This window comes from Mercenaria mercenaria, unplaced genomic scaffold, assembly GCF_021730395.1.
Source record: "Mercenaria mercenaria strain notata unplaced genomic scaffold, MADL_Memer_1 contig_1253, whole genome shotgun sequence".
Lineage (NCBI taxonomy): Eukaryota > Metazoa > Mollusca > Bivalvia > Venerida > Veneridae > Mercenaria > Mercenaria mercenaria.
Window position 1 is genome coordinate 1 of NW_026459232.1, and position 56695 is coordinate 56695.

General features: G+C 34.0%; 1 protein-coding gene across 1 annotated transcript; it reads right to left on the reverse strand.

Annotated features, from left to right (window-relative positions):
- Positions 1 to 5: 5 nt before the first annotated feature.
- Positions 6 to 29357, reverse strand: LOC128551545 (D-2-hydroxyglutarate dehydrogenase, mitochondrial-like; the record flags this gene model as incomplete). Its single annotated transcript, XM_053532447.1, has 10 exons — positions 28923 to 29357; positions 24153 to 24247; positions 21504 to 21606; positions 19879 to 20072; positions 18353 to 18521; positions 12363 to 12539; positions 11616 to 11725; positions 2223 to 2394; positions 1030 to 1123; positions 6 to 155 (listed from the first exon to the last, which is right to left on the reverse strand). Coding segments are annotated over exons 1-10 (1553 nt in total), but the record flags the coding sequence as incomplete, so codon positions are not given.
- Positions 29358 to 56695: the final 27338 nt, after the last annotated feature.

Genomic DNA, 56695 nt, shown 5'->3' on the forward strand with positions numbered 1-56695 from the left:
AATCATCAGGTAAAGTCTTATAGGGATTCATAATTCCCTTAGGGTCAAATATTCCTTTAATATTCTTCATGACAGTGACTGCTGACCGCGACTTGCTGTGATAGATAAATTGTCTTTTCTTGAAACCTAAACCATGTTCAGCGCTTATACTGCCCCTGAAATGCAGAGATTCTAGTGAATACATTCCGGTATATATGTAGTAAACATACATAGAAACACAGTTATATTTGAAAGAATTACTAGTACACAGATTTAATTTCAGTTTCAACCATTATCAACAAGAATACTTCAGTTCCAAGCTTTCGTTTAAATTTTTTTTAGTTTCAAATCTTTGTTAAAAGGTATCTAAACTTGAGGTTGCATGCCACTGTTTGAAATTACTTAAAGTGGCATTATGCGCATCTTATTGCACGTAGTGTGTTTTGGGTGAATGTTTTATAAAAGCAATTTTTGGTTCTTGTGCATTTATATGTGTTAAATTAACGGTAATGCCACGTAAGTATTTGAAGTTGATGGTTTAGAAATAAAGAAATTGGACTAATAAAATAATAGTTCTTTTCTTCAATCTTCTACGCAGTGATCTCCCTTAACTACAGGTAGCGATTTCTGAAGTTGAAGGGAAGCAACTCCTGCGTGCAGTTTGACTTTTAAAAAGACTGCCCCGATTAAAATAAGAAAAGTCATATTTGGAAAGTTATTGTTTCATACTGGTAACAGGAAAAGTTTGGTATATTGGGTTAAAAGTTATAATTTCCTCTGCCCTTCTTTACACAAACATCTATTTCAGCTGGATTTTTACTTGAAAAATGCACATAATTCCACTTTAAGTTTCATTATTCAAATAATTTCAGTTTCAAGATATTATTCAGTTTTCTCTGTTTCAATCCATTGCTCTACAACTTCCAGCCATAATACCAAAACTATTCAATTATGTTGCCTGTAGTAAAATTTGGCATACAGCATTGCTTTGCACAATTAAAACACAATTAATGCAATTTTTTTTTACACAGGCTGTGCAGTCAGAATTACCTGTATTTTGCCACCCAGTCATAAACAAATGGTTCAATTAACTCCATGACTTCTGTATTATACTCTGGTGTTGTTGCATTTAGATGCAAATTGCCTGAAATTGTAACATGAGAATTTGGTGAACATGTGTTCCAATTTGCATCACTATAGCTTTACTGACTTGTCAAGTAACCTTGGAAGTTAAATCACTAAATCTATCATAGTTCCATATGGTTTTTATGTTTGTTTTGTGTTTAACGCCATTTTTCAATAGTATTTCAGTCATGTGACGGTGGGCAGTTAACCTAACCAGTGTTCCTGGATTCTGTACCAGTACAAACCTGTTCTCCTCAAGTAACTGCCAACTTCCCCACATGAATTATCAGAGGTGGAGGACGAATGATTTCAGACACAATGTATTACCCAATCGTCACGGAGAACATACGCCTCGTCCAGGGATCGAACTCGCGACCCCGCGATCCGTAGATCAACGCTCTCCCTACTGATCTAAGCAGGCGGGTAAGGCTTTTTATGTTCAAAATAGATAGAGCTGCTGTCAGAATAGATGTTTCGCATGATTAAATAGATAGACTAACTGTGTGTCCATAGGTCATTGATACCTCCACTTCCTGTCATTACAGGGTTATCTGTTACTCTTTGACAATGCCAACATAGTAAACTACATTGTGTTGGGGGAAAGACTCTACATAATTATTGGGTATGGATATTACAAAAATCATTATTAAAGAAACGCAAGAAAAAAAGAAGTGAAATTCCAAACAAAGGCACAGATGCGTAACTTCACATGTTGAATATATAATGTTCCTATATTAGTTCATGACATTAGGTCAATTTATACTTTTTCAGATAATACTTTTAGGCTCTTTATAAGGCACTTGATTTGTTTGTTTGTTTGTTTTGGGTTTAATGCCATTTTCCAACAGTATTTCAGTCATGTAACGGCAGGCAGTTAACCTAACCAGTGTTCCTGGATTCTGTACCAGTACAAACCTGTTCTCCGCATGTAACTGCAAACGACCCTGCGATCCGTAGACCAAGGCTCTCCCTACTGAGATAAGCGGGCAGGCTTATAAGGCACTTGAGCAATGTCTTTGTCTCATACTGTTTCTCATATCAATAGAAATGTTCTAACCATATCTACAGAATGCGAACACTATGGCATGCATAAAGTCGATTAAAAGAGTTAAACTCACCATCACCAACATGACCATAACCAACAACTCGAGTGACTTTGTCACCTAACCTGTCCCTCATATCACTGACTAGACCATAGAAGTTCTCCAATGGCAAAGACACGTCGTACTTATAGCAGTACCCATCATGCATCAGACCTTCCGCAACACGTTCACGTAAATTCCATATATGCTGTTAGGGGAAAACATAGTTACAGTATTAGAATATTATCTAAGCAGATATTGACTGAAAAATCACATTTTGTTTGCATGTTTTACTAGGTTCATTGGCTGCTACTGAGAACTTACTATTGATCTGTTTGTATGTTTTGTGTTGAACACGGTTTTTCAACAGTATTTCAGTTATGTAATGGCAGGCAATTAACCTACCCAGTTGCCTGGATTCTGCCAACTTCCCCACATGAATCAGAGGTGTAGGACGAATAATTTCAGACACAATGTCTTTTATCAAATCTCAAAGGAGAACAGTCTTCCAGTCTCTTTGACCTTTACCTTTGACATACAGACCCCTAAATCATAAGTTATTCCTTTGATAAAGGCCAGCTGTAACAGACCCAAAGAATTCTCAAGATATCCACTGGAAACTGGGTCATTGTAATCTTGACTAATGAGCTAGTAGATCCTAAAAACAATAGGGTCCATCTACTGACCAAAGAAAATCATTCTATGGTGTTTGACTGCAATTACAGGCATACATTCTTCACTTATCTGAATTTGTATTTCACCCTGGAGGTCACTGTGACCTTGACCTTTGACCTGCTGACCTCTCAAATGACAGAGTACATCTGCTGATATAGGCACTTTTCCAAATAAGTCTGGACACTGTAGGCCTACACTTTCTTAACTTACTGACCAGAAACCTAATGGTTTACTGATGGACAGACCAAGAGGGTGACCTACAACTGAGCATAATATATACATATATATATATAACATAATATAAAACTTGTTCAAAGAGAGACATTAGTTCAGTAAAGTAGTCATATTTGGACTTACTTGTGGACATCATTACAGGTTTAGTCATCAATATGATATTACCACAAAAAGGCCATGATTTCATTACCTGCGTTTCATAGTTGTTTTGAACACTTCAGACAGACGGTCAACTAAGTAACATCATACTAACATGTGTGTGAATTTATTCTGAACAACAGCTCATAGAACACAAAATGCCCCCCTTGGTGTATTCAGTAACTGCACAAGGAGCAGAAATTATTTGGTCGCTTTGCACTGGATGTTTGATGTACTGACCATAAATCAACTAGAGCTATCACTAAAGGTGATGAATGTACCCCCCGCATGCACTGACACAGTACATTGCAATTTGACGCACACAAGGTTGCATAATTATGTGGACTGTATGTATATAGACTGTATGTATACAGTAGAGTAACAAAAAACAAAGTCCCATAACTATGCAGAATATTTATCTAAAAGAATGTAACATGCACCATGCACAACTAGGGTTGGTACTGATCACTTGTGTGAAGTTTCATTAAATTGTGTGTAAGGGTTTGGTAGATTAGGCACGCACAAGATTGCATATGCAGACTGTATGTACATAGTATGTTATCAAGAAACAAAGTCCCATAACTCTGCAATTTTTGTCGCTGAAAGAACCTAACATGCCCCAAGCACAACTACTGTTGTTACTGATCGCTTGTGTGAAGTTTCATTAAATTGTGTCAAGGGGATGAGGAGAGATGGTGCGTACAAGAATGTGTCGATGTATATAGTATAGTAACAAAAAAAACAAAGTCCCATAACTCTGCAAATTTTTTTTCTGAAAGAACCTAACATGCCCCATACACAACTACTGTTGTTACTGATCACTTGTGTGAAGTTTCATTAAATTGTTTCAAGGGGATGAGAAGAGATGGTGCGCACAAGATTGTGTCTATGTATATAGTATAGTAACAAAAAAACAAAGTCCCATAACTCTGCAAATTTTTTTTCTAAAAGAACCTAACATGCCCCATGCACAACTACTGTTGGTACTGATCACTTGTGTGAAGTTTCATTAAATTGTGTCAAGGGGATGAGGAGAGATGGTGCGCAAAAGATTGTGTGTATGTATATAGTATAGTAACAAAAAAACAAAGTCCCATTACCTGCAATTTTTTTTCTAAAAGAACCTAACATGCCCGATGCACAACTACTGTTGGTACTGATCACTTGTGTGAAGTTTCATTAAATTCTGTCAAGGGGATAAGGAGAGATGGTGCGCACAAGATTGCGTCTACGGACAGACGGCCAGACGGACAGACAGACAGACAGACAGACAACCTGAAACCAGTATACCCCCCCTTACAACTTTGTTGTCGGGGGGTACAATAATTATGGGACATTGACCAATCATAAGTAAACTCTGTATCAAATGTAATCTTTGACCAAAGCATTCTCCAGTTATCTGGCAAAAAAGTTATACTGTTCTGGGTCAATGTGATCTTGACCTTTGACCTACTGACCTCAAAATCCATAGGGGTCATCTGCTGGTCATGACCATTCTCCCTATTAAGTTTCGTGACCCTAGGCCTAAGCATTCTCAAGTTATAGTTCAGAAACTGTGTAATTGTTCCAGGTCACTGTGTCCTTGACCTTTGGCAGACTGACTTCAAAATCAATAGGGTCATCAGCTGGCCATGACCATCCTCCCTATCAACTTCATGATCCTAGGTCCAAGCATTCTTCTGTTATCATCTGGAAACCGTTTAACACTGTGACCTTGACCTATGACCTACTGACCTCAAAATCAATAGGGGTCATCTGCTGGTCATGGCCGACCTCCCTATTAACTTTCATGATCCTAGGCCCAAGCATTTCTGAGTTATAATCTGGAAACCGTTTACGGTAACTGTTCCGGGTCACTGTGACCTTGACCTTTGACCACCTGACCTCAAAATAAATAGGGGTAATCTACTGGTCATGACCAACCTCCCTGTCAACTTTCATCATCCTAGGCACAAGCGCTCTTGAGTTATCATCCGGAAACTGTTTAACTGTTCGGGATCACTGTGACCTTGACCTTTGAGTAAATGAACTTAAAATCAATAGGGGTCATCTGCTGGTCATGGCCAACCTCCCTATAAACATTCATGATCCTAGGCCCAAGTGTTCTTGAGTTATCATCCGGAAACCGTTTAATTGTTCAAGGTCACTGTGACCTTGACCTTTGACCAACTGACCTCAAAATCAATAGGGGTCATTTGCTGGTCATGACCAACCTCCGTTTCAACTTTCATGATCCTAGGCCCAAGTGATCTTGAGTTAACATCCAGAAACCAATTGGTCTATGGACCGACCGACATCTGCAAAACGATATACCCCACCTTCTTTGAAGGGGGGCATAATAACAAATGTCTGAATTTATTCTAAAATCAAGCCAGCAGTTTTTCACAAGAACTTTCTTAGTTTCTACTATAACTGCATTTAAGAAAAAGAGGGCCATGATGGCCCTGTATCGCTCACCTGAGTACCATTGCTTAAAATGATATGATCAAGTTTTGACATAGAACACATAGGCATACACATTAAATATCATCAGGATAAACATATTCTTGTAACAGTCCCTCTTGACCTAGTCAGGGCCAATTTCCATACCAAGTTTGAGGGTCCTAGGCTCAAATGCTGCATTTTTGTACTAACGTGACTATTCCTTACCCTGGAAGACTTAAATAACATTTAAAACCAATCTCATTAGATGCTGCTGATACATATTCGTTTACATAAAATAAAGGGAGGTAATTTGTCATAAATTCAGTCAAAAGTTATCTGACCTGATTGTTCGAGTCCATCTGATGGCACAAATGACATTTCAAATCAGTATCTTCATTGGTAACTGAGATACACCCACTTTAATTTGAAACAAAGGGAGGTAATTTGACATAAAATCTGTCCATAGCTATCTACCCTGATTGCCTCAGTCCAACTTAAGACTAATGACATGTCAAATGAGTTCTATAAATATTTACCGAGATAAATCCATTTTTATTAAAATCAGGGGAGGTAATCATGCATTGGTATATGCTTGTAGAAGATACAGAGTACAAGCCTATACAACAATATATTAGTAAAGTATTCATATCGATAAATGTTCAATGAAGAGTTATCTAATATGACTATTTCTTACCATGGAAGACATTTTACATTTCAAACCAATCTCATTAGAAGCTGCTAAGGTGTATTCATTTAGATAAAATTAAAGGGAGGTAATTCGTCATAAATTCAGTCAATATGTATCTTCACTGATTGTCCAAGTCAATCTGTTGACATAAATGAAATTTCAGATCAGTATCTTCATTAGTTACGGAGATATACCCATTTTAATTTGAAATAAAGGGAGGTAATTTGACATAAAATCAGTCCATAGTTATCTACCCTGATTGTCTCAGCCCAACTAATGACAATAATGAAATTTCAAATAAGTCCTATAAGTACTTACTGATATAAATCCATTTTGATTACAATCAGGGGAAGTAATCAGATATAAAATAACTCTGTAACCTACGATTGGATCTGACAGATTCGTCATGGAATCCAAGATTTATTGTTGCTGAAGATATTTTGTAAGTTTGTATCAAATCAAACCATAAATGAAGTCTCTATAGACTGCAGAAGCCAAAATAGCAAATTTTGGACCTTTAACTCTTTCGGCGCCAACGTCGCTACACGGCTACTAAGACCTGACTGCCAAAGTCGCCGATCGGTGACGGACGGGTAGTGACGGGTTTTATTGCAAATATTTACGACATCTAAAACGTTTACGACCACTTTATGGTAAATAAAGCTTATCAAGCAGAAACTTCCACCATAGTTTTGATTCTTACATACAGTTCAGTATTTTGGTGCAGATTGTCATATGAAATGAAATAGAAACTTTGAATACATTTTTTCCTACATAGTGTGCTTTAGTTACAAATGAGTAGTTTGCTATTGAATGTTTCTGTCATAAAACCATGTAAAATACTGCTTTTTTTCTATGAAATCAAATCCTTTTGAATTATCTGAAGCATGTTTATCTTTAACTTTATAAATAGAAGGTAAAATCAAGAGTATTTGTTTTATTTCCATACTGTTTAGCCAGAAAACAAAAAAATACCAATATCACTAAAGGTCAAGGTCATTTGAGGTCACTGGTCAAGGTCAGACAAAGGAAGTATGACAAAAAAAAACTGTATATTTATGCACAATACTTTAATTGCAACATTCATACAAGGTTTCATTACAACAGAATGTAAAATAAGAAAATAATGCCTATTAAGTGTGAGTAGCACTTTTTCCAAGAATAACTAATATATATTTGGCGCTGAAAGTACCATTTTCTCAGAAATTTGGCGCTGAAAGAGTTAAGGGGCCATAACTCTGGAACCCATGATGGAATATGGCCAGTTCAAGAAAGGAACTAAGATCTTGTGGTGATACAAGTTGTGTGCAAGTTTGGTTAAAATCAAATCATAAATGAAGCTATTGTGCAGACAAGGTCAAAATAGCTAATTTTTGCCCTTTCAGGGGCCATAACTCTGGAACCCATAATGGGATCTGGCCAGTTCAAGAAAGGAACCAAGATCTTATGGTGACACAAGTTTTGTGCAAGTTTGATTAATTTCAAATCATAAATGAAGCTATTGTGCAGACAAGGTCAAAATAGCTAATTCTGGCCCTTTCAGGGGCCATAACTCTGGAACCCATAATGGAATCTGGCCAGTTCAAGAAAGGAACCAAGATCCTATGGTGATACAAGTTGTGTGCAAGTTTGGAAAAAATCAAATCATAAATAAAGCTGCTATTGTGCAGACAAGGTCAAAATAGCTAATTTTGGCCCTTTCAGGGGCCATAACTCTGGAATCCATGATGAGATCTGTCCAGTTCAAGAAAGGAACCGAGATCTTATGGTGATACAAGTTGTGTGCAAGTTTGGTTAAAATAAAATCATAAATGAAACCTCTATCGTGCAGACAAGAAATTGTTGACGGACGCTCGCACAGACGGACTGATGACGGACAAAGGGTGATCACAAAAGCTCACCTTGTCATTATGTGACAGGTGAGCTAAAAATGTGCACCCCACCTAGTCATCTGTTTCAACATTATTGAATCATCTGACGGAATTTTGCAGAAGGTCATCCAAGAAATATTTCTTATTTTACAATCAAGCTAGCACTTTCTGACAATACGAAATTTTCCAAACAGCCATATAAAGAAAACAACAGGGTCATGATGACCCTGGATCGCTCACCTGAGTAATATGAGCTACATGTTTCAAATGTCAAACTGATGATAAAATATTAAGAAAGTCAGTAGGTCACATTCATGGTCAATGAAATTCAGTTTTACAATTTGTGTGTAAAACTGTGTATGTCATCAAAATTTCAAGTCTGTATCTTAAAAAACAAGAAAGTAGGTCAGTAGGTCAAGGTCACAGTCAACTGACATCTTATTACTTTGGGTCATCAGGTAATTATAATTAAACAGTCTTGGAAATAGCATCAGATGATTTTTTAAGTATTTTTCAAAGTCTATATAAACCATGTGACCCCCGGGGCAGGGCCATATTTGACCCTAGGGGGATAATTTGAACAATTTTCGTAGAGAACCATTAGATGATGCTACACACCAGATATCAAAGCCCTAGGCCCTGTGGTTTCATTAAATTGTGTCAAGGGGATGAAGAGAGATGGTGCACACAAGATTGTGTCTATGTATATAGTATAGTAACAAAAAAACAAAGTCCCATAACTCTGCAAATTTTTTTTCTAAAAGAACCTAACATGCCCCATGCACAACTACTGTTGGTACTGATCACTTGTGTGAAGTTTCATTAAATTCTGTCAAGGGGATAAGGAGAGATGGTGCGCACAAGACTGCGTCTACGGACAGACAGACAGACGGACAGACAGACAACCTGAAACCAGTATACCCCCCCTTACAACTTTGTTGTCGGGGGGTACAACAAAGTCACAAGATCAGGTAAAATATGCGACCAATAGAGTGTTAACAAGGTCTTTCTATGATCTGACCTAGTGACCAAGTTTTTTACTAACACAATTCATTTCAAGACTTGCCCTAGTCACAAGGGGGGCCTCTAGAGGCTTTTCCATGATTTAACTAAGTGATGTTCTGTTTGACCTCAGGTACCCCACTTTGAACTTGACCTAGACTACAGAGAGACAAATACAAAGATTTATGATGATCAAGAAGAAAATGAAGCCTCTACAGTGTTGTCAAGCTTATTCTATGGTTTGTTTAAGACCTCATTAACCTAGATTTGAACATGACCTAAGTGTCATATAGACAAATATTCTGACATAAATGTAGTTTTAAAGTTCAAATGGAAATTCAGCCTGTTAGATTGTTAACAAGGTATAATGTGGCCTCTAGAGTGTTAACAAGGTATAATGTGGCCTCTAGAGTGTTAACAAGATTTTTCTATGATTTGATCTAGTGCACTAGTTTAAGACCTTGGGTACCTCACTTTGAACATGACCTAGGTTTGATTGAGACAAATACTCTGACAAAGATTTATGATGATCCAGTAGCAAATGTGACCTCTACAGTAAAACGACATTCCTTTCATATGGACAAACATTCTACAATATGATATATACAATTTTGCCTAAAACAATATTTATAAGGATTTTCTATGATTTGACCTAGTGGCTTCTTTCCAAACTTGACCTAGATTTCATAAAAACAAACATAAATATTTCATTGAGGATAATATTCTGACCCAGTTTCCTCAAGATTTGGACAAAATTGTGACGTCTAGAGTGCTAACAGTCAAATTGTTCACGACAGATGACAGACACAGGATGATCACAATTGTTCATCTTAAGCACTTTGTGCTCAGGTAAGCTAACATCTTTTTCTCTTCATGAATATACTTGAAAATGTAAGATATAACGAAACTTGAAGCAAACATTAAACCACAGCTGTTTGCAAAACTCATATGACCCACATGATGGCCTACTGGAAGAAACTCTGTGTTTTGAGTATCATGTGACACACCCATTCCCAAAACAAAAGAGATATGGGTCATACTATATACTGACAATAATGCTATAAAGACCAATCACCATACTCTTCAATTCTTCAGCTATAAATCCTAAACCAGTTTAATCTCTAGGTCACGGTGACATTGACCTTTGTCCTCTTGAATGCCCCTCCCCCAAACTCCTAACCCTGCAAGAATATGATAGGGGTCATGCACTGACCATAGACAATGATACTTTAAAGTTTAATGGCTGCAGGCCCATATTATTTCCCAGCTATTGTTCAGAGACAATTTTTATAGTCAAGGCTGCTGTGACCTTAACCTTTGACATACTGACAGGGCCACACTGTCACTGGCCACTTGAGCCAATTTTCAATCAAAGTGGCAAATAAAAATCACAAGTGGCGAAAATGGAAAATTCTATGTCATAACCCCTGAATTTTCTCAAAATCTACCTACGATTTAGATAATTAAACATACGTCACTAAAGAAACCTAGTCTGCATTTAAATATTATGCTTCGTGTAAAGTAGCGCGAGTTATAAACATTTTGTGACACGTAGGTTTGATACCAAAAAACTGGTCATCTACTGGCAACAGGCAGTCATCATAAGAAATTGATACTCCTAAGCTAAAGCATTCTCCATTTATTTATCTGTAACATTTTAAGTTCTGTGACCTTGTTTCTGTTTTCTTTTTGTTAAGTTAGAGATACACCAACACAAGTGAGGTCATATGGGGACTATTAACATCAGGTTTCGATGGTGGAGGAAGACCCAAAATCTCTCTTAAGGCATTCTTTCCAGCATGGACTGGTACCTTGGTAGAACCACTGATCTTCCATACACCAGCCAGATGGCTTCTTCGCATGAAGAAGTCTACATCTAAGTAGAGTTCTGAACCCATATTGTTTAAAGGAAAGAAATTCAAAGTCAGCGGTGTTAACAACCTGGCCACAGAAGCCCCTCACCATGACCGTGAGCTTCATAATGCCCCCTTAAGCAGTTCTGTCTTCTTAAGTTCTCCATAAGTACAAAACTTCTTCACATGAAGCACAGTAGCTTCAATGATTTCAATCAAATTGCTTTCTGTCTTCACATCACTGAACCATGTACTTTATCAAAAGAAACTTTTTGCTCTCCCTCAACAGAGCAAGCTGAGAAGGATAATTACTGTAAAATCATTTCATTTCGTGGTCACGAAATTTCGTAGTTTTGGTCAAAACATAAATTTCGTGGGGATATGAATTCGTGGATTTCAACTTTTGAGCATAAAATGAATGGGAATTTTACTTGTTCGTTGGGATTAAATTTCGTGGATTGATTCAAACACAAAATCCACAAAAATTAATTCCCCACGAATATTAATGATTTCACAGTAACTAAAATACCCTAATTACATGTACCTGTATTTTTGAGTTTTCAGCAGCTACAGTACCATCCAAAACTTTACCAGATTCCATCATAGATTCTAGAAACTTGGTCAGCTTCTCTTCGTCATGGGCACTGTTTGAACCTATAGATTTCACATTGGCAATATTTTTATTGTTGAATAAAACAGTATAATGCTATCTACAGAATTACTGAAGATAATAGGGTAAGGCTGTTTTAAATTTATCAACAACCAAACTACAGTGACAAACTTGTGTGTTTTAAACGACGAATACCTTCCATCTAGGCATATACAGTTACTGTAGTAATCAAACAGTTTCTTTTTCATACTAAACTAGAGCTATCACTGAAACAGATTTACCATATCTCCACTAAAATTCTTGGTTGAAAACTTCATTACAGTAATAAATAATATTCTTTGTATCCTTTATAGTACAAATCATTGTACCTTTTCTGTTCAATCTCACAGAGTTACAAAGCTAATATTATGGCTCTTCTTCTTCTAATATGCATTTATTGTAAATAATTTTAATATAAGCTCAATATGCACAGAAAACAACAGTCTTGCTTCAAGTATCATGAAAGAAACTACCATTCTAGTTCAAATTTATTGAATAAATTATGAATAACAAAGTACATACTTAAAAGTTGCTTAAATGAAATAAATGCCAGGTATGAATGAGGTCTTTTCATTGTCCTAAAGCGTATTTCAACTAACAAATATAACTGCAATTTGAAATATAATAAGCTTGCAACCCCACCTGATGTTTCTATAAGGACATAGAAAGGATGATCAGAGATTGGACTTGTCAGTTTTAGATTGTCTGTACCAACTCGAAGAGATTCTGCATCCAGAAATTCAAATGCCGACAAAATCTCTGCTAAGTTTTTCTTCGTTTCTTTAAAAACTTCAAGTACCCTGGAAAAACTGTCCACACCTGAAATGTTTTATGTTGTACAAAGAGCTGAATTTAATTCCAACTCTGAAGATTCTAGAATTGTTACATCAGCTTTCATGTGTGTTTATCAAATGTTTACAGTAACAGTAAACAGCTGATACAGAAATATTATCACTTTGATAAAGGCTGCATGTCATTCACAGCATATATATACAACTCATTTATCACAAGGTAGCTTAGCACTACTTCATCTGCCATTAAATCTGGATTAGTTTAGCAACCTACACCTTCCCCACATAAATCACAAGTAACTGACAACTTACCCACATAAATCATGAATAACCAAAAGCTTCCCCACATAAATCACAAGTAACTGACAACTTACCCACATGAATCATGAATAACCAAGAGCTTCCCCACATAAATCACAAGTAACTGACAACTTACCCACATGAATCATGAATAACCAAAAGCTTCCCCACATAAATTAGAAGTAACTGACAACTTACCCACATAAATCATGAATAACCAAAAGCTTCCCCACATAAATCACAAGTAACAGACAACTTACCCACATGAATCATGAATAACCAAAAGCTTCCCCACATAAATTAGAAGTAACTGACAACTTACCCACATAAATCATGAATAACCAAAAGCTTCCCCACATAAATCACAAGTAACAGACAACTTACCCACATGAATCATGAATAACCAAAAGCTTCCCCACATAAATTAGAAGTAACTGACAACTTACCCACATAAATCATGAATAACCAAAAGCTTCCCCACATAAATCACAAGTAACAGACAAATTACCCACATGAATCATAGTTAAATGACAATTTCCCATGAATGGATTACCAGTAACTGACACTTTCCCCACATGAAACACAAGTAACTGGCAATTTCCCCACACGAATCATGAATAACCAACAGCTTCCCCATATGTATCAAGAGTAACCAATCTCCCCACATATAACATGCAACTAACAGCTTTCCCACATTTATCACGAGCATCTGACAACATCCCCATATAAATCTCAAGTAACTGACAAATCACAAGTCTTTCACAAAGTCCCCACAAGAATCATGAGATGGAGGACATATTCATTATATTAAATAAAAGTGTCTATCAAATTTACTAAGTAATAACAGAAACAGTGAAAATGTGTCGCGACTTCAACATGAAATATGATGTAACAGTGGGCATAATTCTAAGAGTTATGGAAGTGGACATATAATTATGATGAAGGTGATGGTCAAGAACAAGTTCTTAAATCTGAAGTAAATCGACTTAGTAGTATTACTAATGATAGAGAGGGACTGAAAATTGCCCACTACTCCAGCATGGAAGACAATGTAAATGGGGGAGCATAAATCATTAAATACTTGAGTGAGATCCTCATATGATGTGGGTGATGATGACAAATAGCCTCTTTAAGTTTGGTGCAAAACCATGGCTTGAACTTTTAACAAAGACAGAGTGAACAAGAGTGGCAAACTCTCACAAAGTACTCACATCACAGCAAATATTCTATTACTTTAAAAAAAAAACAACTCTTTTCTCAATTTCAACTAATTTAAGGGCCATAACTCAAGAATGACAAAGACCATCTGGTTGGTTTTCAATACTGACGGAGATAATATGTAACATTTGAACTGACATTTTTGACTAAATTTGATGAACATTGGACAAGAATAGTTTAAGTTATTTCACAGTCCATTTTTGCAATTTTTGGCAATTCAAGGGCCGTAACTCAAGAGTGACTGAGTATCCCGCTGGTTATCAAACATTTCTGAGATGTCAGGCATGTTAACATTGTGCCCAAGTTTGGTGAACAATGGATAGGAAATGCTAAAGTTAGAGAAAGGACACTGTCAATTTTCACAATTCTAAGTTACTCAAGGGCCATAACTCCAGAGACACTAGGACAATGTGTATTATAGTAATAACACGTGGCCCAGATATTATGCCTATAAACTTTGTGCCCAAGTTAAGTGAATATTAGATAAGAACTACTATAGTTAAGAGAGCAGACACTCTTAATATTTCCATTTTTGAGTAACTAAAGCCCCATTCTCCAGAGCCACTTGGACAATCAAGCTGGATAGCGAAAATGGCCAAGACATTATGCCAACAAGAGCTCATAGAACATGAAATTCCCCCTTAATGCATTCAGTAACTGCACAAGGAACAGAAATTGTTTGGTCACTGTGCACTGGATGTTTGACGTACTGACAAATCAATAAGTATGGGTCATTTACCAGTCATAAGTGACCTCTGTACCAAATGTGATCTTAGACCAAAACAGTCTCTAGTTATTTGGCAAAAATAGTTCTACTGTTCTGGGTCAATGTGACCTTGACCTTCGACCTACTGACCTCAAAATCAATAGGAGTCATCTGCCTCCCTATTAAGTTTCGTGATCCTAGGCCCAAGCATTCTCAAGTTATCGTCTGGAGAGTGTTTAAATGTTCTGAGTCACTGTGACCTTGACCTTTGACCTACTGACCTCAAAATCAATACGGTCATCTGCTGGTCATGATCGACTTTCCTATTTAGTTTCATGATCCCAGGCCCAAGCGTTCTCAAGTTATCGTCTGGAAACAGTTTAACTGTTCCAGGTCACTGTGACTTTGAACTTTGACCTACTAATCTTAAAATCAATAGGGGTCATCTGCTGGTCATGGTCAGCTTCCCTATTAAATTTGGTGATCTTAGGCCCAAGTGTTCTCAAGTTATTGTCTGGAAATGGTTTAACTGTCCCAGGTCACTGTGACCTTTACCTTTGACCTACTGATCTCAAAATCGTTAGGGGTCATCTGCTGGTCATGACCAACTTTCGTATCAACTTTCATGAACCTAGGCACAAGCATTCTCAAATTATTGTCCGGAAGCAGTTTAACTCTTCCGAGTCACTGTGACCTTTACCTTTGATTTACTGATCTGAAAATCAATAGGGGTCATCTGCTGGTCATGATCAACTTTCCTATCAATTTTCATTATCCTAGGCACAAGCATTCTAAAATTATTGTCTGGAAACCGTTTAACTCTTCCGGGACACTGTGACCTTTACCTTTGAACTACTGATCTCAAAATCAATAGGGGTCATCTGCTGGTCATGATCAACCTCCCTATCAACTTTCATGATCCTACTCCCAAGGATTCTTGAGTTATCATCCGGAAACCAATTGGTCTACGGACCAACCAACAGACCGACCAAAACAATAAACATAATAAACACTGTGACCTTGTGACCAAGTTTCGTGAACTTGAATGAGAACTACTGAAGTTTGAAAGTGGCCATGCACTGTCAATATTCTAGGTGAGTAGGACTGCTCTCAATAAACTTCATAGAGTACATTATGGTACTTTAGATATGCTGTGTGTGTACATTGTGGTAATTTAGATACTCTGTGTGTACATATTGGTAATTCAGATACTCTGTGTGTACATTGTGGTAATTTAGATACGCTGTGTGTACACTGTGGTAATTTAGATATGCTGTGTGTACACTGTGGTAATTTAGATACTCTGTGTGTAGATATTGGTACTTTAGATATGCTGTGTGTACATTGTGGTAATTTAGATATTCTGTGTGTACATATTGGTACTTTAGATATGCTGTGTGTGTACATTATGGTAATTTAGATACTCTGTGTGTACATATTGGTAATTCAGATACTCTGTGTGTACATATTGGTAATTTAGATACTCTGTGTGTACATTGTGGTAATTTAGATACGCTGTGTGTACACTGTGGTAATTTAGATATGCTGTGTGTACACTGTGGTAATTTAGATACTCTGTGTGTAGATATTGGTACTTTAGATATGCTGTGTGTACATTGTGGTAATTTAGATATTCTGTGTGTACATATTGGTACTTTAGATATGCTGTGTGTGTACATTGTGGTAATTTAGATACTCTGTGTGTACATATTGGTAATTCAGATACTCTGTGTGTACATATTGGTAATTTAGATACTCTGTGTGTACATTGTGGTAATTTAGATACGCTGTGTGTACACTGTGGTAATTTAGATATGCTGTGTGTACACTGTGGTAATTTTGATACTCTGTGTGTATATATTGGTACTTTAGATATGCTGTGTGTACATTGTGGTAATTTAGATACTCTGTGTGTACATATTGGTAATTCAGATACTCTGTGTGTACATATTGGTAATTTAGATACTCTGTGTGTACATTGTGGTAATTTAGATACGCTGTGTGTACACTGTGGTAATTTAGGTACTCTGTGTGTATATATTGGTACTTTAGATATGCTGTGTGTACATTGTGGTAATTTAGATACTCTGTGTGTACATATTGGTAATTCAGATACTCTGTGTGTACATATTGGTAATTTAGATACTCTGTGTGTACATTAAATTGTGGTAATTAGATACGCTGTGTGTACACTGTGGTAATTTAGATATGCTGTGTGTACACTGTGGTAATTTAGATACTCTGTGTGTAGATATTGGTACTTTAGATATGCTGTGTGTACATTGTGGTAATTTAGATACTCTGTGTGTACATATTGGTAATTCAGATACTCTGTGTGTACATATTGGTAATTTAGATACTCTGTGTGTACATTGTGGTAATTTAGATACGCTGTGTGTACACTGTGGTAATTTAGGTACTCTGTGTGTATATATTGGTACTTTAGATATGCTGTGTGTACATTGTGGTAATTTAGATACTCTGTGTGTATATATTGGTACTTTAGATATGCTGTGTGTACATTGTGGTAATTTAGATACTCTGTGTGTATATATTGGTACTTTAGATATGCTGTGTGTACATTGTGGTAATTTAGATACTCTGTGTGTACATATTGGTAATTCAGATACTCTGTGTGTACATATTGGTAATTTAGATACTCTGTATGTACATTGTGGTAATTTAGATACGCTGTGTGTACACTGTGGTAATTTAGATACCATGGTTCATACAGACCTTCCCAAAAAAAAAATCAAGTAGTTTTCAAGGAGTTTCAAGTAGTTTTCCTCCATTTTCAAGGACTAAAATGGGCGCAATGTCACTGTTGCTGAGACATGAAATAACCAATTTAAATCCAATTTAGGACAAAATTTTAGAACTCATGTTTTTCTTCCTGGAAAAATGACATTCAACGCATCACGGTGTGAAAATTACTTGAAAGAGCATAAAACCCGTAAAGTACCGTACCATTGCCGACTATGGTGGAAACGGTTGTTGTTTTTTTTGTCGTTTTTTAGTTTATTTTGGTCCGTTTATAATGTTTGTCAGTTTTCACTTTGCACCAGACGAATTTAAGGACTATTTGCCATCTTTTGTACGTTTTTTCCCTAAATTCAAGTAGTTTTCAAGTAGTTTCTGACTGTTACAAAATTCAAGTAGTTTTCAAGGAGTAGGCATCAAATTCAAGGACTTTTCATGGCCTGTGCAAACCATGGATACTCTGTGTGCACATTGTGGTAATTTAGATACGCTGTGTGTACATATTGATAATTTAGACACTCTGTGTGTACATTGTGGTAATTCAGATACTCTGTGTGTACATTGAGGTAATTTAGATATGCTGTGTGTACATTGTGGTAATTCAGATACGCTGTGTGTACATGTGGTAATTTAGATACTCTGTGTGTACATTGTGGTAATTTAGATACGCTGTGTGTACATAATGGTAATTTAGATACTCTGTGCGTACATTGTGGTAATTTAGATACTCTGCTTGTATGTGCACATTATGGTTATTTAGATAATGCTCTTTGCGTACCTGCATGCTTGCATGGGTGTTGTGCATGCAAATTATTTTTAACATTCTACCAATATTTCTAGATTCCTTATTTTCTTACCAAGAAATGCTACATTGACAGCCTGAGGTTTTTGTGGACACAATATGGCTGCCTTGGTGATTATACCCAGAGTTCCCTCTGAACCTATAAATAGCTGTTTGACATCATATCCTGTGTTATCTTTTCTTAATGATGACATGCAGTCTAAAACTTCACCATCAGGTAATACCTACAAAAATATAACACTTAAAAAGGTCTGAGACTTAATGAAATTGTATGCTAATCTTTCACTAAAATATTTTATTATTACATCATAAAATTAAATCTGTACTGCGTAGTATTTTTAACTTAAAGTCCTATACATGTATACAAAAAAGTTTGCGAGTCCTAAATTCAGGCTTTGGGGAAATATTTCTTCCAAATAAATTAAGATTGCTCAGTGCATGTCAAAGTTACGGTCTAGACAATATGTAATATGACATTTGACCTTTGACCCATCCCCCAAGTGAGACTTTTATCTCCAAGATAGTGACCTGCGGTTTGTACATACTATTGATTCTCGAGACAAACATTTCAATTGCTCTATGCATGTCACAATTATTGCCAAGACAAACTTTAACAAGAGCGCCGTCAAGCAGGGCAATATACGCCCGAAGGGTTACACCAGAGGATGGGAGCAAAATTTAAAGAACTTGACCGTTGAAGCCCAAAGAACAGGAACAACAAAAAGAAGAAATTACAAAAATAAGTCCACAAAAAAATCCTTACCAGGTAAAGTTATGTCAAAATACATCTAAAAATTGGATGTACCATCCATGTTGTACCACAGAAAAGTGGTCTCGGTTTTTCCCTACGGACAAAAATAAAAAAGTTTCAAAACAAGCTATTTATAGTAACAAAAAAGGGAAGTAATACAAAAAAAAAATTATTGTACGAGAACAAAAAAGGGATCTGCCAAATAAAAACAAGAGCACTGCAATGCAGAGCAATATACATAAAGCAAATTCATATATGACCTTTGACCCCTAAGTGTGACCTTGACCTTGAAGCGAGTCATCCAAAACATGCGCTCTGCACGTCGCCTCAGTGTGGTGAACATTTGTGCCAAGTTTCTTTGAAATCCTTCAAGCAGTTCAAGAGTTACAGGGCAGACACAGCAAAGTCATATATGACCTTTCACTCCTAAGTATGACCTTGACCTTGAAGCTAGTCATCCGAATCAAGCGCTCTGCACGTTGTCTCTGTGTGGTGAACATTTGTGCCAAGTTTCTTTGAAGTCCTTCAGTGGGTTCAAGAGTTACAGAGCGGACATGAAATTGCTAACAGACGGACGCAGACGGACACCGGCGTCATAACATAATACGTCCCTTCGGGCGTATAAAAAGACCTTTGACATGTAAATGTGACCTTGATTATCGAGACAGGGGCCCTGGCATTTTTGTGAGACATTTGGTCACATTCATTCTAATTTGATAAAAGAAAGATTGCTCCTTTAAACTGCATGTGACCTTGAATTTGTAATGTAATTATGCTTCACCAAATCAACTAATTATCATAATCTGAAAATTATTTGATAAGCAACTTACTGCCTCTAAACCTAGGACACTTCCATGAAGAGATCCGTATCTCAGCAACCGTAAACCACCAGCATTGGTTGCTAGGTTACCTCCAATATGACAGCTGCCTTTGGCACCCAAGTCTATTGGCATAGTTAGGTTGTGTTCTGAGACATAGTTGTCTAAGTTGCCAAGGATACAACCAGCTTGACACATTAATATACCTGCAATAAATAACTTTGATATGTACAACTAAATACACTAATTAAAATGCAATGGCATGTTTTACATGGTAACTTAGCTCAACGAAACATACATTAGTACAAAGAAGAAGCCCATGCAAGTACCAATAAAAACTACATATGACATGCTAATGCCATGTTTTGTAATGAGAAGTTAATTATTTACCTAAATCCAATACCAAGTATTCAATGAATTTAATCATTTAATTTCATTTAATAGACTGAATGAAATTGAATGTAGATTAATTTTTCAACACACACCCGTAGTGTGCTAGTGGCTTGTTATTGTGTATGCTATCCTTTGGTATGGGTTATAAGATATTGTCATGCATAATTTTATCACTATTTAACACACGTTTGACATCGCAGGAGTGAAATAAAGCCATTACATAAATTTGATAATACACTAGTGTAATAAAGCTTTGTCGTCGATGTTATTTAAAGTATCAGAGACGTCGGTCAAATTGACTTGTTTATAATAGTTAAAGAAAGTATGATTTTTTTATGTTTTGGCTGGAAAAGTTTACATGTGATAAAAATATTACATTTGTGACTATCCACATTGAATTTATCAAACTTGTTGAATAAAATTGATAAAATGCTCAACAGAGATTCGCATTTTATTATTTTATTCAACGTGTTTAATAATTTCAATATGAAAAGACACTCATGTAATACCCTCTATTTATAAAACTTATATAGATATAAACTATGTCTTTAAGTGGGCATGCTTCCAGACTTTTATCTAGGTTTTTTTCCCATTGTAAATAAATATTTATTTGTCAGGGATTATAAACAACAAGTGGAAACAAAATACTGGCAAAAATGTGTGAAGTTTTAAAGCATCTGGCCTAGTAGTTTCTGAGAAAGCTTACATGCAAAACTTTAATATTTCAATTTCTACTGAAAACAGATCCTTTGAAATTTGACAGTCCTTGGCCAAAGCATTTTAAAGTTATTGACTGTAAACCATAGTCAGTCTCAAGGCCACTGTGACCTTGACTTTCTACCTACTGATATCAAGAATAACAAGTGACCAAGTATTGCAGTGGCAATACCAAAGTCCCCTACCAGTGACCTTGACCTTTAACTGACAGAGTTCTCACTAGGATTTCCTAAGTAGGAGTCCTGGACTCCCTTCCTGGAAAAAGCTGGAGTCCCAGTATGAAAAACTGGAGTCCTATAGTTTTGCCGGTCGCAACTATTCTGCTAAAGTATTGTTTAAATTTTCAATTCAGCATGCAGAATGATGGCAAAAATTGACTGGCTGAATCCCTCCCAGGTAGTAATTACGAGACAGTGCTCATGCTCACCAGATAAATGAAAGAAATAAATCAGAGGTTTGTCTCGGGAATTTTACAAACATCTGATGAATGAGAACGCTGATGTGGGGAACAAGAATATAAACAATACCTGAGAGAGTGTCTAAACTAATGATTTCATTCATTTGTTGTGTTGATATGATGACCTCATCAAACACAGGAACACTACCTCCAACCAGACCTGTATTTCCACCCTGAAAGTTGAATGGTTTCCAAAGTTCATTTTACATAGATTTAGTAGTATTTAGAAAGCAAGAAACCTAAAATTTATTATTATTTAAAAACTAGAATGTGTCTGTAGGACAAAGGGTGTGCCCCCCCCCCCACTGGTACATTTGTCACAAACAAGGGGCAATAATTCAAATGTTTGCAGTCTAAAGGGGGTAATATAGCCTAAACTAACATTTTATGAAAAGGATTCAATATTCTAGGCCATATACTTTTTGAGCTATGAGCATCACAAACAAAAAATCCACTATTTTGGCTATTTCAAGGGCAGTAACTCTGTAATAAGCACTAAAAGTCTCAAGAAGAATGCCAAGTGTGCAAGGTCACATCATGATAAAGACTCAAGCAAGGTTTCATGAATTTACATCAAATACTTTTTGAGCTAGGCACCTTATTAGGTGAAAATGTGCATTTTGACTATTTCAGGGGCCATAACTTTAAAAATATGGGGTGGAGCCTGCCAAAAAATAAGAGGTGCAAGTTTATATCATGATAAAGACTAATGCAAGTTTTCATCCATTTATAGCATATACTTTTTGAGCAAGATGCATCACAAGGTGAAAATGTGCATTTTTAACTATTTCAGGGGCAATAACTGGAAATAGGGGGCGAAGGCAGACAAAAAATAGGTGCGCAAGTTCATATTATGATAAAGACTCGTGCAAGGTTTCATCCATTTATATGAAATACTTTCTGAGTTAGACGTGTCGCAAGGTGAAAATGTGCATTTTTAACTATTTCAGGGGCCAAAACTCAAGAAATAGGGGGCGGACCCAGATGAAAAATAGAAGGTGCGCAAGTTCATATCATGATTAAGACTCATGCAAGGTTTCATGAATCTATACCAAATACTTTTTAGCTAGGTGTGTCACAAGGTGAAAATGTGCATTTTTTACTATTTCAGGGGACCATAACTCTGGAAATAGAGGGCGGAGCCAGACTAAAAATAGGTGGTGCGCAAGTTCATATCATGATAGACTCATGCAAGGTTTCATCAATTTAAACCAAATTCTTTTTGAGCTAGGCGCGTCACGAACTTTGGACGGACGCACGGACAGACAAGACCAAATCTATATGCCCCCACCACTCATTGGGGGGCACAATTATCGTCTTGGAATAGTATACTAAATACCAAGTGTTAATTGGTCCACTTTCTAAAACCTCCCTGACATTTGATCCTATTCCCCCAAAATAGGGTCCTCTTCATCCTTGATGTTTTAAAGTTGTAGATAATTTACATAGTCCAGAAACAGAAATATTACAAGAAATTAAGTAATCATTTGAGTGTGATATGGAAACAGTGGTCATTTATATTAAGTACCAATAAACTAGTTGTTTCAATTTATAAGGTGGCATCACCCACAGGAACCTGAAATCCTATCCATCAGCCACAACATTGTCTATGATATGAAAAAGACCCCTCCTCTCTATAAAAACAAGAGCTGTCTCCGTAGGATGACACATGCCCCCGATGGCACTTTGAATGAATAGTTTTGGCCGATGTTAGAGTTTAGGACCTTTGACCTACGGAGCTGGGTCTTGCGTGCGACACATCGTCTTACTGTGTCACACATTCATGCATAGTTATTTTAAAATCCATGCATGAATGACAAAGATATGGACCGGACATGCCCATCAATGCACTATCATGAAAAATGAAATTTAACGTCTAAGTGTGACCTTGACCTTTGAGCTACGGACCTGGGTCTTGCGCATGACACGTCGTCTTACTGTGGTACACATTTATGCCAAGTTATTTGAAAATCCATTCATTGATGACAAAGATATGGACCGGACACGCCCATCAATGCACTTTCCTTTAACGTCTAAGTGTGACCTTGACCTTTGAGCTACGGACCTGGGTCTTGCGCACTGCACGTCGTCTTACTGTGGTACACATTCATGCCAAGTTATTTGAAAATCCATCCATCGATGACAAAGATATGGACCGGACACGCCCATCAATGCACTATCCTTTAACGTCTAAGTGTGACCTTGACCTTTGAGCTACGGACCTGGGTCTTGCGCACTGCACGTCCTCTTACTGTGGTACACATTCATGCCAAGTTATTTGAAAATCCATCCATCGATGACAAAGATATGGACCGGACACGCCCATCAATGCACTATCCTTTAACGTCTAAGTGTGACCTTGACATTTGAGCTACGGACCTGGGTCTTGCGCACTGCACGTCGTCTTACTGTGGTACACATTCATGCCAAGTTATTTGAAAATCCATCCATCGATGACAAAGACATGGACCGGACAAGAAAACTGCGGACAGACCGACAGACAGACGGTTCAAAAACTATATGTCTCCCTTTGGGGGCATAAAAAAAACAGTGTACTTTGTTTTATAGAGAGGAGGGTCTTTTTTATATAGATTTTTGGTGGCTTACAGATATAATCTAAGCTTCCTGTGCATGGTTCAGAACTCTGAATTTCACCTTCTGTTATCTTATATCTACTTGATTATGTCTTTCATACAGTAAATTTGCAAAAAGCATATACCTGTGGTACTACAGCCAAGTTTCTTTCATTACACACTTTCAATATTGCTGACATGTCATCTGTGGTCTTTGGTTTAAGTAAAAGTTGACTAGCTCCTGCAGTGAGAAAGCAATTATAAAGTACATTTCAAATCTGAGTATAAAAATTATTCTCCACAGATAACCCTTACCCTGCTAAATTTCTATAATGAGCTTGTCCATCTTTCAATTTGGACAGTACCATTAACTGTTAAAAGGGGTGCTTATCAAAAAGATACTGACTAAATGGATGTGCAGGCTGATCTTGGTCTGCACTGGTTGCAAAGGCAGAATCACTTCCAGGCTGAGGGTTTAATAACTAAATTCATATCAATTTGTCAATATATAAATAAAAGGAGTGAGTAAGTATTAAAGTTAATTTAATTAACTGTGAAAAATATACGTTTTTCTTCGGTTCAACATTGCACCAACACAATTATAGGTCATACAGGGACTTTCCAGCTTTTAATGATGGAGGGTAACCCCAGGTGCACCTCTGTGCATTCTTTCATCATGGGCGGGTACCTAGACTAAGAACCAACAACCTTCCATAAATCAGCTGGATTGCTTCCTCATGTAATTACAGTAAAGAATAAATACAATGTTTAATGTTACATGACAATGGGATAATGCATCAATAATAGGTATTGCAACTGCTGTAAACTGAACATTCCATTTAGATTCAGCAGACCATGAGTGAAAAATTTGTAACAACTAGAATTTGTGCAAAAAATAGTATCATTTTAAAGAAAGATAATATTCTTCATAATTCAAAAACAGCTTAGTAACATACAGATTGCTTCACAGCATCTGGAAGGATAAAAAACATAGAAAATGTTCACACAGAATAAATCAAATGCAAAATATTTGAATCTGTTGTGTAAAATTGTTTTTCACAAAAGAATTTTTTTTTTTTATTTATTTGAGTTTTACGGCACACCAACACAGTATAGGTTATATGGCGCCAAACAGGACTACAAATTTTGGTTCCACATCTCATTTACATCGAAATAAAAACATGAGGTATGGAATCAAAATTTGCACACCTGCTGGAATCACAGAGTTACTGCAAAACCATGTGTTAAGACCCTATTAGTCGCCTCTTACGGTCATGCAAGGGTAAGGCAGTGGTTCCAATTCTTTTCATACACAGATCGTCCCAGAACCACATGGGGCTTTTCACAAAAGAAAATCCATATTGCACTTTCCGTTTCACAATTCTTCAGAAAAGTCACTAAAAATTCACAAGTTTAGGAAGAATCGTGCTTATTTTTTACAAACTGTAATCACTAACTGTAATCCTATCGAGTATCTCTTGGATGAGTTAAAATGTCAGATACGTCAACATCCTTACCTTTCAACAAACATACACAAGTTAACAAATGTTGGGGGGGGGGGGGGGGGGGGGGGGGGGGGGGGGGGGGGGGATGCGGGGGGAGCGCATTTTACGTTGAGTCTATAGGCATCTGTGTTGTTCAATGCATTCTCGGCTTCAGGAAGTGATAAGGAGAAATGGGGGACAAACATGGTACTGAGGTTTTACCAGACTGATGTGGAATAAACAGTGAATACAAAATAACGATTTATAACGGAATCGTTGTTAATATTTTTTACATGAATTGTTGACCAGTTGCTGATTAAATTGATACCAAATTTATAAGTTGTTTAATTACATTTTCTAATATACTGATATAAGTATTGGTCTATATAATATACTATCTATAGATCTTTTTTATGTGATACTAATGACTGTGACAGCTTAATTGATGCATACTTTTAATAATCCCATTTTCCACAGAAGTCTTGACCCAAGTCAATAGTACTTTTTGAGTATTCAAGTTGTCATTCTTTATGTAAATTTTGTTGTTATGAACCTGATTGGAAATACGCTTTTAGCTTAAAGGGTTATCATAGGTCCCTGGCATTCTATTAATTTTTAACACATGATCCAAAGTTATTAAAGGTATGCTTTTTAAGTACAGTATTATGTGCTAGTCAATATGGGCGATAGTAATTATCTCTTTAGATTTTGGTCTGCGATTTTGTTCTCGTATGTATAATTTATGTTGTTATTCAATGCTGTAGACTTGAATGTCAATAAAGAAATATACCCCAACAAACATGTTGCATTGTCATATCTTGTCAGAATATTAATAATCTCTTGAATTTGCAATCATGTTTTTCTCAGGGTCAAAGGATAAAAAATCCTTCAGTTTTTTTATCACTTACTATATATTCAAAACAAGAAAACAAACAAGAACTTATGAAACAAGAGCAGTCTGATGACAGCGCGCTCGACTATTTGAAGAATTGATTGAAGAATGGGGTTAAAATATTAACATAGATATTCAGACAAAAGAAAAAAATAGATTAGACAAACAATGTTCCAGTATTTGTGGATTTCGATAAATCTTGCACTAAATGGCAATGTGTGAACCAATTTCAAAGTCCAAAAAGGGCCATAATTCAGCCAAAATAGTTGTCAGAGTTATGTACTCTTGCCTACAGATGGAAATCATAATGATAAACAAGCGTTCAAAGTTTAAAAGCTATATGTCAAATAGTTTTGACAAAACATGGACTTGTATGAAAACAGAACAGATTTCCAAGTCCAAAAAGGGCCGTAATTCAGCCAAAATAGAAGACAGAGTTATGTACTCTTTCCTACAGATAAAGACTATTATAATAAATTATTATTATTATTATTATTATTATACCAGATTTATATAGCGCCCTTTTCATGATCAATTTCACGTTCAAAGGCGCTTTACATAGCTCAAATGCAGCCACACAGGGCGCATAATTCATCCTCTACTAGTACAGACACAGAGCGATCTGACCAGAGGGACAGAGTAAGACAAAGCCCCCACGACAGAGAGATCAGAAATCAGAAATCTTGTCCAGCTAACTTAGCCTAGGTCGTTGCGAATAGACAGCCTGGTTCTTTAACGTGCCCAGTGTATAGCACTGATACATGCAATAAATAAGTGATAAAAGTTTCAAAGCCATATGTCAAACACTTTACACAAAATATGAACTGGTACGAAAAACTTAACCAAGATTTCTAAGTAGAAAGGGGCCATAATTCAGCCAAAATCCTTGATGGGGTTATGTACATTTGCCTATAATTGGTCATGGTGATGGTAAATAGGTGTTGAATGTTTCAAAGCTGTATCTCAAAAGACTTTGCCAAAATATGAACTGGTACGAAAAACTTAACCATGATTTCTAAGTCAAAAAGGGCCATAATTCAGCCAAAATTCTGGATGGAGTTATGTGCTCTTGCCTATTACTGGACATGGTGATGGTAAACAAGTGTTGAAAGTTTCAAAGCTTTATCTCAAAAGACTTTGTCAAAATATGAACTGGTACGAAAAACTTAACCAAGATTTCAAAGTCAAAAGGGCAGTGCTACGAAATTCAGATTTGAATCCACTAGCCCGTTCGGGCTACTAGATGGGAAATTTTCCAAGCCCGACACCAATTTCACTAGCCCGAACTTTAATACCTTAAAATACATAACTTTTGCACCATATAAAAAATTTTGTTTTACAGACATCTCTATGCATGTTTGAAGTAATAAAAAAGACAAACAGTACATGTTTGCCATGTTTTTGAAAAATGTTTACTCTAAATACTCCAGTCCAGATCAGCATCGTCCAAAAGCATTGGAGATGACACTCCTTGCCAAAACAAAATATAAACTGTTACGCCCGATTTTTTAGGATCCGCACTCGCCAATAACTGCAACTCGGACTGTTGACAATTTGCAAGATGTAATAACGAGTGCTGAATACACATTTAGACACACGCTGATAGCATAATTTAAACTCTGCCTACTGCAGGTACTTGTGACATTTTCACGAGAAATATGAAAGCTAATCAAATTATCCGTTACACTAGAGGTGATTGTATTCAGCCAATTAGCGCTGCGGTTATGTCTTTGACACTGTGTTTGATTGTCAACACGTGAGAGTGCAAAACCAACAATAATTCCATAAGCGTTTCTCAGTCTGGATGCAGTACTCGTTTAATTAGCATGATTTTTTAAACAAATTAGGAAAATTCGGTAGCCTGGTCGGGCTTGTACCTGCGGAAAATCGGTAGCCCGAGCTGCAATTTGGTAGCCACGGGCTGTCAGACTACCGTGAATTTCGAACACTGCAAGGGGCCATAATTCAGCCAAAATCCTTGATGGAGTTATGTACTCTTGCCTATAACTAGACACGGTGATGCTAAACAAGTGTTGAAAGTTTCAAAGCTTTATCTCAAAAGACTTTGCCAAAATATGAACTGGTACAAAAAACTTAACTATGATTTCTAAGTCAAAAGGGGCCATAATTCAGCCAAAATCCTTGAAAGAGTTATGTGCTCTTGCCTACAACTGGCCATGGTGATGGTAAACAAGTGTTGAAAGTTTCGAAGCTTTATCTCAAAAGAAATGTCAAAAAGTGGACTGGTACGAAAAACTTAACCAAGGTGTGATGTCGACGCCAACGCCGTGGTGAATAGGATAGCTCTACTTATTCTTCGAATAGTCGAGTTAAAAAATGTACTTGATTTTTTAAAACATCTCTTATTTCTGCTTGTTGTGTGCTCTTTGTAAATACCATATTTAGAATTCATATCCATTCTCTAGACAGCCAGTACACGGATTGTTCAGAGGTTGAATTAATGGACCTCTAGAGCGGATCTCGAGACTCGGAGTCAAGAGGTCTGGTTATTGGATCTCTGGGCATAACAGTGTATTTACCTCTGCAGTTCTTAATCCAATCTGTGTTGTAACCCTCTAGTTCTGATGGTTCAGTTATAACTCTTTCAGCACCTGGTAAAATCCTTTCAAACATTGCAACATCTGCATCAGTCACCTTGGAATAATTGCCCCTTTTCAATTTCGGATAACGCACGCTCGTAAGTTCTACATCACATCTTGATGAAATATGAAATCTTTTGACACAAGTTTTGTAGCCATTTTTAACAATACTTTCGGTCCATTTCACTCGATTACTTCTGATTAACAAAGAGCAAATTACCTTATCCATTGTGGCTATTTGTTAAATAAAGTTATTTTCTCTAAAGAATTTCTTCCTCCACAAGGTGACAACTTAAATTGACCTTAAATTACACTAAAAAGTTAAGGGTATAAAATGCTCCAAATTATGACAGCCATTCCAACAGAGCTATCCGCATTCTACTGGTTAATGTATTCGAATGAATAATCTGAAACGCAACGAAATATGCGAATTTAACAACTGTTTCATCAACTTTGAAACATAAAATTAGACACATACTGTTTATGAGTCAATAATGAATTACTTCAGCAAAATTAAGAAAATGGTTAAGTTTGTAATCTTTAAGCATCTATGGTATTAAACAACCGTATGTTATGTCATCTACCTATTTTTTACACAGGCACCAGTATCGGACCTGGGACAAAGAATATGGCCTTGTTTTCATCCTAAATGAGTTCAAAATGAAAAATATGTAATGAAATATGACCCCCCTCTACAAATGATACATATGTCAGTAGATATGTATCATTTGTAGTATGTTGTATATTGACAATGTTGACTAGAGATCTGCTATTTTTTGCCAAAGAAGTATAATTATTTTTATATAGATCTACCAAAGAGCTATACAAATAATGGATCTACTGACACCGAAAAGAAACTGTGCACTTTTACATTGAGCGTAACTTTTTCGTTACTAAGTTTAAAAAGATAGATTTTACCATCATGAGTGACAAAATAATCTTCCATACATTGCACTTTACCTAATATTTAAGCGCGTGGATGTCCTTCGAACTGACCAAATAAAATTATTCGCGTTTCGAAATTACTTTTCTTGGTAGTTTATCCCAGTACTAGTTTGGTCTGAAGTTTATGCTAGTATATTTGGGCGCTCTTTGTCACGTGAATTTCGTGAAATATTTCGGCGTATATAAGTGTGAACTGATATTGTTCTCGCCACTCGAGGTTTATGATTGGCAGCAAACAGTCTGTAATTCAGTATGAACGATTCAGAAAATACAAACAAGGATTCGTTATGGGACCTGAATGACTTTTTCGATGAACAATTCTATGAATAGAAACATGAGAAGTGGGATTTTAGAGAAGATTCACAGAGTGAGCTGCAGTATAGGACAGGAAAGAGGAAGGTTGCTGGCGATTTCGGTGACGACAGAAAGATCCAAAGAGCTGAAGAAAGAGTTAGGGTAGACTCGAGAAGTTTTGAAAGAATCAGACACAGTCGTCTGTCAGTAGTTTTGGACCTGTGGACATTGCTTCTTTTCGAAGCTTTCGGTGCACAGGTGCAGCCAGAGCTCCGATGGCGGGATTACAAACCGGAACTAGATATATCGCCTGCTATGTCTGTGGTATCTTGGGACGATTTGCTCGACAAGCTAGAATCCACAGTTGCAAAGCCACTGACGAAAATCAACATCATTGAGATTATGATAAGTATTGCTTTTATTCATATTATGCAGACGTTAAATGCCAAGCGAATTTCTGCAAATCTAACTTTGTGTTTCCGTAGCAGAAAACTCAGTGAAAGGCAGACTGAAAATAGTATTTCACATTTTGGAATTAATGCCGATACAGATATCCTTTCTGTAATTCACTATGGATATGTTACTCTTTTTATCAAAAAAGCCGCCGTCATTTTTTTTTAAAGAATAACAGGTCTGATCTAGAAAATTTAGTGATTTTATTTTTCTGCTGTTAAAGATTTTGTCAAAAAGGCCTTCAAATGCGAGTCCTTTGTCGGTGGAGATTCATCTTAAAGAAAAGTTGATTCTAGATTTTAGTGTATTTAAACAGAGTAGTTTAATTTTATAATGTTAGTGAATTGTATGGACGTTTTTCTAGTGAGTGCAATAAAAAGTTGCCTCTATACAATTAATGATTTAGGACCCCAGACACGGAGGCTTTCGACGCTTGTTCCGTTTCTTGGAAAATTGAAACGATTGGTTAGTTCCGCGGTATTTCTTATACCCAAGTGTTTAAATTTCTTCTTGTTTTGTAAAGCTAGAGGTACAGTGGTTGCTCCTTACCGGCCATCTAACCCCCAACCCACCCTGCGTTTTGCGCACGTTTTGTTTTCAAAAGGTTTTAATCTTTGATTAACCAAAAAACATATATATGCATGGGTATTACAAGAATTCTATATTTGGTACAATAAAGTTTAAAACATTGTGGCAAGGAATTTTGACAGTTTGACAGTTAAAGTCTAGTTTGAGATATCCCCCTTGTTAAGTACCGTGGGAATTTTAGATGATTTCATTTTAGCAGATGTAATATCAATTAAAATTTATGTATCATCCTTGTGTAAACAATGGTTGAAATACTATTGGTGTGTATATAGAGACATTATTGAACATTAGTAGTATTAGAATTACCGCTTTTGGCCCGATTTTGACCCCCCTGACCCCTTAACCCTATTCTAAAAAATCCAATGCCGGACAATTTAAAACCAAAAAATAAACAACTTTTCATAGTACTTTATGAAAACCTATAGTAAAATATGATTAAACACTTCTGTCAAATTTTTGCCAAAATCCTGCCAAGTGGCAGCAATGTGGCAGTCGCTGCCAACTTGACAAACTTTTGGCAGAACGTTGGCAAACACAAATTCAACCAATCAAAAGCCTGCCATTTTTCTGCCAAGTGGCAGCAAATGTGACAATGTCTGCCAACTTGACAAACTTTTGGCAAACTTTTGGCAGATTATTTTTATTGATAAAATGTAACTTATTTGATCTTATTTTGAATTAGTAAGTATATTATCAGGGTACACATAGTAATTAAAACTTTAATTAAGCTTTTAATTCAAAAGTTTGCTTATATCGGCACGTCCATCCGGTATAGATTCATCCGATATGTAGAATCTAATGTAACTATCCATCATAAGTGAAAATGTTATTTCTGTAGATGTTGAATCGTCATAAGGATGAATGTCAAACATTGTCCCTTGTGTTAAATAAATTTTAATTTTTTTCTTATACATAGATATTAACTGATCAGTGTCAAAGTCCTCAGCTGCCTCAGCTGCTATATTTATATATTACTGCTAAATTTACCAAAAATAGATCATCAATACCATCCCGAAACCTATCATTCCACACCTAAATATAAAATGTGATATGGGCTTTTAATCGGTTTATCTGGTCCACCTATGGGCCTGCCCCCGTTATAAAATATTAATATCTATTATATAAATTCCAGTTTTTTCGACTATAAACACACCCTTCAAAGTCACATCTAGTACATCTATTTTATATTGTTGGTTTGTGTTTATAACTCTTTATAATCTACGATAATTCCAGGTCTTAATTGAAATATATTTAAATAGCCCAGAACGCCCAGTCTTCATATGTGAATATATCCAGGCACCATGACGGTAAATACTTTTTCATTTTTACATAATCATAAAAATTTTATTATAGTATTCAAAGAGAAACACTTCAGTTTTACTTTTTCTAGTTTTTCTTCTATTTTCCTGTCTTTCTTTTTAAGTTTAAGAATTATTTCAGCTAAATCATCAACTCGTTTTGTTGTGGCAACTTCAGAAGCAGATAAACTATCAACAACGCCTTTTGTTCTAGCTAATTGTGTTTCTTGTTTATGAAAAACATTTATTACTTTTTTAATTTCTTCGGTATTAGTGGTAATTTCTTCGACATTAGCGGTTATTGCTTTAGTATTAGCAGTAATTACTTGGGTATTAGCAGTGATTGATTCTCCTTGTTTAGCTGATATTTCAACTACAGAGTCCAAATCATTTATTATTTTTTTAATTTTATCATTAATTTTATCATTAATTATCTTAATTGCTTCTTCTTGTTTAGCTGATATTTCAACTACAGAGTCCAAATCATTTGTTATTTTTTTTAATTTGATCATTAAATTCATTAATATCTTCTTGTAATTTTTTTGTAATATTACTTAATCTGCATATTTTAATTGTGACGGTGTCAAACAATACTAATCAATTTCGAATTTGTTTTTTAAAGTCATCTATTTTAGAATTAATTTCTTTTTTAAGGTTATCTAATGCTGTATCATGATCATCACCTCTTTGTGAAGCTGCCTTTTCCAATTCAGATTTATATTCTGCAAATTTATTTGAAAATGTATCGAGTAAATCTTGATTCCCTTTTGTCATTTCAGTATTTAGTTTATTTATTTCTGTTCTGATTTCTAACTGATACATATTTTGTAACTTTTTCTCAGCTTCAATAATCTTGTCTTTTAGTTCTTCATGTTTAATCATACTATCTTTTAATTCTTGAACTTGAGTGAATAAAATGTTTAAATTAACTCGAAATACTTCTTTTATGTTGTCATCTGTCAAATCAGATTTCTCTTCAAGTTCTTTAATAGAATCAGTCATAGCTTTCATTTCTTCTTCAATTTTACCTTGTAATTGATTAATTAATAATGAATTCTTTTTAAAATCTTTTGTTAATTCTTCAATATTCTTTACTTCTACTTCTAGTGTTTGTTTTATACTTTTGATGTTTTCAAGTTTATAGTCATCTATTACACTTTGAATTTTTTTTACACAAACCGTCTTGGAAACTGCATCGTTGGGTTTATCTGGATTTCTAGGTTGATTATTTCATTACCTCCCATATCTAATGCTCTATTCATTGTGTTATCAAGTTCCTTATTTCTGTGAAGATACGATTCCGTTTCCTTTTAAAGCTTTTTTGAATTGCTTTTTAGTAGCATAATCACTTAAATCAATATCAAATTTAACTTACTTATACTGTCAGGTTCACTTATTTGTTTTACATCATTAAAAACTCCCATTATATAATTATTATATATTACCAGTAAAGTTTTTTCTTAAAAACTTCCTTGGTTTGTCAATATATAAGAAATCATATTTTTGATTTGTTGCATTAGCAAATAAATCACGATCTATATTTTGTTCATCACAAATCCTATTATTTTCCATTTTACCTGGACTTTCAAATAAAATATAATGTGAACAGTTAATTCGAATATCTTTTGGTGTTTTATAGTAAGACTGACTTAAATAAATAACACAACAGTTTTTGTGACGTCCTTGAATAAAGTATTTTGTTATTTCATTTTGAACTTTTTTATCTTCACATACAAAATCATCAAATATTACTACTTTTTGTTTTTCTGATTCAAGATTCTCACAAGGTTTAATTTGGTCGGGATCAGCTGAATATTCAAGTATTTCATTTGGATCTACTTTAATTTTTTTTGCAATTTGGTTTAAGTTGTTAATTAAATCCTGATATTTAGATTGTTCTAAGTTTTTAGCATACAAGTATAATTTATCATAATATATAAGAGGTTTTCGAAGTATATGCATTAATGTATTTGTTTTTCCAGATCCAGAAGATCCACATATTAACATTCTAAAACATGATCTGCATAAAAGGATAAAATTGTTTAAAGTTATTGGATTTATCATTTTTGTATCATAATTTGGAATTTCCATTTATATAATATTACATTATTTTACAATATCTTACATTATCTTACATTATTTTACATTATCTTACATTATTATATAAATGCAATCAAAACTTAATGAAATGATAATAAGAAAAAAATTAGTCGGGCAAAAGATGAGAAATCTTAGAGAAGAAATAATGAGAGAAAAAATAAGAAAAGCTACAAATCGGGAAATGTATACTGAAATTTATAAACCAATTACTGAAAAATAGAAAGTCAAAAAGAACAATATCAAGTCAGTTAAAAGCATTACCTGGAATAAAACACAATTAGCGTTATTAGGTGATGAAATGAAAGACATACAAACATACCCAGGGTGTACCACAGCTATTCAAGAACCACCATTACAACCATTACCACAACCATCCGAGAACCAACACGATTATTACCGCCGGAAGATACTATGGGTTTGGAAGAACTATTCGAGAACCAACACGATTACAACCATTAAAAGAAGGTGAGTATGATACAAACTGAAGAATCAGAAGAATTTCTGAAATGTTTGGACAAGGCCGAAGCAAAGGAAATACCTATAGTAGATTTAGATGCTGATTTGGATAGTAATGTTTTAAAAGAATATAAATATTACAAACCGTCTGAATATTTAACTTTTTATTGCAGATGAATATGATCCAGATTAAAATAGATAAAGACGATATTAGAGCTACAATAGATGGTGTTACTGAAAATATTAGAAGATTAAATGGTCAAATAGCTAGCAAATCAAAATCAAAAGATCCAAATAAAAAAGAAAGAGCAAAAGAATTAAAACATGATCAAGATCAACTCATAAAGTACAAAAAACGGTTGATATATACTTTTAAGTTAAACTCCTACATTTAGACAAGATGGACAAGGAATAAGATATCATAACCCATATAAAGTTTTACAAATGGACAATATGGTAATTTAATTATTAACTTAAATAAACTTTATGGTCAAAACAAGTTAATTGCTAAGGATAGAATAACTGGAAAAGAAGTCATTAACACTAAAGTTGATGATGATTTAATTGATTTGATTAATAAAAGATATAACAATAATAAAAAGCATTCAAATCATTCAATAAAAATATTTAAAGAATTAACAGAAAAGTCAGGATTACCTATCAATAAAAGATCTATGAAATTTAAAAAAGTAATTAGGGGACAAGGTTATGACGTTTGTCCATGTAATCCAAAAGAATTGGTTAATGAGTTGGAGTTAATTTGTGGTTCAATTGATGCTGGAAATAATAATGAAGAACTAAAAAATGAAGGTATTAGATAATTGATGAACTATTAAAAATGAATTCACTCTTACCAGAACAACATGAAATGTTTTATAAAAAATATTTTTCTTAAATTTAGTTTTAATTATATATAAATGGAACAAAAAATAGTATTAAGTTCTGAAACAGTTAAAGATAATAAAAATACTCGAGTGATTTTACAATTAGATTTAGTCGTTCTTTAATTTAGATAAAAACCAAAACTTATGTTGTGGTTTGGATAGTATTAACACTATGACCTACTCTTGGCATAAATTAGTGATGAATATGACAATAAAAGAATTCGTTATCATAATGGTAAGGATTGGAAAGATATTATATTTACAAATGGTTCTTACAGTTACACAGATATTTAATAATTTATTAGGGAAACATTAATAAATAATGGTGATTATGAATTTGATAAATCAGAAATTGCTCCAATAAGTTTGGAATTTGATTTAAGTAGTTTAAGATTTTGATTTCATTACAGATAATTTTAAGTTGGTTTGGAATATCAAATTTTCATACATTGCTTGGATTTGAGAAAAAAAAATTAGACAAAATGAATGGGGAACTACAACACCAAATATAACTAACTCTGTGGATACATTTACATTCATTGTGATCTATTGATAATTCACTTGTTGATGGTAATTTCAGTGATATTATTATGCTTTAAGTACTGCAGGTTTAACAAGAGCTTATCCATTTACAAAAGAACACAAAGAGTTGGATATTCTGAAATTATAAATATATTATAATTCAATTAGAATATATATTACAGATGTATTGGTAGAATAATTAATTTTAATGAGGTTGAAACAGTTTACACTAATTTTAAAAGAAATTAATAAAACTAAAGTTTTAAAACTTTTATTAAATTTTAGTTTTATATAATGTACAAAAAAGTTTATGACAAAAATAAAGGAATATTTATTTATGTTGATGCTCACACAGGAGAAGAAATCATACACGGAACAGGTATCTTTGACACTTTAACGAAATGCTTTCAAGTTCAGCCGCATCTTCAATTAGCACAGCTGGAAAAAAAGCTTTGGAAACAGCAGGAAAAGCAGACTTGAAAGTGGAACAAAAAAGGTTGGAACAGAAGTTGGAAATTTAGCTGTAAATAAAATTTTTGAAAACTTAAAAGAAACCTGCTCCAGCAGTTGGTAATTTAATGCTAAGGAATTACAAGAAAGAATAACAGTAAAAATAATAATAAAAATAATAATGATAATGAGGAGGTATTCATATGAGAATAATAGAATATTGTCAGGATCTGGGACTTTAGCTCGTGCTGGAACTTCAGCTCAACAAAAAACGTATTAACAGACTAATTTATAAAAAATAAAGTTTAACTTAATAAAATAAAATAATATTAATATATACATGTTTAGAACAAAAGAATATTGTGAAAGATATGAATTAACTCCTATTCAATTAGATACAGCTTTAATATCTGTCTTGGGAAATAATGTTAAGCAACAAAAAAACGGATATCACTTTACAATTAATGATAGAAGCTCATATTTTGATTGGTTTTAATGGTTTTTTGAAGTAAGTTTTAAAGTAAATAAGCTTGCTGATGGTAATAATTATGATGTTGGAGATCAAATTGCTCTAATTAATAATGCAGCTCATTAATTGATCAGTTAGTGGTTAAACAAAATGGAAAAATTGTATATGATTGTAATAATTTATACAAAATAATAAATGTAAAAAATTTAGTTGAACTATCTGAAGATTATGCAAAATCAACTGGAACAAATGAGTTTATTTATTTAGATATAAATGAGAATGCTGAGAGCAGGAAGGATCAAGTTAAATATAATTCGGGGTTTGCTATTAGAAAGGATTTAATCCAAGGTGGTAATGAGGTAAATGCTAAAATTCCATTAAATAATTATTCATTTTTTCAGGGTTTAGAAACTAATATTTTACCTCCAAGTCAAATTCAAATAACACTGCAGCTGACAGATGATGATGAATTAATTTTTAGAGCTAATGCTGCTGATGCTGGTAGAGAAATTGTAACAAAATTAATTCTATGGGTTCCACGTTTAATTTTTAATGAATTTGGGTTTGATCTAATTACTACTGAAAGATTTACAAAAGCAAGATGGTCATACCTTAGGGAAATGATGACGCAATCAACTGATACACGACAGACGGACATAACTTTTAGAATAACAGCTGGTATAACAAAACCACAACATGTATTTGTTTATTTACAACGACCTGAAAAAAGTAATGCACAAAGACAGAATCCACATTTATTAGATACATTTAAAGTTGATGCAGCAGATGATAATGTTTGTATTTTGAGCTCTTGTCGTCTTGAAGTTGGTAATGGTGTTTTTTATCCAGAAACAGAATATACAAGTATATCAAGAATATATGATGATGTAATTAATTATTATTATAAACAAAATAATAAGACTACTGGAAGTCTCTTAAATAGATCAAATTTTCAAAGTTTGTTTGGATTTATTCATTTTAACTTGGAATATAAAAAGGAAGTAACTACAGAAGATCCTAAACACATTACATTAACAGCTAAATTAAATGTTCGGCCGGCAGCACATGTCCGTGTTTATGCAATTGTATTGTATGAGGAAACAGTTGAAATAAATACTATTGGAAATGAACTTGTTATTGTTTAAATAAAATAAATATAAATTAAAATAAATATAAAGTATATAATGTCATCAAATTATATTGAATATAAAATTAACCTTACAGATGGACAAAAGAAAAATTTAGCCCGAGCCTACAGCAACAAAATTCCACATACTTTTAGATTAAAACATGAACAATTACATGGAAACTTTCCTTTACTTTTAACAAAACACAAATTAATCAAATTAAAAAAGCTGTTGCAAATAAGAAGGGATTAGAAATTACAATTTCAAAGAAACAAATGTCCAGTCAAGGTCAAAATGGTGGATTTTTAGGAGCTTTGGCTGGTTTGTTAGGAAAAACAATTCTTCCAATGGCAGCAAAAATAGCTCCAAAAATATTAGCCCCTCTAGGCATTGGCGCTTTGTCTGGACTGGCAGTACTGGTGTTAGTAAAATACTTGGAAATGGTATGATTTCAGTAGCTAATGATAAGAGAAATATGATATCACCATATCTTACACCTAATCAAAGAAGCAATAGTAGGATCTGGAGTGATTAAATTAACACAAAACAAAAACAAGACGGTGGCTTTTAGGTATGTTGGCTGCTAGTCTAGGAATACCTTTGATTACATCTTTGTTAAGTGGGAAAGGACTGCAGATTGATTCACAACGAAGACCTTACAGACGAATTCCTATAGTAAAAAAAAAAATAAAATTTATAAACAAACCAATATCTAACTTTGAAATTGAACAATGGGTAAAACAATTAAAAATTAAAAACTTTAGGGGTGTATTTAGTAGAAATAATTTACCAAAATTAAAAGAAAAGTTTGAATGTGGAATTATAAATTTGGACGACTCTGTTGGTCCTGGAACGCATTGGGTTTGTTATTTAAATAATATGTACTTTGATCCATTTGGACTTCCTCCACCAAAAGAAGTAATTAAGTATATACCAAATGTAAAATACAACCATGTTCAATATCAAGACAAAACAAGTATGCTTTGCGGATATTATTGTTTATTTTTCATTAAAATGTTACAAGATAAAGTACCGTTGTATGATTTATTGTATAAAATACTAAAAATTAATAATGTAAAACAAAATGAACAAACTATTATAAATTATTTTAACTAAAAAGGACATTTATTTAACTGGAATAATTAATATAATGGGAATATTCAATAATATAAATGAAAAAGTAAATAAAATAGAAAGGCAATTAATAAGAAAACCTCCATTGTTTTTAACAGCTATACCCAAGATACCGATGGTGGATTATTTCAATGGAAAACTGTAAATGCTAGTCCTGGTTTAGTTCAAAAAGGTAATAATGTAACAATTAATTTAATTGCATCTTAATTATTCTTGTTGATGCAATTAATTAGATAAGGAGAAGCTAAATTACAATTAAAAAATAAGAAAATGTAATTCTTCAAAGTTACGATGTAAAAAATAACAGAAAAAATGAATCTATTTCTATTAATTATGCTAATAAATTTAAAATAAATGATGTTATTTATATTAATTCTTTAAACGTTAAAAATATTCAGTTAACAATTTATGGTTCTATAATTTAATAAAAACTTTAATAAAAACTTTAATAAAAACTTTAATTAATTTAAGAATAAGCTAATGTATCAATACCATTATCAAGAATATATCTTTTATCGTCATAACATGATAAAGATGTTTTATTTATAACATAACTGGAAAGATGTGTTTATTAGAACGAATAACTTTAAAGGTGTGATTACTTTGGGTGAATTAAACAAAGTATCTTTATAATTTTATGAACTATTGTTTTCTTAACAACAAGTTTTTTAATTCCTTTACATTTTTTTAATGTTAACTTCATTTTCTAATAAATATGAATACATTTTACTTCTTAATCCGACAATTCAACAATTATACACCGCAGCTTCATCTTTAAATTTTCCATTACTTTTTTATTATTATCAAAATAAAATTTTGAGTTGTTATCGTAATCACTATTATCAAATAAATCTTTGTCCTTATAAAAATCCTCATATGCATCTTTGGTTTTAATTTCATAACATAATGAATCAGTGTCAGTAAACAATAATTTACAATTACTCTCGTACTTTTCCTTAATGTAATTATAATGAAAATCATACATTAAATATTTTGATAAATCTAGAATGCACATTCAACATAACAAGGTCTGTTTAATAACAAACTTTCTTTTTCTATGAATACCAAAAGGTTAGAGTTAAACATCGTTGAACTACAAAATGAAGGTTTGGCTATGTATTTTAATAAATATTTTCATCATGTGTTAATTTAATATTAACCCTCTTGCGTAAATTCTCCATCGTCTTACCGAATACAGAATTGTTCATTAACTTAAAAAAGTCCTTTTCAAATGAATTTTTTGCTTTAGATCTTTTTTGAGTATTAAAAATCAATATACTTTTTTAACCAAGGACTTTCATCAAAAGTTAATATTTTATGTATTTTTGTTACTTTTAACCCTAATTGTGTATATAGTTCAAGATTTTTATAATGAACTACATAATTTTGTTTTTTCATTAAAGTTGGAACCAACTTCTTTACATTACTTTTTCCTATTTCAAATTCTGTTTTAATATTTTTACTATAATCAGAAAGCCATTGATCTGGTATTTTAATTTTTTCAGGAGCTAAAGGATAATCGTTGTGGGTTTTATGTAATTCTTTTGGATATTCAAGATCACATTCAACTATAAAGTTAGTTTTACCTTTTGCAATTAATTTCTTAAATTGTTTTTCGGATATAAATTTAAAGTTTCCAGAGGGTAAAGGTTGACACATAGCCCAACCGTAAAGGTTATTGGCGTCGAGGTACATAATGTATTTGCTTTCTTCTTTTGAATTATAATCTTTCATATATTTATTGTTTGCTTTACTGTATCTGTTTGAAATATAACTTATTCCTCCTCTCAGTCCCTTTTCAATAAAAAGATACAGTAATTTTGTTTCTTTAAATTTTTTAAATGAATCCATGTAATCATATGGATAAACACCTTTTGTCTTTAATAAATTAATGTTTTCACAATCAAATTCTTGAGATAAGTATTTAAATTCTGGAATATTTTTTACTAAGTTATCCAATGATTGAGACATAAATTGGAATGAATCAATAAAGACCAAGTCAGAAATCATAAATGCCATATATCTTTCCATATTGTTAGGAATAACATTAATTTCTTTTTTAAATTTTCCTATTTGTTGCATAATAAAATGACCGTCATAACCTCTTAAATTATGAAAAATAACAGGAATTTTATGTGTTAGTTTAAAATTAATATTACATTCTGAGTGAGCACTTCCTCTAAATTTTCCTGTTATATGACAATGGTCACGTACTGGCACTTCACCTTCTATATATTCTTTTTCACAGATATGACAAAACTTTTGTTTTTTAAATTCGGTTGAATCATTTTTAGAATTCTTAGTTCTTTGTTAAATGTTCTTTAAATATTTCTTTACAATATTCCTCTTCCTCAAGCATTTTTTCAATAAACTTATAAACTGCATTAGGACCTCTATAAATTGGGTTGGTTTAGTATATTTATCGTCATAACAACAAACAAACTTTATAGCCGTAACCACAATCTATATGATTTTGATATGGTTCAGTAAATGAAGATTCAGTTGATGGTTAAAGAAGTTAAAACTTTTTTAGTTATTGATTCAGAATCAGCATTAAATTACAAAAGGTACTGCTAAACCTTTATGATAATTTTTAAATTGTACTTTACTTCCCTCTTTTGGCATTTTTACACCTTGGATACCATTAATAGCTAAACAATTTGGTATGTGTTCATTTAATATTCTTTCTTGAGTAAAATTCTGTAAACATGATTTACAAAAATGTTTTTTATGTTGATCTTTGGTTTTATTAAACATTAATCTATTAAAGTCTTTTATCCAAACATAATGTTGGATTACAGTTCTTGAGGGTTTACAGTCATCATCAGTTATTTTATCATTTATTTTATCATTTATTTTATCATTAGTAATTAGCAACATGTCACAGTGTTCTTCGTATTGATATTTTGATATGTACAATGGATAAATACTATTTTCTTCATATCCAAATATATTAAATGATATTTCATTTAAAACTTCTATTTTAGGTATTTGATTTAATTGTAAACGGAATTTAATTCCAGTATAATCAAGATCGTTATATGTTTTTATATTTTGAAATATTTGAGGATTTTTTTACAACAGGAAATTTGTAAGCCAAATGACACCATCTAAAACATTCGTTATCATCATTCTTATATTTATTAATCCTTTCATGGATGTTGTAATGGTTTTGGTAATTCTAAATAACTTGAAGCAGCCAATGGACTATACTTATATCTATTTTATAATGAGCATCAACTGACTCTATTCTCCAGCCGCTTCCTTCAGAAATCCAATTACCAATTCTATTTATTTCATCAAAAAGCTTGATGTAAAGTTTTTTTTATTTCGTTTGTGTTAATAATTTCTAAAGCCTTTGATTGAAAATAAGCTGATTATATATTGTATCAGTTTTATCCATTTTTGCAAAAGTTATTTTTAAAACAACATTATTTTATACCTTTTAAAGTTTTAAGTTCAGATTTAAGTATTTCATAAGAGTCGTTTATAGTTTAAATATAATTGATTCTTTGGATCTTGTCTATATGTAATTTAATTTCAAATTTCTTATAATATTGTTTTGTAGATCTCTCAATTTCCATATATATTATATTTAGAAAAAAAATCTTCAAGCAAAAAGGATTAAAAAAAATAATTAAAAAAATAATTAAAAAAATAATAAAATAAATAAAGTTTAAATTATCTTTAAGAAGAATTAAAATTTAAATTATATCTTTTTCCATAACTTTTGATATTCCACATTTTACTCGGTTTGTCCCTTCACAAACACATTTTTATTAACCCAGATTAATACCAAATTCTTTAGATGACTTGTAAGTGCTTCTATATATTTTTTCTTCATTAGTATCACAGTCGGTTACAATAACTTTTTAGGATTGTTTCGATAATTATTTGGTCTGGGACATCACATAATCTTTCATCATTTTCTTCTTCAGTTAATAGACAACCACAGTCCCATTCAAATAAAGTTCTTTACGAAGATAAGGATCTATAACATTTTGTAATTTATCAATAACGTGATTTTTATATTCATCGCTAACTATTTGATTAAGTTTTGATTTAATACATTTCTTCTTTAAGAACTTTCTTATTATGAATTTTTCATCTGGATTCATTTTTCTCCTAAAGTGCTAGATAATTTTGGCATAATCATTCTATCTACCTTTCTATTAACCATCTATATATAATATACTTATAGAAAAAAATCTTTAAAAAACACACGTAAGATTTAATAGAGCTCTTCTTCTTTTTTACTTTTATATCCGTTAAGTTTAAATTCCTTCATATGCATTTCAAGGGGTGTTGAATAATTTTTTTCTTTCTGCATTTCTAATAGTATTGTAAAAATATCCTGAATAACTTTATTTGGATCTTCTTTATTTACTTTTCCAATCCGTGCTTTTGTTATAAGTTGTTTTATTTTGTGGTGATGTGATTTTAAAATAAATTTCTTGTCGTCAAGTTTTAGTCTGTTAGTAAATATGGTAATTACTGATGGAACAGCGCCAGCAACTGCTACAAATATAGGAATAGCTGGAACAAGTACTAATGCAGCTGAGCAACCAAAAATACTGCTGTAATATATAATCCAGTATTTACTCTCCCACAAAATTTATAACTTTTCTGTAAGCAGCAGCTAGTTTAGTTAAGTGAATAATTAATTGATCTATTGTTCTATCCATTATTATTAGAAATAAGATTTTTATTACTCATTTATATAATTAAACTTTTTATTTCTAAATTAAATTTGTTCAAGATCGCTAAATGGTAACCCAACTATTAAATTTTTCATTGTAACCTTTCCATTTACTAAAGCTTGTTTTTTCTTATAGTCTCGTCTAATAACTTTTTCTATTCTAAAAACTTCTGTGTTGTAGTAGGTAAAAGTCTTGTTCATAAAATGAACCTTGAATTATTTCATCATTTAAATCTTAATAGTGTATGTTCTGGGATTTGTATTATTAATTTTATAAATTATAAATATTTCCTCTGTCCAGTTTGGTGTATATCCTTTTCAAAATGTCTTTTAAGTTTACTTAAGCGAACTCGATCACCAATTTTAAATTTGCTTTGCTCTTTGGTATCTTTAAATCACCATATAAATTAAAGTAAACAGTACCTTTATTTAAGTTTTACTAGCTTCGGTTGGTGTCATTTTTATACTAGAATGTTTTGTTTTGTTATATTATCAACCATATCCTGCAAATATTTAAATAAGTATAAGTATTATTTGCTGTAAAATATTTCCACATTATTCTTTTTAAATTCTATTAAATCTTTCATTACTACAGCCTTTCCTTCATTAAATGTATGATACTATTAATCTTATTTTTATTCAAAAATGATTCAAACTTTTTATTATAAAATTCTTTTCCTTCATCTACCCATAAATTTTGTGGAATCCTTGCAGTCTTCGGGGACTTTTGTCCCTGAATTCTATCTTCAGAAATTATTTTTTCAAATGCTTCTGTAACAGATTCTCCGGTTTTATTCTTTAATGGAATAACCCAAGCATATTTACTAAATATATCAATAACAGTTAACAAGTACTTTACTCCTTTATTATATTTTGAAAAAGCTTGCATGTCAAAATAATCAGCTGACCAAGTATCATCAATATCATTAAACTATCACTCTTCGTTTCCTAAATTTTCTTTAATTGGTTTGTGTAATCTTCTGCAATTCATCGCTCAATTTATTTCGGGGGTATACTCTACCCCCTTTTCCCGTTTTTTGATTTTTGTTTTTGTCCAAGACCAAGTGTGTATTTTGTTTTAATTATAGGTTTTACAACTAATGTTTTGCAATCTTTTCTCCAAATGTTTTTGATTTAGTTTTATTTAAATTGGAAGCATTTGTTTATCACATGTACCCTTTTTTACATCACTGTCATAGCAAAATCATGGTCCATACATACTGCATCCAGTTCATTGACAGGGGGTCCATTATCTAGGGGATTTCCTGGCCCACAATAATTATATCCTGGAAGTGTTAAATCTTTCTTAGGTAATAAAGGTAACATTGCTTTGTGAATGTCTAAATTACCCCCTGTACTTTTAACAAACTTTGATTTCATTTTTCCACAAGATGAACAAGTAGCCCTTATCATTTTTCTCCCGTTTTTTGTTGTAACATAATGAGGATTTATATTATCAGTAAATCTTCTTTCTTTCAAACAATATATTTTATTTTGTAAACTCATCTATATCAAATGTATTTAAAATTATTTAAAGACTAATAATGTAGTTATTAATTGAAAATAAGATCAAATACCTTTACATTTTATCAATAAAAATAATCTGCCAAAAGTTTGTCAAGTTGGCAGCGACTGCCACATTGCTGCCACTTGGCAGGATTTTGGCAAATATTTAGTGGAAGTGTTTAATCATATTTTACTATAGGTTTTCATAAAGTACTATGAAAAGTTGTTTATTTTTTGGTTTTAAATTGTCCGGCATTGGATTTTTTAGAATAGGGTCAAGGGGTCAGGGGGGTCAAAATCGGGCCAAAAGCGGTAATTCTAATACTACTAACATTTGTATTAGATTAATCAATTTGTACAGGTGTATCACTAGTGGTATGCAGTTTTTACAGTTACATAAACATCGTTATAAAGAGTGACAATTTAGTTTCACTTGTCTGCGTCTGTGATAGTGTATATCATATGATATTGAAATAATGCTATTTGTTTGCAGATTTGTTTAATACACACAGAAGATGAGAAACTGTTAAAAGATGAGCAGATATGATTTCACCGTAACTGGTTGCTTGTTGGAGGCAAAGAAACGTTTACATCTCTTGAATTTAAGAAGTTCCGTGACTGGTGTGAGAAAGTGACGTTACCTGGTTCGCCATTCACTGTGGCATTGTACTTGGTGTCTGTAAGTGATAGCTGTTGCAGTAAGTCAATGTTAAACATGGTTTTTTACTCTGTTAATTGGTAATACGTTCTGTCAAATGTACAAAATCCTTGTAACGATGATTGTTTGAAACTGTTTAAATGACTGTAAAAGAATAACTGCCAGAACGGTGGTAAAGAATTCTAATATTATGAAACAGTTTATTGAACATTTCTGAGAGCAGTTCCCAATCTGATTTAAGATAAGATTAATTGTTTATTTATTTATATGTAATTATTTTTTCATTTGCCGGAATTTTAAGAATCAATGAATCACTAAGGATTTCAGAATGTCATTGTTAGATATAGTAATTGAAAGTCAGACACTGTTGTTCTTAGAACGGAAACGTATACCGGACATTCCTCCTGCCTTGTCGCTATCTTAGAAAGATATATACGAAAACCACTTATATCATTTTCTTCAGAACATTTTTTCGTTCAGAAATTTTCAAGAAAAAGCTTAATAAACGTTTGTTTTGCGACGTGATTCAGACAGCCGCTTTCTTATTCTTCTGTTCATCTTGGTTTAAAACAAAAACTTCAGTTAGATGTTTGGACTTCATTCTATTCGGTCGGGGGCTGATACTATGGTTGCTAACAGAAGTACTTGTGAGAGGTTGTGGCAGAGACATGGCAGGTGGAAATGTGTCATCAAGAGATGGCTATGTGAAAGACTCTTTGAAAGATCGTCTTTTTGTCTCTCATAAGTAAGACTTTTAAACATATCAGGTTGAATTTATTGCATGTATTTTATTTTTCTATATGTTACACTCTTAAAAGGTGCTTGAGACTAATCACTTGAGGTTAAATAAATATGGTAATGTCACACTGGGTTTTATTTACATCGGAATACTGTACTTAGTGTTTTACATGTAACAGAATTATCTATATTGTTTAACTTACAGTTGCTGGTAGCGGAATGCTGCAATGTATGCATTACAAGCAGTTGAATGCTGTGTTATGTGCTCTTCTTACAGTGGTATGCTACGTTAGGTTATTTTCAAGAAACGGAATGCTGCATTAGGTTAACTGCAAGCAGTGGGAGGCTGCGTTATGTGCTCTTCTTACAGTGAAATGCTGTGTTATGTGCTCTTCTTACAGTGGTGTGCTGCCTAAGGTTATTCTCAGGTGCGGAATGCTGTTTGCAGCGGAATGCCCGTTAGGTTATGTGCAAGAATGCTGCGTTTCGTGTTTTTCTTGCAGTGGAATACTGTGTTAGGTTATCTTCAGGCAGCGGATTGCTGCGTTATGTGTTTTTCTTGCAGTGGAATGCTGCGTTATGTGCTGTTCTTGCAGTGGAATGCTGCGTTATGTTATCTGCAAGCAGCGGATTAATGCGTTATGTGCTGTTTTTGCAGTGGAATGCTGTATTTGTTTATCTGCAAGCAGCGGTATGCTGTGTTATGTGTTCTTCTTGCAGTGGAATACTCCGTTAGGCTATTTTCAAGCAGTGGAATGCTGCGTTGTGTGTTCTTCTTGCAGTGGAATGTTGCGTTAGGTTATTTTCAAGCACTGGAATGTTGCGTTATGTGTTCTTCTTGCAGTCGAATGCTGCGTTATGTTATTTCCAAGCAGTGGAATGCTATGTTATGTTATTTTCAAGCAGCGGAATGCTGCGTTATGTGTTCTTCTTGCAGTGGAATACTCTGTTAGGGTATTTTCAAGCAATGGAATGCTAAGTTATGCGTTCTTTTTGCAGGAACGCTGTATTAGGTTATTTTTTAGAAGTGGAATGCTGATTTATGTGCTCCTTTTGCAGTGGAATATTGCGTTAGGTTATTTTCAAGTAGTGGAACGTGCGCTATGTGTTCTTCTTGCAGCGGAATGCTGTGTTAGGTTATTTTCAGGCAGTGGAATGCTGCGTTATGTGTTCTTCTTGCAGTGGAATGCTGTGTTATGTTATTTTCAGGCAGCGGAATGCTGCGTTATGTGTTCTTTTTGCAGTGGAATGCTGTGTTAGGTTATTTTCAGGCAGCGGAATGCTGCGTTATGTGTTCTTTTTGCATTGGAATGCTGTGTTAGGTTATTTTCAGGCAGCGGAATGCTGCGTTATGTGTTCTTCTTGCATTGGAATGCTGTGTTAGGTTATTTTCAGGCAGCGGAATGCTGCGTTATGTGTTCTTTTTGCATTGGAATGCTGTGTTAGGTTATTTTCAGGCAGCGGAATGCTGCGTTATGTGTTCTTTTTGCAGTGGATGCTGTGTTATGTGTTCTTTTTGCAGTGGAATGCTGTGTTAGGTTATTTTCAGGCAGTGGAATGCTGCGTTATGTGTTCTTTTTGCATTGGAATGCTGTGTTAGGTTATTTTCAGGCAGCGGAATGCTGCGTAATGTGTTCTTTTTGCAGTGGAATGCTGTGTTAGGTTATTTTCAGGCAGTGGAATGCTGCGTAATGTGTTCTTTTTGCAGTGGAATGCTGTGTTAGGTTATTTTCAGGCAGTGGAATGCTGCGTTATGTGTTCTTCTTGCAGTGGAATGCTGTGTTATGTGTTCTTTTTGCAGTGGAATGCTGTGTTAGGTTATTTTCAGGCAGTGGAAAGCTGCGTTATGTGTTCTTTTTGCATTGGAATGCTGTGTTAGGTTATTTTCAGGCAACGGAATGCTGCGTAATGTGTTCTTTTTGCAGTGGAATGCTGTGTTAGGTTATTTTCAGGCAGTGGAATGCTGCGTTATGTGTTCTTTTGCAGTGGAATGCTGTGTTAGGTTATTTGCAGGCAGTGGAATGCTGCGTTATGTTATTTTCAAGCAGAGGAATGCTGCGTAATGTGTTCTTCTTGCAGCGGAATGCTGCGTTAGATTATTTGCAAGGAGTCGAATGCTGCTTTATTTGCTCCTCCTGCAGTGGATTGCTGCGTTAGGTGCTCTTTTTGCGGTGGAGTTTTAAGAAGTGGTATGCTGATTTTTGTGCTCTTCCTGCAGTGGAATGCTGCGTTATGTTATCTGCAAGCAGCGGAATGCTGTGATATGTTATCTTCAAGCAGTGGAATGCTGCGTTATGTGTTATTAATGCTGCGTTAGGTTATTTTCATGCAGCGGAATGCTGGGTTATATGTTTTCTTGCAAAGGAAGGCTGCGTTAGGTTATCTGCAAGCAGTGGAATGCTGCGTTATGTTTTTTGTAAGCAGCGGAATGCTGCGTAATGTTGCTTTATGTGCTCTGCAAGCAGCGGAATGTTGCATTAAGTAATCTGCAAGCAGCGGAATGCTGCGTTATGTGCTCTGCAAGCAGCGGAATGCTGCATTAAGTAATCTGCAAGCAGCGGAATGCTGCGTTATGTGCTCTGCAAGCAGCGGAATGCTGCGTTATGTGCTCTGCAAGCAGCGGAATGCTGCATGATGTTTTCTGAAGGCAATGTATTCCTGCTGATGGGTTTGAGACGATTGGGCTTTGGTGAACTGATCGATGGTCTTTCATAGAAGTGGGATATTTATGTACAAGGTAACCACGGTAATTAAGTATCGTTAGTAAGTATTTCTTTGTTTTCCATTTACTGCGTCAATAATTTTGATACAGAAGACTGTAAGCATTTTCTCTCTTTGTTATCTCGATATGCTGCCAATTATATACCTTATTCCTACTTTTATTGTTTCTTTTTTGTCTTGTTGAAGGTAATTGAGATTAGAGAATAATTGATTTACTCACAGCTTTAGCGTGAGTAAATAAAATTATTCGCGTTTCGAAATTACTTTTCTTGGTAGTTTATCCCAGTACTAGACATTTACGGATTAAGTCTACGTGGACTGTGGACACCTAAGGCGATAGATTTTTCAAGGGGACCGTCTCAACATAGTTTAATTATATTATGCGGGATATGAAAAAGAGTTTATAACGGCAAAAGGGTTTGAGTTATTATATCATCACTATGCGGTTGGTGATATAAATGTTTTAGCTCGACTTTTCGAAGAAAAAGTAGAGCTATTGCATTCGCTCCGGCGTCGGCGTCTCCGTTGGTTAAATTTTTTGATAAAGTCAAATATCTCTGTTACTGTCAAAGTTATTGACTTAAAACTTAAAATACTTATTTACTATCAAAGTCTTCACAAGGAAGAACAATGCCCATAACTCTGATTGAATTTTTACAGAATTATGCCCCTTTCTAATTTAGCATTTTTGGTAATAGTTTTTGATAAAGTCAAATATCTCTGTTACTGTCAAAGCTATTGACTTTAAACTTAAAACAGTTATTTACTATCGAAGTCTACACCAGGAAAAACAATCCCCAAAACTGTGATTTGAATTTTGAGTTATATCCCTTTTTAACTTAGAATTTTTGGTAAAAGTTTTTGATAATTTTTTTTTTTTTTTGATTTAACGTCGCACCGACACATGATATGGCATATGGCGACTTTCCAGCTTTAATTGTGGAGGAAGACCCCAGGTGCCCCTCCGTGCATTATTTCATCACGAGCGGGCACCTGGATAGAACCACCGACCTTCCGTAAGCCAGCTGGATGGCTTCCTCTCATGACGAATCAACGCCCCGAGTGAGGCTCGAACCTACGTCGATGAGGGGCAAGTGATTTGAAGTCAGCAACTTTTACCACTCGGCCACGGAGACCCCCAAAGATTTTGATAAAGTCAAATATCAGAGGATGGGAGCAAAATTTAAAGAACTTTACTGTTGAAGTCCTAAGGAAAATGACAACAAAGGAAAGAAATTCCCCGAAAAGCTCTTAGTCCACTAAAATTATTAACAGGTACAGATGTGTCAAAATACACCTTAACATTGCAGGTACCATCCATGTTGTACCAAAGAAAAGTGGTCTCGGTTTTTTTCCTACGGCTAATAATAAAAAAGTTACAAAATAACCTATTTCTAGTAACATAAAAGGGAAGTAATTCAATAAAAAATATTGTAAGTGAACAAAAAACAAGGAAACAGAATCTGCCAAATAAAAACGATAGCACCGCCATGTAAAGCAACATAAACACAAAACAAAGTCATGTGACCTTTAACCTCTAAGTGTGACCTTTACCTTGAAGCGAGCTATGTGCTTTGCACGTCGTCTCAATGTGGTGAACATTTGTGCCAAGTTCTTTTTAAATCCTTCAAGCAGTTTAAGAGTAACACATCGCACTCGAAACAAAGTTATATGACTTTTGACCCCTAAGACGGACACACAAACAGACAGACGGTCAGACGAACACCAAAATACGTTCCTTCGTGCGTATAATAACAACAAAGGAATGGAGACGCAAGATATTACGTTTTCTACAGTTTTCACAATGTTTTACCTGCTGACCTACATTTTGATCCCAGCTAACCCAGTTAAGATTTATTTTCATTTCGGACGACGACGACGATGGAATACGGATACATTGCAAACAGATAAGCTCATTTTTTCAACTTTGTCGCAGATGCGCAACTTATAATATTGAAGAAACTTTCGGGAAAGTGTTATGACTCTGAATCAAATACTTTTTGCGATATGCATTACAAAACACCTCTCTGGCGAACAGATAGACGGACAGACAAATCCAAATCTTATCCTGTGCGGTAACATAATAAGCCAGACCTTGCCATCATTATTGGAATGTTTTCCTACCACACATAAATTAAAATTATCATGTTGAGACGGTCCCCTTGAAAAATCGATCGTCTTAGGTGTTCACAGTCCACGTAGACTTAATTCGTAAATGTCTACTAGTTTGGTCTGAAGTTTATGCTAGTATATTTGGGCGCTCTTTGTCACGTGAATTTCGTGAAATATTTCGGCGTATATAAGTGTGAACTGATATTGTTCTCGCCACTCGAGGTTTATGATTGGCAGCAAACAGTCTGTACCTGCCCTCCCTCCCATGATGTATGTTGGTGCTTGTATTTCAGTTATAGCTTGCTTCAATGAAACAAACTGGCCTGAAAATTTCTTGTCTAGAATATTAAGTTTATTTTATTATAAAATAAATGTTGTTTTTGGTTTAAGTTTACTATTCTACACAGGTTAGGTTAAGTTTTGAATATATGTAACGTGTGTTTGTTTTTTCTAAGTAAATCACTCCGATTGTTAGTTGTAAAGCTACAATTTTGGTTGTATCTGTTTGGTTCTGGTGATGTTTTTTTTTCTAATAAAATCTTAAACACCAGATAAAATTAGAGATTTTATTAATTATTCACGCCTGTGTTTTACGCAAACTTGAAACATTTATCTTAACAACATGATTAAATTTTACTTTTAGTCTCGTTTCAGTTCAAATTTACCCGGATACTAGATCGCTTGGAACCATACGAAGAACATTAAATCGATTGTTGAAATATGAATTTACTTCGCGAACAATTGTACACTTTTATGCTGCCAATTATATACCTTATTCCTACTTTTATTGTTTCTTTTTTGTCTTGTTGAAGGTAATTGAGATTAGAGAATAATTGATTTACTCACAGCTTTAGCGTGAGTAAAGGCTTATATCATGTATATGCCACAGACGCATGGTTAGAGGTTACTGAAACCTCTGAATGGTCATAGTTATGAGTGAAAATATTTGACTAAGCATGCATATAGACCGAAAATGCCCAGAAAGTAACAAAATAATGGGTTTTACCGACAGCCGGCGGATCAGACTAGCCTTAATATACACATGTAGTAGGCCTACTGTAGACCTATTAAGGCTATATATATAGTCTGATTCGCCGGATGTCGGTAAAACCCATTATTTTGTTACTTTCTGGGCATTTTCGGTCTACATGCATGCTTAGTCAAACACTAATAAAGTTTTCATTATAACTATGACCATTCAGAGGTTTAAGTAACCTCTAACCAAGCGTCCATATTGAACTTTTAATTTTTCCAATATTCGGTATAATCGGTTTTTTGACAAATTAAATAAAGAAGGATAAATTCGATTTATTCGTTATATATCTTTTAAGTTTAAGATAACAAATTTGCTTCGGCGGCAATCGTTGATTTAATCTTTCCTCTAAATAATGATATATTTTTTAAAATTCTAAGTTTATTATTTCACTTACCTTTTGGAGTGTGTTACCATATACCTTTCAAAAGTCCCGGTGACGGAAGACAATGATCGCAAAAACACACAGCACACCAACACGTCTGACCGCCGACTACTGCGGTTTACTGTGAGCGGGAAAATATTTTTTTCACGTAAATTATCTTGTTCCCTAGCTGTCCTGTAATGATTCCCATTCGAAGATGGCGAGGGGCTAGTCTATACACGTGAGGCCCGTATGTATTTGATTAACCTATACCCTGCTAAATTCCGAAAATGGACTTGTCCATCGTTCAATTTGGGCAGTACCATTTGGAAGAAGAGTTCAATGAAAATTTACTAACTGTATAGCGAACATTGCCGAACCATGATCAGCCTGCACGTCGCTTATCTTGGTCTGCACTGGTCGCAAAGGCAGTGTCACTTTCCAGCAGCGGACTAAAGGTTAAGAATCACTGCAAATAGGTTATATTCAGTGTTTCGAAGCCTGCATGCAAAATGAATTAGACTTGAATTTATGTTGTCCGTCGTTTTATATCTAGTTTAAAGGCACTGACCTCCAGAACTTGGCCAAAAATGACCTTTCTCTGGTCATCATAGTACTATGAACAAAAGAATATGAGCCGCGCCTTGGGAAAACCAACATAATGGCTTTGCGACCAGCATGGATCCAGACCAGCCTGCGCATCCGCGCAGTCTGGTCAGGATCCATGCTGTTCGCTTTCAAAGCCTATTGCTCTTAGAGAAACTGTTAGCGAACAGCATGGATCCTGACCAGACTGCGCGGATGCGCAGGCTAGTATGGATCCATGCTGGTCGCAAAGCCACTATGTTGGTTTTCTCATGGCGCGGCTCATATGATTGTGTGGTGATGTTTTCGGGAAAATGGAGTACATTCAAATTAACTATAAAAGATTTTTTTCCTGCGGACAGAATTTCTTTAAACTTTGTGTACTGACGAGTCATGTTTAAAACGGAAATATGTATTAAAAATCATATATCTACCTGTAACCAAGCTTGATCTTGAATCATCTGCCCTTGAAAGTCAGAAAATACTAAACCTCTAATTTTCAAGGGCTGAAAATTCAAGCATGTCCAGAAATGAGACCGTGTTTTGAAGAGTATTGTCCCTTGATTATTAAGCCAGATCGGTTAAATTTGGTTGTTTCCCTTTATACCATCTTAACGCGAGTATCGACTTTTGTTAATCTCTCTTATCTTGATAATCTTGACCTTGCACTGGTTTTGTAATTAGGGGTATTGCGACAACATTGTGAAACTTTTTACACAAGCGGAGTTTATACCTTGCCCGAGGCAATTTGCAGTGTATTCCTCAAATTGGTGATTTTGAATGATAATCGGGTTTTTGTTTCAAAATTGAGAGCCGGGAAGGATATTCCCATTTTAGATATGTATTTAAACTTTTGATTATATCTTTTAAGGGCAAAATATATGTGAATCATAAATTAAAAGTTAATTAATTAAAAAATAATTTTTGAAATTTAAATATTTTTTATTCAAACATGTAATTTAAAATAACAGTTTTAACCTAATTTGACAAAGACGGAATTAGCTCGACGTACATGTTTATTACCAGATATACATAACATTCTTATTTCTTCAAATTGGTGATTTTGAATGATAATCTGGAATTTGTTTAAAAATTGCCAGGAAGCATATAATTATAATTGGGTCCCATTACTCAACGTATTTTTAAAATATGTATTTAATGACCTCCAGATTTGGCTGAAAATAATCTTTCTCTCAAATTGAAGTTTGTTAATACTAGAAGATGTGTTTTTGTGTCTAAAATATTTCGTCGAAACCAATAGCGCCATAGCAGAATAAGTGAATTGACTTCAAAATATAGATTTTTTTTTTATAATCGAGACAGTTTACCCGAGTAAAGCGTTACAATCGCTTTTCGATTTTCGATTTTCATCATATAAAGTAAAAAAACCCAGCAAATTCTCAAGTGTTTCCGTAATATATAGTTAAACTTTGTCAGTAATTAAGTTTTAAAGCCTTCTTAAGAAATATAGCATTTATTTCCAGATATCTATAAAAGTATTTTTTCTTGTTGTCGAACGATCTGGAGGATAGTCCCTTTAATTTTTAAAATATTTTTATGAGGGCGAAATATATGTGTATTTCGGGTCTCCTTGAAAATGTGTCTTTTCAATTTAAAAAAGTTTTTAAATATTATGGATCCGTGGCCTATATATGCATTTTACTTTACAATAATGTGAATCTGGATTTTGAACTGTAAGATAAATTATCAAAATTTATAACTCCATATCCATAATTTAGATTTTAACTTTAACGTGTTTATGCAAGAGCCGTAATAATTGTCCCTTTATGCCGCGGGGCATGTCAGACAAACAGATACTAATCCAATTAGTAACGGTAATAAACAGAAATATGTCAGCATTCGGTTAACTTATTGTCCAACACGTTATTTGACATTATCATACATATATAATCATTACAAAAAAATAAGATAAGAAATTTTTAACAACAGTATTATAATACTTACAAACAAGATCAAGGCAAGGAAACTGTGCATTTCAATTTAAATTTCTGTTTTCAAACTTCATTTGCAGTCGGTATAGAAGGTTTAAAGAAATTCGGCCCATGGGAAAAACCAGGACTTTGCTGTTGTATTTTGTCATGTTCATAGCTTCCCACAGTTTCTATATTGACATGGAGCAAACTTTTCTTACAGACAGAATTTCTTCTTTAAACTGTGTTTACTGACAGAGAAGCAAATAAAAAAAACAGAAATATGAAACAAAACAAATCATACGTACCCAGCCTTGGTCATGAATCTGCCCTTGAAAGTCGGACAATGCTGAAAAATCTATTTTTATTAAGGGCAGATAATTCAATATCAAGCCTGGGTACCTATGATTTTTAATACATATTTCCGTTTTAAACTTGATTCTCAGTCAGTACACAAAGTTTAAAGAAATTCTGTCCATAGGAAATGTTTTTGCCGTATATACATATTAGAAACTGTAGCATTCATCCTTATTATGCACCTGTCAATATTTTGCCCGCCCGGGGGAGCGGCGGGCATACACGGGACTTTAGACAGAAGACCATTCCCGACAGGCGGGAATTTGACAAACATTTGATGTACCAACCA